This window comes from Centruroides vittatus, unplaced genomic scaffold (genome assembly GCF_030686945.1).
Source record: "Centruroides vittatus isolate TY-2023 unplaced genomic scaffold, ASM3068694v2 contig_113, whole genome shotgun sequence".
NCBI classification, from domain to species: Eukaryota; Metazoa; Arthropoda; class Arachnida; order Scorpiones; family Buthidae; genus Centruroides; species Centruroides vittatus.
Window position 1 is genome coordinate 21,017 of NW_027120725.1, and position 72,089 is coordinate 93,105.

The window sequence follows — 72,089 nt, forward strand, 5'->3', positions numbered from 1 at the left end:
ACCAGTTTCCTTGTACCGTTTATGAAATTCTACTACATTTCCTTTCAAAACATTCATTTTTATTCTATATTTCTATATTTTTTTACTTTATTTTGGCAGTAAATCGATGCTTTTATTGCTTCCTCATTAGCAGTTGAATGCATTTATTTGCAATTAAATTTAATAAAACCTAAACTACAACATCAAGTTCTTACCAATTTTCTGAAGCACTGTTATTACTAAAGGAGCTTCTTAAAATTAACAACGATAAAATGTTACACTTGGAAACGATCATCTGCTTCAACCATACAAAAACATTTTAGTGAGGATGACTTTGATGATGATGATCTTACCATTGATTTTTGAATGTGATAATTTTGAAGTTTAGTACTTTATGTTCATTACTTTTGTTTTAACATTTTGTTCATTCAATTGTTGTTGAGGAATAATAGCATTCTTGCAATATATAAATTTATCTTGTACGAATTTTGTATGTTATATGTAACACTATATATATTTCAATAAATAGAAATTTGATACTTACAAATAATATATTAATTTATAATTTATGTATTTAAATAATATATAATTGAGACATGATGATGATGATAACTCCCGTGGTCACCACCTCCTGGTTGTGGTGGGAGAGCCCAGTAATTTTACTGATCCATAGGGCAATGCAGGCTAGAGCACAAGCTCCTGGTAGGGACACCCATGCCAGTAAGGTCTATGGGGAGAAATGAAGCTAAGAGTGACCACACCCACATTCTGTGGAGATATTTATTACGGTAATAACCACATCAAAGTGTGATACCCTGGTTAACAAGGTCCGCGTTCGTGGGTTAGGCAGAGGCTCACGTTTGAAAAATAGGCCACAGTCTCCCTTGGTTACCGGTGGCGAAAGCAGCACCAGCCCAAGCATGGCTACTGCAATGCCCTCAACAGATGTGAGGAACCAACCCAGCCTTGGTGTTTCTGTGGCAATGCATCCACAGACCACAAAGGCTGGAAAACCACGCCAACGGATGAAATGGACAGTAGAAATGAACGAGTTTATCATCCGTACTTACTACACAATCACAAAACTCGAAACAAACACGACAGCATACAGACAACAACTACACCATAGATTCACACAACAGTATCCTCATCTCACTGTCACCAAACAAAGGGTTGTTGTTCAAAAAAGAACAATTATACACAACAACCTTATTCCACAAACAACACTTGAACTTATCAAACAACAGGTTGCTGATGAAATACATCAACAGACAGAAACATCTAACATTAATGAAGAACATGCAACCTGTCAGGATAATCCAGCAACAAGCATTGATAATAACACACACACAACAATTACCACTAATGATACTACAGACACTTCCTCATCCATCACTGATAACATAGACATGGATTTACTTAATATGCTCTCACTTATATTTCAGGAAACACTCATTAAATATACAGGCACAGATTCCACACAACGACCACGAATACCAAAAATCAACACGTCAAAGGAAGTAGGAAAAACACTAAATTATGTAAACACTCACTTACTACCACACTACATTCATTCAATTTATATACTCTCAGACATTCATACATTAGTTTATGCTGGGGCAGTCACAGTAGTGACACACCATGGACTGAAAGTACAATCACAGACAAATACACAGAAAACACAATTCTATCACAAGCCTGCCTGACAGAGAAGAATAGAAACACAAATAAATGACATTAGACAGCAATTAGGCAGGATGACATAATACACTAAAAACAACATAAAGGAAACAGCTCAAAAAACATTTTCAGGCAAATAAAAACACACACAAAACATGAACATCACAACACATTACAGAATACATTGATATACTAAAACAAAAATTTGCTGCCAAACACGTAGACTCAAACAATACAAAACATGTACACTACTAAAACAACAAAATAAATTATTTACAAACAATGAAAAACTCTTTTACAGACAAATTAATAACAAAGCAAACACTGATACACAGCACAGTGGCACACCAACAGAAGAACAACTCACAACATATTGGTCTTCTCTTTGGTCCAGTGCTGTCACGCACAATGCCGATGCAGGCTGGATCGAGGAGGAGAACAGAAACTTGCACAACATACCAACTATGCCCTGTGCTGAAATAAACATACATGATTTCCAATACACTGTTAACAGAACACACAACTGGAAGACACCTGGTGTAGACAACATTCACAATTTCTGGTACAAAAAGTTCACATCACTGCACCAGGAACTAGCTAAACACCTAACACACATCATCATCAATCCACAAGACATGCCAAATTTTCTTACTCAGGGCATCACCTACATGAAACCTAAAAACAACCATACCACAGACCAATTACATGTCTTCCAACACACTACAAATTATTGACATCTTGTATTGCAAACAAAATATACAAACGTGTTGAAGAACACGATATTCTAACGGAACAAAAAGGTTGTCATAAAATTCACAGGGGATGCAAAGAACAGTTACTCATAGATTGTCATTCTACGGCAAGCACACAAACAACACAGAAACATACACATGGCATATATAGACTACAGAAAAGCATTCGACAGTGTTCCACACAGTTGGCTGCTACATAATCTACACATGTACAAAATACATCCATCACTCATTAAATTCTTCCAAAACACTATGCAGCACTGGAGAACAACACTACATCTCAGGGTTCATAACACTTCCACACAAACAAACCAAATTTTTATTAGGCGAGGAATTTTTCAAGCAGATTCCTTGAGTCCTCTCTGGTTCTTTCTAGCCTTGAACCTATTATCCAACATGTTAAACAACACGCAATATGGCTACAATATCAGGCATGAAAAAACAACACAGTATACACTATCACATCTCATGTACATGGATGACATAAAACTTTATGCATCCACACGAAAACAACTTCATCAACTCCTACAAATCACACATTCATACACCGAGGACATACAAATGGAATTTGGCCTAGATAAATGCAAAACACTTCACATAGAAAAAGGAATCCCGAAGAAAGAAGATTTTGCACTTGGAAATGGAGACGTTATTGAATCCATGGAAGAGGACAAGTTCTAAAAGTATGTAGGATTCCAACAGGCCAAACTAACAGAACATGCACAAATAAAACAAAGATTAATTAAAGAATACCAAAGTAGGTTAAATGCTATTCTCAGAACACAGTTAAATGCAAAACACACAGTTAAAGCAATAAACACATATGTCATCCCAGTACTCACATATTCTTTTGGAGTTATACATTGGACTCGCACAGATCTCGAGCAACTCCAAAGGAAAACAAGAACAACACTTACTAAGCATAAACAACATCATTTTAAATCCGCCACAGAAAGATTAACCCTTCCACGTAAAGATGGCGGACGTGGCCTGATTGACATAGTTAACCTTTACTACAAACAAATAGTCACTGCGAGACTCTCTACAAAAAACAAGAAACATCACAATTACATAAAGCAGTAACTCTAGCAGACTAAAATAACACACAATTAAATTTACACTCACATCATATGGACACAACACAACATATAAAAGGCATAGACACCATTAAGCAATCATGGGCTCGAAAGGCACTCCATGGCAGGCATCCTTATGATATGGCCCAGGATTTTGTTTACAAAACTGCGTGAAACAGCCGGTTAGCTCGGGGATGCCTCTTTGGGGAGACAGAAGGATTCATGATTGTCATACAGGATCAGGTCATAAATACTAAAAACTACAGAAAACACATACTCAAAGATGCAACACTCACAAATGACACGTGCAGAAAATGTCACATCATGCCAGAAACTATACAACACATCACCTCTGGTTGCAAGCTCTTGGAATAGACAGATTATTTACACAGACATAATCAAGTGGCAAATATAATACACCAAGAGCTTGCAAAGAAACACAAATTATTAGACATCCACGAGCCTTACTACAAATACATCCCACAGACAGTATTGGAAAACGACATGCACAAAATGTACTACGACAGAGCCATAATCACAGATAAAACAATTTACCACAATAGACCAGACATCACACTCATTGACAAACACAATAAAATCACATACGTTATAGACATATCCATTCCAAACACTCACAATATACAAAATGCATGCACTGAAAGTCAGCAAGTACACAGAACTTGCCCAGGAAATAAGGCATCTGTGGAGGATGGATAGGGTGCTTATTGTACCTGTTGTTCTCTCCTCTACAGGTGTAATACCACACACACTGCACAAGAGCCTGGGCACATTACAATTGAATAGAAACACATACATCACACTACAGAAGGCCACTATATTGAATACATGTCATATTGTGAGAAAATTCCTGAATACAGACACACACACTGATACACTTCTTTAATTTCTGTTTTGGTTACTATGCCTTGACTTTGGTCCGGCATAGTACACAGCCATCGGTGTTAACCAAGTATATCTTACTTAACCCAAGATCATCATCATCAGTGCAGATTCCAAACAGTTAGGAGTTGAAAGTTGAAATTTGGTACACAGTTAGGGTACATCACAAGGACGCACACTAAGAAGGGATTTTTCGAAATTCCTCTCTACAGGGGAGAGGGACAGGATTAAGTCTTAACATTTCCATTAACAATGGAAGTGTCAACAAGGGACATGTTAAGTAACAATGAAAGAGTCAACAGTGGAAGTATTAAGAGAAAGCGACGTGCAAGACGCAGACGCAGTTTTTTTCGTTTTTGCGGGAAATCAAAATATTTTTAGACCCACTTAAAAATTCTCTAATTAGTCTGGAAACAGGGGAACCGGATTCTTGCATTTTGTGAAAACACATAAGATTGACTATAATGTAATAATCTTAATCTTTGCTATCGTTAGTTTTGCCCAAGCAACACAGGGCCTATCTGCTAGTCTGTATATATAAATAAAAATGGACGTGTTTGTGTCTATATCTCATTCTACAGCCAAAACTACACATCGCACATGAATGGTGTTTGTGTGTTGTAGTAGCCTCAAGTCTCCCATCATGCACTATGGTGGTTGCATCTCGATAGCTATAATGTTTTGGGAGATATGGGGATTGAAAGTGGTCGACTACAAAAATGTATGACGCTTCAATGAGAATGTTCCAGTTTTTTCTAGAAATTTCCAGAACCTAGAGGTGAAATTTGGTACACAGTTAGGGTATGGCATGAAAATGCACACTAAGAAGGGATTTTTCGAAATTCTTTTTGCAGGAGGGAGAGGGTTAAGTTTTAACCTGAAGAATGGCTTTTACTGTACTATTTTAGATGCGATTTTCTGTATTTAACTACGTTTAGTCTTCATTGAGTACTTAGGGGTATTAAATTGATAACATTTCAGACATTGTCATAAATATTTTTTATATATTTCGATTTTTTAATCAAATGTTCGAACTGTTATAAATTCGAATTTGTTATTGCATATTGGTTTGATTATAGAACCATTGTAAACGTTCCAGAAAATTTATCAAATTAAAAACAGTTGGTTTGATTCTCAGCAATTGTCAGTGGTAGGTGTTATATAACAATTACTATGGTTGTTGAAATATTGAATGTAAATAGGGTTTGCTTGCAAAATCCGTGCGAGCGAAGCTGCGGGTAACAGCTAGTATATGCGTAAATTTAGCAGTTTACGGTCAAAGTAATGCCTGCATTAGTCAATACAGTCACTTCTCGACTTACGATGGGGTTCGGTTTTGCAATTTCGGATGTAAGTCGAAATGATCGTAAGTCGAGAAGTGACTGAAATTAACAACAAAACAGTTAGCCATCTTACACAAGCACATGCAAAGTGTAACTAACTACAGAAAACTAAAGATGATGCAATCAATCGCAAGATATATATGTATGTTATATATTTGTTGAGAACTATGAAACATTGATACATTTTAAAAATGTCTTAATGAAATTTTTTCGTCATAAGTGCATAAGTCGAGGTGGTAGTAACTCAAGAAGTGACTGTAGATCATTTTGACTTAATGTATTAATTCTGCATGTACAGTACGTATGTCATATTATTGATATTAGTACTTTTTTTAAAAAAATTGACATTATCTCAGATTACTGGTTAACTTTGTACCCGGCGGCGCAGTAATATACGTAACAGTACAACCGACCACACAATAGTTATTTTTTGAAGTTTTGTGCGGCAGAAAGCTGTGGTTATCACAGGAAAAAAAACAAGCACTGCGTTCAGTATGTCTTTAAAGCAAAGACACGTTTTTTTCGAAGCAGTTTTCTTTGCCTGCGTACAGGTGGTGCTGAACTCGGTTCCACTAGCTCTGTTAGGAACAAATGAACATGTACATTTTTATTTATATAGATAGATAGATTTCTTTATTATTATTAATCGTTTTATTTTTATTATTATAGTTGTTATTTTTACTTTTATTATTGTGTATAGTTAATTTATACATATATTTGTATATTATTAGTATGTATACATTATATTTATCTATTTTTGGACTTGTGCAATAGACATTGAGAAAACTTTAAAAGTTAAAAACATTCTATAATCGGTTTCGTTCATCATAAATCAAAAAACGGTTTGATCCGGATGAAGGTCAATTAATTGACTGAAAACGCTAGATTACGTTAATAAAATAGACTGCATATTAAAGATTGGTGAATGTAGTTATTTTTTTAAGTGCCGTTTGAGAATAGAATACATACAATGTGTCTTTGTAATCGGTCCTTTCAAATTCAGTTGAGGGATAGAGGTGGACAAGTAGCCTCAAATAAAAGGGTCAACTCTGCCTTAGAATTGTCTTATTCATCAACTGCATTTGAAAGGACTGATTACAAAGACACATATTGTGTGTATTGTCTACAAAAGAAGTTTTATTTTTTATTGTAAATTAAATCGTTTTGGCTTCTTTTTAAAAATGTATTTTAAATAATTATCAACTTATGGTAACTGTTGTTTTGAAATTAAAAGAAAAAAAACTGTTAGCTAGATTAAAAACGATGTTTTTAATCTAGCTAACAGTTTAAATCGGCCATTACATGATAAGCACTTAGTTTTACGCTATTTATTTATCTAAAGTGCTCAGTTATATGCTTCATTTGTTTTAAATTCGCAGAAAGAAATTTTACCACTACAAAAATTATCAACTGTTTGTAAAAAATATTTCTAGGAAAATATATGCAAATTGATTTGTATTTTCATATTTATAAGTTGTGTAGTCGGAAAATATTTGACCCATTCGAAGCATTGCAAAGTTGTTTATTACTAAGGATAAAAAAATATGACAACGAATAAGGCAAAATAGATGCCTGGGCAATCGAAGGAATTTCTTAAATTGAAATAGCTTGAAGATTAATTAGAGTTAAGTCAACAATAACCAAATTTTTGCAGAGGAAAGGAAGCTCTTTAGGAAAATCTGGATGACAAACTAAATTTCAATGGGCAATGAAAAACCAATATTCTGTTAGGAAATAGAAAATTTGCAAAGTTGGTTTTCAAACACAACTCGTTACTCTTGCAATCTGGAGAAATCTTTGAAGTGAAATTCAAAAGAATGCAGGGATCTTACTTTAAACCACAGCACAAAGAGGCTTGGCTTGCCTGGACCAAAAATATCACCCGAATAAAGAAGTTAAATTATGGCCAAACTTACTTTCACCGACAAAAAGTTTATATTAGATGGGTCAAATGGTTTTATATTTTATTGGCATGATCTACAGAAGGAAGATCACTACTGCAACAAAAGGAAGTGTGAGAACCTAGAATTCGATGAAAAAAATTTACGATGTCGTCCTACCTATTCGGACGACCGTTGTCCTTTATTACTTTTCTCGACGGCAAAAACAAAGTTTGAGAGTCGGTAATGCTTTGGAGTAACCAGATTAAAAAGTAAAACTTCTTTAGCAGAAATAAATAGCTGTACTATCACCAATATGCTTCAAATTTATGCACTGCCACGTGCCACTAAAATTTGTGCTAGGAATTATATCTTTGAACACAATAATCCCTCGGTTCACATTTCTCAATAGTCCAAGGAGAGGTTTGCAGAACATTCAAGTTTTGGATTGGTCTGCATTAAGTTTTGACATAAATTCAATAGAAAATTTGTGAGGAATCATTGAGAGATTTGTATACATATATATCGTATTTTACAGACTATAAGACGCACTTTTTTCTTCGAAAAATTGCCTCCAAAATTCAGGTGCGTCTTATAGTCTGTAGCGTCTTATAGTTTGTAAAATATGGTAATTGACAATTTTCTAATGATACAAACTTTAAGGCTACAAATCATTGTGTTTAGAACATAATTCCTGAAACAGTTTTTAAATTTAATTAAATTTATAAAAAATCAAATATTTAAACTAACAATAAGTGACTTAAATGGCTAGTTTATTAGTTAGTAATTCTCATTTCTTTTATATCCAGTTCATTTAATTTAGGCTACTCGAGTTGGTAATTTTTTAAGACAAAAATTTTTTTTCACCAATTTAAAAAAAAATGGAAGCAATCATCTTTAGCATTTAATTCATGTAATAAAGATGTAAAAACAAAATTGTTTTTAATATAACTGATTAATAATTAGTTAATATAACTGATAGCTAAAATACATCAAATACCACTCAATGTCTGCTGCATGAAAATTTATTATGCTAACGTTTTCAACCTTTTTTTTAGTGTAAGTCATACTCAGGATTTAGAATACAATATAAATGTTCCAAAGTGGAACATACTATTTTTTGAATTTAAACCATTTTAAATTCCAACATAATTTAAAACAAACTAAAAGAACTGTGTATATTAAATAATAAATAAACAAAATAAAATAAACAAATAAATAAAAATACATTAAACAAAGTTAACCACAAGGAATACATGATTTAAGGGTTTTTAAGTCCCATTCTTTTTTTCTATTATATGTTTTCACGCTGTTGGAAGTGTGTTAACGTCCTTAGAGTTTAGGCATCGTTTGCCTATTTTGCTTTTGTAAATTTCCACTTTTTCCACTTCCAGAGCAATGAATGGAGATCGCACCATATTAATGACATTCGCTTCCTCCCATTTTACGACTGCCCCTTCGGTCTGTGTCGTAATCGCTAAAATTGTGTCGTGATCTTTTTTGATGTCGTACTTACGTTCCCCGAGATGTACTGTCAGGTTTCTTCTAGTCACACCCATATATTTTTTTTGAGATTGCTAACTGTTGGTTCTTCAATGGTATTCCTTTTTTATTCTATCTTTATTTTTTCATAATAAATTATAAATATTGATACTTTTTTGTAGATCATTCTGAAGTTTTCATAAGACACTAACTTGTTCACCACACCTCCTAATTGGTTATTATATGTGAATTTATTTATTCTATCGAAGTTAATGTGTTTTATCCTTATTTTCTTTGTAACCTCTGATTAGTCCTTCAGTTGTGGCAGTTTTGTAACCCAAATTTGTTGCAATTTTTTTAAATTCTATTAATCTCCTTGAGATGGTCTTGAATGTTGGTACAATATAAAAAGACTTTTCTGATGAGTGCCTTATATTGATAGGTTTTTTTTAAAAAACAAAATATGATTGATTATTTGGGTCACACTAAAAAAATGACTTTTGGTATCAGTTTATTTTCTAAACTAGTTTTTTGGAATATCTATTTTGAGAACTTTCTCATTACCGTAATCCTTTGTCGGGGATGTTCCTATTAAATGGTAAAGTAATTATATCTTGAAAAGAAAATTATTCCCGAAAGAGGAAAAAGTTATCCTGAAAAATATTGCTTTGTGAGGAAAGCCATCAAAAAATGTCTTATCCAATAATAATGTTTAAATTTGTGTTCTATAAAAGAAAATTGTTTGATCTCTCAAATTTTTTTATAAAGAAATTCTTCTGGATATAGACCCGAATGTGTGGAAATAGATGATTGGAAAGAGGAACTTTGGGTACGGGGGACGAAGTAAAACTGATGTTGGGATACGAGCGGTGAACTGACAGGAAATGAAATAGAAACCAGTGTTAGATTTACAACTGGAAGAAAGTGCTACTTTAAAAAAATCAGTTAAAGTGAGCAGAATGCTGTGTTTAAAGAGAATGAGTTTACATTACATTAGACATCTATACACGAAAGATTACACAAGACATTAGAAGTTTCATCTGATTTTACTATTTAGGATTATACATTTAAGATAATTTTCAGATTTTGATTTATAACATTACAATTAAATTCAAGAATTGAATAAAAATTATTACAAATACTAAATTACGAGTACAACATATTTTCTAATTTTAGTTTGAACAGGTATAATCAATTATTTTATAAACATAAAAAATTTCATAAAAATTAAAATATTTATAATTTGATTCGACGCGATGGGATTTCGGAATCGATTAAAAATCACCGCTTGTTATTTGTCGTGGTGACGAGACATCTATTTAACCTTTCTTTTAATTTAAAAGGTAATTAAAGATTGTTTTTATTGAAATTTTAGAAATAATGCATATTTATAATTATGAAATCGGTTAATGTGAGCTTAGGTATCCAAAATGGCGGCACTTCCGATAATCTCGAAAACAATGACTAAATGACGTACGAGGTAGAGGGAGCTGCTAATGATTGTGGCGTTTTATGTAAATTAATTATTGAAACGCCCCTTGTGAACGGACGAGGTAGGAGTATTGGAGTTCTTGCATTAATGCTAGTTTTCAGGTATTTAAAACTCATAATTTTACTTAATTTTTATTTATTAATAGGTATTTGTCAAAAATTGGTACGATTAATATTAATTCCAAAGCATTTTGGGCCGAATGCACCTCTCTATCATTCTTTCAATTATTTGAATCAGACTTTTTCAAATTAAGTCTTGATGCCAGGATTGATAAAGGGTTTAAATCAGCAGTAATGTTAGGAATGCAGCACATACAGGATGTGTGTAAAAAGTGGTTCTAATTTATGTAAAATTATTTATCGAATTAACAGAGAATCTTGTGTTATGCGATGACAAACGTGTAGAAGTAATTTTTCAGCTTTTGACGGAACATTTAAAGGGAAATGCGGCAAAATCCCATGGAATCGAGTTATTTCGTTTATGTGGCATTACGTTGGTTTAGATTGCTCTACTACAACAGCTGCCCTAGCCTCAGGTATTTCTAATAGAGCTGGAATAGATTGGTCAAACCACATCTGTTTTGTAATGATAGTGGCTATGCATAATTTAACTACATTTTAAAATTGGCGGACCAAACAAAACTGTAGAAATAGACGAAACAGTCATATGCAGACGCAAATATGAAAAAGGACGGAAATTGAAAAGTACGAAATGGGTTGTCGGTGGAATATGCAGAGAAGATAGGAATTGCTTTATTTGTCAAGTGAACGATCGGTCGAAATTACCTTAAACTGGATTATTTCTAAATTTGTTAACTCGGGGAGTACAGTCCTAACAGACGAGTGGAAAGGTTATACGAATATAGACGACTTGCAAGGAATTGAAATTGAACATCGAACAGTTAACCATTCAGAAAACTTTGTTAATCCAACTACAGGCGATCACACGCAAAACATTGAAAGACTCTGGGGTTACTTAAAAAATAAAAAAAACCTGCCGAAACATTATACCACGATTCGATTTATCCAATTCCTACATGTATTCATTTATGTACAAGAAGTTTTTAGATTGGCCATCCAAAAAACCTGGCAAAAGATTTTATTTATTCGTACAACATTTACGGAAAATTTTTCCTGGATCCAGAAGAAATTCCGGTCGGTTAGAACCAGAGACTGTTCCTGCCGCTCCTGTTTCTACTAATAAGAAAAATTAAAAAAGGAAACAAGCAAGAAATGCAGTGTTACAGAAAAGTGTGACAAAAACACTAAAAAACGAAATCAGACCGGTCTGTCAGAATCAACTGTTGTAGAAAGCAAGCGTAGGAAAAGGGAAAAGAAGTATCTTAAAGTAAGTAAATTAATTTTTTCAATTTAATAATTACTATTTTACGTAAAGTAGATTTTAAAATAGGGATTTTGTATCTAATAACTCGTGACGGCTAATTTGCATAAATATTTTCACCGATAGCCGTAATCAAGACGGCGTCACTTCCGGCCGCCGTTTCGTATGCCTAAGCTCACATTAACCATGAAATCTATATAGCAATAATAACTAATGATGTAACTACCAACAGAAGGAAAATAAATCATTCCCAAGAGAAATTTATTATTATTTTTTAAAATTATTCATTTTAAAACACAGCAATTATAAAAAATGCCTGTACCATCTGGACAGCTGTTTTTTATTACAGCATTGGTGAGAAGTTTAAAATATCTAATTTATAGGTCACCAATTTGACCATATCTATTAAATGAATAAAAAAAGGTATTTCCACAAAGTCTTTCAATGTAATAAGCATATCAAAATTTTAAGAAAGTTAGGCAATTTAAAAGTTTTTTGAATTTTCAAGAAGTTGAAATTTCTACACTAGCAATTTAAGAAGTCGTCGGTGGCGATTTTATTGTATGCAAGTGACGACAAGTTAAAAAACTTGTCATTTCTCTATTTGAGTAACTTTTTGAAAAATGTTAATATTCTATATATTTGCATGATTTGGTTAATTACATTAGCTTTATCATCGTCTATAAAATATTTATATTTATGAAAATTCTTGATTACAAATTAACAAAGGACTTATCATCCTAACAGTCTCCCTGAATCACTACTTAGTCCACATGCATTTGACTTCTTTTCAAGACTAAATGAAGCCCAAGGGAGTAGATGTGCATTTGCAAACAATTCTTATCAACCCTTAAAGATGCATTAATGAACCAACTCAAGGGCCAACTCTGGTGGTGCTGACTGTAACAGTTTAGAACAAGTGATGAACAAGTAAATTCTCAATGAGTGGAAAAAATCACAGACTTTTCTTTTATATTCCATTCATTTGCAAAGATAATGTGGTTAAAAACAGGACCTGTATTTTCCATTACATGTTTCAGCCATCAGTAATGGCCTTGCTCAGACTATGAGAAAAAATAGAATATAAATATCAATAACAATGCAATTCTTTCAAAAATCTATAACACCACAAATACGTTTAAAATCTAGTAAAAATTTAAACAGATGATGAGAAATATATAAACTGACAAACACTTTTGATCCTAATCAGATCTTGTTGGGTCAAGATGTTCTAATTGTGGAATGCTTATAAGTTTATATTTTGTATCTTGTTTTTTAACGTTCACATAGTGTAGAAAATTATACAAATGACAATAATTATGCTAATATTAATTTGTTAGTAACAAATACAAGAAAGCAAAGATTAATAAAATGTTCGAAGAACTCAAAGCAATAAAATCTCAATACGGTTGCATGTTTGTAAAATTAAATGGTAACTGGATTAACCCAGCTTATTAAAAAAAACTAACTTGAATATGCTAGACTGATTTCTTCTAAGTTTATGCACATGTCTGTAATTTTAAATTTGTAAATTTCGAGTACTTTGAGTTCTGAGATGGTCGGTGTACTGGGAACACCTGATTGTAGTAGCTTTGTGGAGCTTCACGTCCATACTATTTTCTGAAGCGTAAACAGATGAAGTGATGGTGCATTTTTCGTGATCGGTATCGTGCTGATGCACCCGTAGCCTTTTTATTGATAACATTTGGTGGAGCCAAACATTATCAATAAAAGGCAATTCTAGGTCTTTATTAAACCTATTTTCTCTTTCCAGAAGTTTATACACCTCCACGTGCCCTACATTCATTGGATTCGTCTTTTTCATAATGGAGTAGCCTATATATACAAATAATGTGTTTATATGCTAATTTAGCACTTTTGACTTATGCTATTTACATATGGTGTGGAGTAAGTGATTATATTGAAATATTGAGCACAATGAGTTTGTCGTAAGTTTCGTAGTATCGAATTTTCTTTTTGTAGTAGTATTAGTGGGTTGGAGAAGTGCTGAGTGAGATTACAGATGAGGTTCTTGGATAACTGGGGATAACAACCACTGCCTTTAATTGTTTTAATACTTTTAAGATGTAATACAGCTTGATCCTCATGCCAAATGTTAAATAGCAGGAAGGAAAACTCATTGAGTATGGCATTATTGTAAAGTACTATTTTTAGTATCTTAGGAAACCGACACTAACTGCGGCCGGTAAAACTTCCGTCAACCTAACGGGTACTTTACGTGGATTCGAGATTAGTTTGCCAGGCCTGGGCTTTTACGCGTGCACCGAAAAAATTAGTAAGAATAACAACAAATATCAAGTCAAAGTTTCAAATATATTTAATTATTAAATAAAATTTACTATGTACAATTGTCTATAATCCAAAAGAAAATTTATTAATGAAAATCAACAAGTCAACCCGACAATAAACTCAACTACTTAACTTAACTTAACTTAATATTAATTTTCCTTTGAAAATTCGACAAATCAAATACTTAGGAACTATGAACAGAATCTCTTTCGAACTAAACGTCTATCCGTCACCTCACTATACTAGGAACCTGTTTCCTCAATCTTTTCGCTATCGTCAAATCATATTCCTCTTTTAACACCTTGGATCGCTTAATTCTCAATCTGGAGTTTGACCAGGAATCACCTCACTCTGGAAATCACCTCATCTTTCTTCGGTTAGCGTACTGGTTTTATGCTGTGAGGTGACGTCACAATTCAGCTGGGTTACTCCCCTTATTTACATACTTAGTTTTCTAACCTTAAGTTTCTGTCTGGCAGCTTTAATTTTCCGACAAAAGCTTATAAACCGTTTACAAAGTATTTAGCACAATTTTCTGGGATGTTATGACGGTTTAGTAAGTATTTCTTTACTAGTGAGTGTGGGGATTCCCCCCTCCATTTTTTTTTTTTTTTTTTTTTTTCTTTCTTGCAGACTGTTTATTTCTGCCGGGCAGCGCAAGTGCACGAGATTTTTTTTCCTACGGCGCTCGTTCCTTCATGAGTTTGTTTATTTTCTTTTTTCGTTACTAATAAGAGAGTGGTGAGGAACCTTCGTCCTAAATAAACATAAGCCCCAAACAAAATATAATAAAACGAAAAAATAATAATAAAATAAAAATAACGCTCGGATTCGGTTCCTTACATTATTAATAGTTTTTTATATTGCTAGCACTTTCAATGAACCTATATTTGTTTTTGTCAGGCAAATGTTCTAACATGAATGGAATACACATTACTTAAATTAAAAGTTTTTAGAATTAAAAGTCATTATGCGCATGCTACAAACTTCTATTACATTCGATGTTATGATGTGATGCAGCGCATGCCTGGATGCAGATCCATGTTAACTGTATGACAGTTGATATAAATCACTGTCATATTTCTCTTGGGCAGGTCAAGTGCCCAACATATGGGTTGCCCTATATAGACTGGTGTTTCATTCACATTAGAACATTTGCCTGACGACAACAAACATAGCTTCATTGAAAGCGCTAGCTACATAAAAACTATCAATAATGCTGTACTCGGTGAGTTTTCCTTCCTTCTACTTTTAACGTGTCCTCCCATCGTAAAGTGTGTAAATACTGTTTTTGTACACAGATTGGAAAAAGCACTTCTTAGAGTTCCAACATCTAATTATGGTTTATGTACACTACATAGATGATGATTTCATTTAAAAGCATAAGAAAGCAGATTTACAACAGTTATTACACAAGCTCAACAACAACCCTATGGTTTTTATCCTAACTTCAAGCAGGAAAGCAGTATATCTATTCATTTCTTGGACATCTTGATTATGTTTTTACATAAAAAAGATTGTGGGGTTTACATCAACATCTATTGTAAACCACATACTAGTCGACATTCATTCGATGTAACTTGTTCGATCCCTTATGCGTAAAAATTTCAGTTTTCGGGATATTACTATCAGTATACTACTAGCATATCCCACTGCATGAGCATCGAGGACACCATAACTTAACTATATTGAAAAGACTTTCAAGCAGCATGGCTATTCAAAAGCCACAGTATGAAACTAATCTCGGCATATCATTCTACAACCAGACCGAAGGAGGTGCAAAATTAACTGTTTTCTAATGCTTGAGAAATAACATAGGGGAGATAGCCAAGAGCATACTTGTCAACCTTCAGAATGGGAAATAGTTGGAACATTGGTAGGAAAACACTGATTTTTGAATAAAAATGCTGACAGCATAAAAAGTGAAAAAACTTAGAAGATACAAAAACGTCTTCACTTCTGTTTTGCATATTGTAGCATATTTTGTAGGCTATGATTCATAGCCTACAATAAAAGGTCATCTCTGCGAAGGAAGACGCGTTAGTTAACTAACAAACATTCTCCCACACCGGGTTGTATAAACAAAAATTAAATACCTTCTAAAACCGATAACCGGTGTGAAATATTTTCAAAATGGCGAACGGGAGTTCTATGTGAAATGGTAATTAGAGCATTGGAAGCCAAAACACTGTCACCCTTTCTCTCAAACATAATTTTATATGGAAGGTACAGTACATAGATGACATCATTATCCTCTGGAAATCAATGCCGGACCTAATGCAATTTAAAACGGCCATGAACGACAACCCCTATGGCCTACAACTGGAAATGGAGCAGCATAGTCCTGAAATAATCCACTTCTTGGATATCGAAATAAGGATTGAAAAAAGAATAGTGCAAACTGGAGTCTATAGAAAACCCACGACTATACCATCGTACATTCCCTTCAACTTCTGTGACCCCTACTCCTATAAAATAGCTGCATTTAGGGCTTTAGTAGAAAGAGCCTACACGCACTCTTCCACAAACAAGGCTCTACAACAGGAATTAGCGTTTATCAATAAAATAGCAAGAGAACACGGTTACAATAACATCGTAGAAAAGTTATATAACCGGCACCTCCATACAAGCAGTAAAACGAACCAAGAAAGTGTAGTGAAAAAAGATGCCAGGGAAGAAAACACAGAAAGGACCCCGGTGACATACAACCCACACCTTAAAACAATATACAATGCAATTGTGAAGAAAAAGGGAATTAAAATCGCTTATCGGAGAAACCCTTCCATATACAGCCTATCGAGAAACGGAAAAGACGCACATAACCCGTATAGACTTTTGGGAGTATATAGTATCCCTTTACAAGACGACAGATGGCAGAAACAATTACTGTACGTAGGGTCCACTAAACGTCCACTATGCACTAGAATAAAGGAGCATAAATCCGACATTACCCGCCATAAATACACAACGGCATTGTCCACGTATGCAGCAAACCCGGACATAACACCGAATTTTAATGAGGCAAGAGTGATTTGCACCACCCAACATCAAGAACATCTGAGAACTTTGGAAGAGATAGAAATTTACAAGGCCGATCGCACGACAACATGCATCAATTTCAAAGAAGAAATGAATCTCTCTACTGCTTGGCAATTTTTATTGGAAGAAAGGTCATAAATTGGTATACGTCACACGTAATTATCATAAGATGCGCGCATCGTTTTCCCAACGGAATAAAAGAAATTTAAATGTTTAGAACGGCACGCGGTTGCCGCACGTACTCGAACTTTTAGAAACGGAACACGTCCCATTTATTTAAAGTATTCGATTATCGAATCCGGTTCCAGCAAAAGGAATTGGCCCGAGGACGAGCCCAGGAGGGGCAGCGAAAACGTTCGCCATTTTGAAAATATTTCACGCCGGTTATCGGTTTTAGAAGGTATTTAATGTTTGTTAGTTTTTGGTGGTTGGAAACAGTGGAAGTGAAGACTGTTTGTATCTTTTGTATTTTCTATATTTTGTAAATATACCATCTGCCATTTTATATCAAGCAAAAAAATTATTAACATTGTTATTGCACAATGCTTTTATTAAATATCTTTAATAATCAAAATTAATGTTATGTCAGCATAAACTTCAGGGAAGAGATTGCCAGAAGGAAAGTTCCTTTGGTGGGGAATGCTGAGGTACGAGTCTGCAGTTAAACAAAAGAAAGAGGCAAAGAATGGGAAGGCTGGAAGATAAAGAAACTTACCATTTGACAAAAGGCAGTGGCTTTTGCAAAAGTAAAGGCTTTTGAAGAGGCTTATAAAGTTTTCAAAAGGAAAGGTGATGAAAGGCAGTTGATGAGAATTGCCAAAGCAAGAGATAAGCATCAAAAGATTTTACCTCTATTAAACTGATTAAAGATGATAAAGGAGTGGTATTACAAGATTATGAAAGGGTCGAGGAATGATGGAAAGAATATTTTACGAATGTACGGAATGAAGAAAACCCCAGAAGTTTATATGAGAATGGAGAGGCAAATGAAGGAGTGGTGCAAGATATTAGAAGAGAAGTGAAAAGTGTGCTTAGGAAAATGAAGATGGGGAAAGCAGTAGGCACTGATCGGATTCTGGTCGAGGCTTGGAGAGGTTTGGGTAAGGAGGGAATTGATATCTTCTGGGACTTTATGAAGAAACTGGCAGCAGGAGAAGATCCCAGACGAATGGAGGAAGAGTATTCCGGTGCCGATCTTTCAAGGTAACGGGGACGTACAGAATAAGGATGCACCGATTAATCGGTAAGTAATCGGCCACTTTGCCGATTAATCGGTATCGGCCATTTCCCCGATTTAATCAGTTTTGATAATCGGCCAATTTTGCATTTCGGTATTTTTGTTAGAATTTTACCTATAATGCTAGTAATAAAAAATAATAAGTTTTTGTTATATATTTATTATTTAATACATGACAAACTGATAGTAAAAAATTTTATTACAATTCATATTATTCCTTTTATCAATACATAGTTTTGAATAGGTTATGTTATATCTTACAATATCTGTTTTATTTAAAGTTTATACTTTAAACATTGAATATTAAATTTTATTTGTTTTCTAACTGTAAAACCCTTAAATTGTAATGCAAAAACATGAGAATTTCACCATTTTCAGAGCATAACCCATTTCTTGCTGGCTCATAAATGGTACCTTTAGTGCTAAAAATTCTTTCACTTTCAATGGAAGATGATGGTGCACTTAAATATTTCATGGCTATTTTGTTAAAATTAGGAAAAAGTTCTTTTGAACTACTCCACCACAAAAATAGGCCACTATGTCTTTGTTCAAGGGGTAAATGTAAATATGTTTCTAATTCTTGATTGAAACATTTGTTTGTTTTTTCTTTTTTTAAAAGAACGTGCTATTCTTCATTCTTTCGTTTACCGGAAGCAAATTCATCAATAAATCAGAAAAAGTTAGAGATTCACCTCCATCTTGAACATCTCCAGAAGTAGAAGCTTCAGAATTTAATTCTTTTTGAGATTTTGAATTTATCAACATCTTGTAAGCTATCAATTGTTCATATTTTTATTACCTCTACCATATCTTCTTTTTGAAATTTCATTTTGAATCTTGGATCTAATTAAGGTGACAAGCATAAAGACTTGTTTTCTGAAAATTTTTTTAAATTGGATTTGCTAGTTCTTCTATTGTGGTATTAATGCCACTAAAGAAACTACTGCTCTTTGTTTTTGATATGAATAATTTCAGTGTCTCTGTTGTGGGAATTATTGAAGATGAGGTGGTTTCTTGTTTACTGGCTTCCACAGTAATTTCTTTGAATGGTTTTAAAAGTAGAACAATTTTTTCAACAAGAGACCACTGATATGTGCTCAATGTGGGAATTTTATTATCTATATCGCACGTGACAAGGACTTGTTGCTGTTCCAAGTTTTTTTGCAACATGTAGTATGTGGAATTCCAGCATGTTGGAACATCTTGAATTAATTTGTGTTTCTGCAAACCTAACTTGTCTTGCAAATCTTTCAATTTGCTTACAGCTACAGCAGAATGATTAAAATGTGTGACAATATTTCTATTAACTGTGATTATAGTTTTCACATCTTGAGAAAATATGCATTTGTTTAGTGTCAGCTGCAGTATATGTATAAAGCATGATAATGCTTCTAAGTAGCAATTCCTAATTCTAGCTACCATATTTTCTGCAGAATCTCTCAGTACTAAGAATATCTTATCACTTGTCAACTTATATTGTTCAAGAACAATTTTTTTCTGTTCAATGATTTGTGTAGCTGTGTGGAAACCTTCAAAGGAAACAATTCGTAAAACAGCTCTTTCCTGCTGAAAATCATCCTTCAACCAGTGGGCAGTTACACTTCAAGCTTTTAAACAATGTTGAAGTTTCCATACATCAACAATTAACTGTTGAGATTTATTTTAGAAACTTCCCCAAACAAAGGAAGAGATTCTTGATTTTGCGAGGGAGACAAAAATACCAGGCAGAGAAAAATGGGTTTTCTCCACATTATAATTAACTGTATAATTAACTCCAGGATCTCTCACTATTAACGTAATAAATTATTAACACTAATTGGCCGATTAATCGGTATCGGCCATTTTGTTTATCGGTGCATCCTTAGTACAGAATTGCAGAAATTACGGAGAAAGTTATTGTCCCACACTATGAAGATTTGGGAGAAAATTGTAGAAAGAAGGATTAGGCAGGAATTTGAGACTGGAGAGGAACAGTTTGGCTTTTTGCTGGGAAGGAGTATGACTGATGCTATCTTTGCTGATGGAAAGGCACAGGGAAATGCAGGAAGACTTGCACATGGTGTTCATAGATCTAGAAATGGCCTATGATAGGGTAACAAGGCAAGAGGTATGGAGATGTTTGAGGGAAAAATGTTCCAGAAAAATATGTTAGGCTCGTCAAGGAAATATACGAGGGAGCAGAGACCCGAGTTAAAAGCAGTGTGGGCACTACAGAAGGGTTCTTCATTAATGTTGGTTTACATCAGGGATCAGCCCTTAGTTGTTTGACCCAATAATAGATGTGTTGGTGTGTGATGTAAAGTGTGAGGCTCCGTGGAGTATGCTGTTTGCGGATGATATTGTGCTGTGTGAACCTTCCCAAACCAAGGCCGAGAAGAAACTGGAAGATTGGACGATAGTTTGGAAGAAACGTGTATGAAGATTAGCAGAACTAAAACAGCTTATTCGACTCTGAATGGCAGAGACGAATGTAATACACTAATGCCTCGGTTTTCGTTGACTTTGGTTAATGTCTGTTTTGGTTTTTGTCGATTGCCTCAGATTTTGTCGGCGTGCTCGAGTGACCTCACTGCTAATTTTGCAAAAACAAAGGGCAACCCACGCGTTTTCCGGCACAGTGTGGCATTATTTCTCGTTGTGTGAACATTACCCCGCAACGGCCCACCACTGGCCAACGGTTCCATTCCCTGAACGCTGGGAGTTTGGTCGTGGGTTCATGCTTCACTAGAGTCGGCTGGCCATGTGAAGTTTTCCGGGTTTTCTCCCTGTCTGTAACACCTGAATAGGGACCAGTTACCCTTAAATGGATTTTCCAGAAGGCATTATTCCCCTCGATACGACCATCATAAATGCATACAACTACTGTTACATGACACTTTACCAAGGGGCGATATAGGCTAGAAGTCCATGTCTAACTAGCTTCTACAAGACCTTACCCCGCGAGTCTAGCTGAACAATTCCATTGCTTTCATCTTAATGCTAATTATGTTATCTTAATCTTAGTGCTTTTATCTTTATGCTAATTAGTCTTTTATGTTAATTTCTTATTGCTTTTAGTATTTAACGCTATATTAATTCTCTATAAAATGTGTTTTTGGTATGTGTTTTGGAGTGTCTAGAACGAATTAATTGGATTTACATTGATTCGTATGGAAATAATTGCCTCGGTTTTCGTCGGTTTCGGATTTCGCCGATTGTTTTTGGACGGTTTATCGACGAAAACCGAGGTATCGCCGTATTAAAATCCAAAATGCGTCACTCCCTTTGGTTCCGAGTTTTAAATATCTTGGGACATTTGTCGAGATGGAAGGAGGATTAAGTTCCATTTACACGCAACAGTGACGTGCCAGCACAGTGCAGTGAATTTTTGTTTGTGGGAAATTGTTGACCTAGTTTTAAACCACCCTGTCCAGACTCACGGTACTGTAACACCACTGTGACAGATGAAAGTGCATTTGACGGAAACGATAGTTTCACTGATGGTAAATTTTGTTTTCCAATGAATACGAACATTTAATTGAAATTGTGCATCAACACCACGTTCTATTTGATTTATCTCGTTCAAAATACATGGACATTGGATACAAAATGAATATATTCTATGTTTTCTTTAATAAAATACGAAATGCATGTTGGGACATTCGAAAATATTCAAAAAGTATAGATTCATTATCTCAATTTTTTATAGTGTGTGTGAAACTCTCATTCTGTTGATATTTTTTTTCTCCATGCTTGATGTACCCACTTGTAGCGCTTTCTTGATTGTATTTCTTTTTCTTCTTCATCCAAACATATAGCTGTCATAGCCAGTTCATCGTCCGAAAAGTGACGTCACTGTCGTGTGTAAATACTCATTACTGTGCCGGCAGGTCATCGTTACGTGTAAATGGATCCTTAAACTCGGAGGTGCAGCACAGAATTCAATGTGGATGGATGAACTGGAAGAAGCCGAGCAGTGTGTTATACGATAAGAAAGTTAGCTGCAATCCGAAAACAAAATTGTATAAATCAGTTGTTAGACCTGCAATGTTATATGGAGCGGAGACATAGGCAACAGCAAGAGCCCAAGAAAGAAAGACGGAGGTGGCGGAGATGAGAATGTCGAGACGGATGTGTGGAGTGTCAAGGAAAAATAGAATATTTTTGAAAAATGCAATAAAAATCATAAACAAAATAAAGTTAATTTGGCCTCATCTTTGACTAACAAAATATTTCAAAACATATGTAACAGAATTAATAATCAACATAACAACATAAACCAAAATAATGACCTTAAGAAGGAAGGAACAGTATATAAAATAGAAAGCCATTGTAATAACCCTGGAATTTATATTGGTGAAACTGAAAGAACGTTAGAAAAAAGAATTAAAGGGCACGATGCGGCAATATGCCTAAAATATGATAATTTTTTACTATTTCAACGTTCTAAAAGTAATAATGGTATAGTAAATAGAAATAAGATTAAAATGCTACATAATGAAAAAGACACATATAAAAGAAAATTTAAAGAATATACAGAAATTTTAAAGAAAAATGAATAAATATCTCGGATGGCATGGCCATAGACTCGCAATGGTATCAGGTATAGAGGGTGCTAGTCTACATACAATATAATTAATAGAGTGGGAGTGTTTTTTTTTTGTTTATGTACTGGTGAACATTACAATAATACTTGTAGTATATTTATTGTCCTATTTAATAAATGTTAGAAATATTGTAAGTACATCTTCCTTTGGCTACATGTATTTTTTTAATTGTAAATTGTGTGTTAATCTCTATTACACTTATATATTACTTCAATTATGCAAGCGAGCCATTGTAACCGGTTAATCTTTTTCTTTACAAGTTGTGTACACTCAAACCTATTTTTGTGCGATTTTTTTTTTTTTTTTTTTTTTTTTTTAAAAGTTCAATGAGTTTTGTGCAATTATTTTTGTGCAGTATACCAATTTGATTGAAATTCATATACCGCACACAAAAAATCACACACAACAAATCGCACAAAAACAGGTTTGAGTGTATAAAAAATTAAAACTACAGCAATTTAAGACTGGATGTAATAATTATAAAGTAAGATTTATTGTCTATATTATGTTTAAAGATATTCTGATATAATTTATAATATGGATTTTTACCCTTTATTAAAAAAATTTTTTAAAGGTTTTGTAATTGTATTTGTACGGGAACATTGAATGTGTACTGGAGTTCTAAGAATTGCTTAAATATTTAACTATTATGATCACAACAAATCTTTTATATGATGATTCTTTTTTTTTTTTTTAAAGAATCATCATATAAAACATTTGTTGTGATCATAATAGTGTCAAGTCTAATAATCGTTGCATTGTCTTTAATAGCCCTAACGCCTAACGAGGGGCTGTGAATTTACAACAGCCTGAAATGCATATGATATATAATTTATATAATCTATTTAAGAATATACTACAATAAAGTCTTAAGTAATAACTTGGAGTTGCTGTGAGAAAATCCACTGACACGGATTAAAGTGTTTTTACTCGCGAATTCGGTATTAGTTACTAAGCCATAATTAATCGGGCTATTAATATGCTATAATTAATAATTAGATAATAAATCGTCCGACACGTGATGCCGAGAAAACGATTATTAAACAAACGTTAAATTAACGTTTTCGACCCAATACGACAGGCCGTCTTTGGATGCAAGTAATCTCGAACGTATTTTAACTTAATATTTAAACGTTTGAACATTTTTACATTTAAATTTAAAACAAAATACTAGATAAATCAACAAATAAATAATAAAATAAAACAGATATACTAAATGAACTAATACAATAACAATGTAAATAATGTAATAAAATAAAAATAATTTATGTAAAATAAAATAAATACACAAAAAATGCCACTAAGTGTAAGGGCAGGTGTGGTCTACGAATTTTTGTGTTTTAGTTTTTCTTTTATGTAGAACTTCCGTGCGGAAGCTAATCCATCCGCGTCCCTGGCATTAATACAACCGTCTTTTAATTTACTTTTATATATTTCGATTTTTTTTCTACGTGCATTGCCAACGATGGAGAACGCATAGTCCTAACGATAGTCTCTTCGTTTCGTTTAACCACGGAATCCTCCGCTTGCGCCACACGGGATAATACCGTGTTGCAGTGCCCTTTGTTAATATCGTATTTGTGCTCCTTAAGTCTGGTAGCTAAATTCATTCTTGTGACCCCAATATAGTCCTTCTTAATTCCTAATTCCTGATTTTCAAATGGAATTTTGTATATGCCTGCTTTTTCTTCTGTTTTAATCATGTCTTTATCATTTCGTACAATACTGTATATATTAGGAGTTCTTTTGAAAACCATTTTTGATTGTTTTTTGTCCGATACTTGTTTCGTGATGTTCTCGATGTTTCGATTATAGGTGAACTTTGAGATTTTAGACCGATTTGCTTGTGTTCTTACTACATTGCCTCCTTCATATCTTTTAATTAGCCCTTCTACTGTACTCATTTCATATTCCAAGTTTGAAGGTGTTTCTTTAATTCTATTAAGTTCTTTGATCCTGTCAAGCACATTAGAGCAATATGAATATGCTCTTCAGACGAGTGTTCGAAAGGTGGACGGTTTGTATCCATAGAGGTCGTCCAAGTTAGCCGGAATGTATAGTGGACTGTGTGTTGGTTTTATGTAGATGCCTGTTGTTATACCATCTCCTTTCAATTGGATGTCTATATCCAAAATATTATCTGTTCGTGACTTTTTTGCTCTAGTTTAAGTTTTAGTCCATGGCTGCTGTTATTGTTGATTACACGTACTACAAACTCTTGTATTCTCTTGTTGTTTTTCCAAATAATGCACACGTCGTCCACATACCTTTTTGTAAAATACAATATCCGTTTTGAACCCATTGATAATGCTCTTCTCCAAGTTGCGTAGGACTAGTTCACACAATAATCCTGACATTGGGCTTCCCATAGGTACCCCTTTCTTTTGTCTCTATGCTTGTTTATCAAAACTAAAGGAGGACTCATAACAAATCAATTTGGCTAATTCTATCATATCTTTTGTAAATGTAACAATTTCCAGGTTTTTGTGGAGCATAAATTCTATTAATGCTTCATAGCAGGATTCTATTTTTATAGATGGGTATAGGTTTTCATAATCCATAATTGTCCCAACTTCTTCATCCAATAAACTTAATTCCTGTAGTTCTTTTTTTCTACATTAATAATTAGAATTTCTAATTATAACACAATAGTAACACGTTAATAGCCCGATTAATTACGGCAATTGTTTGGTTTAATATCAATACATTGGGTTTTGGGAAGTCGATATTTAAATCTTAGTTACGTTTGATTCTGTTAAATCATTCAATTTCTTAAGTTATTCTAATTTAAAACTGAAGATCATAAAATGAATGTCAAAAAGTTTTCTAATTCATTAAATTTCTTTGCCAGATATGAGGTGTATATTTTTTTTATTTTTGCTTTTGTAGACTTGTTTAGTTTCTTGCCTGATATTAGTTTTATGTATTGTGCCTGTTTATGTATTTTAGGTATTTGGTCTCTGTGTAGGGTCTGAATCTGCACATTTAGTGAGTGTTTCTTGAAATAAATTTGTATGTTAGTTAAATTTGTGCTGTAGTTTGATTAGTTGTAATAATGTTATGTTTTAAATGGTTTGTGTGCGTGCATGCTTTCATTAACAACCACTGTTGCAATATTGTCAAGGTGTGATTTTCAGGATAATCTAGTGTTTGTGTTGTTGTATTTGTCTTCATTTTAATTTTTGGTATTTATATTGAGATGATAATGCTGGGATTCATTATTGCTTTTCGTTTGCTTAATTAAATATGTAGATGTTACTAAAATTATGTTAAAAATATGCAAAATTTAATAAAATTGTAAATAATCTCTCGTACTTTCCCAACTTCGTCCGAGACGAAATATTAAAAACAATAAATTGGCATAAAAAGACTTAACAAAAATAACAAACAGTAATAGTTTTAATTTTTCTCATGTGCATTTCGATCTTCCAATCCTTGTCAGTACATTTTTAGGACAAAGTTTAGCCTACAAACAAACATCTCAAAAAAACCAAAATTACAAAAGGTAACACAATACTTTTAAAAGGACTTAACAACTGTTGTTTTACAATGCATTATTTCCACAATATTTGTTTTCTTGTTTCTGTGCCATGTTCAATCGTACACCATTCCGACGATGCATTTATACCCGTATTTAAATTTAGTAAATTTACATTTCAATTTTTTAACTTTTTCACAATAGCAAAATGGGCTCTTATTTTTCGTTATTTACTTTTTGTTTTGCATAGTCTTAAAATAATTTGTATTTTATTTTGTCTTTGCACACAAACTGGATTTTGTTTTCTATCAAGTATTAACCTTGGGTCCATTTGTAGCCTGATAAAACATCATTTACATGTTAAATGTGACTTGTCTGTTTGCATTTTTTACTGTGAGTGAAATTGTTATTTAATAAATGTTCTCCAAGTTTGTATTTTTGGTTTGCCCATTTCTTTAATTTTTTGAAATGTGATTAAAAGTTCAATGAATTAAAGGAATTTCACTTAATTTACTCTATTGCAAGCAATTAACCACTTACGATACCGTAACTGTTGTTTTAAATTAAAAAAACCGTCTCGGCTAGATTAAAAACAATGTTTTTAATCGTGTCGAGATGGTGCGTGTAACTGTGCCTCATCTCAACGTGATCTCTTAAGATGAAGCATATAACTTTTATTTGTTTTAATTTGGGAGAAAGAAATTTTACCATCACAAAAATTATCAACTGTTTGTTAAAAATATTTTCTAGGATAATATATGCAGATAAGTTTGCATGTTCATATTTATATCAGTGCTGTAGATGTGTGAAAATATTTGATAAACAACTTTCCAATGCTTTGTGTGTATTATTAAGGGAAAAAATGTGATGTAATATTTAACGTAGATGTCTGGGTAGTCGAAGACATTTTGTAAATTTAAATAGCCGAAAGATGAGATAGAGCTAAGTCAACAATAAGCAAGTTTTTGCAGAGGAAATGAAACATTTTAGAAAGAAATGAAATTCCGAATGAAAATAGAAATTTCGATAGGCATTGAAAAACTGATGTTCTGTAAGGAAATTGCAGAACATTTGCAAGGTTGTGTTTGAAATTCAACTGCTCTTTGCTCTGTTGCAATCTGGAAAAGCTAAATTCAAAAGAATGAAGAGAAGATCTTGCCTTAAACCACGGCACAAACAGGCTAGGCTTGCCTGGACCAAAAATATGACCTGAAATAAAAGTTTAAATTATTGCCAAACTTACTCTCACTGACAAAAAAGGAGTTTATATTACATGTGTCAGATGGTTTTAAGTTTTGCTGGCATCTACAGAAGAAAGATCACTACTGCAGCAAAAGGAAGCAAGGCTGGAGTATCAGTAATGCTTTGGAGTAACCGGATTGAAAAGTAAAACTTCTTTGGCAGAAATAAATAGCAAATGAACTCTATCACAATTTGCTTCAAATTCATGTACTGCCATGTGTACAGTGACCGTATTTTTTGGGGGAAAATAAAGGACATATCGAAGAAAATAAAAAAATACCTTATAAAATTCATAAGTTTATAACATTTATTACGAAAATAGTAGCATACAACATTGCATACATTAAAATTTTAAACAATCTTAATTATTACACACACACACACACACACACACACACACACATTGTAAAAATATAAATAACATTAATTTTGATACTTTTCAGTAGAATAAATTATTTTCAATAGCACCAGTTCATGTTTTAAAAAGTCATAAAATTCTATACAGTTCATTTGAAAGTTGTATTTGACAGAAATACATGCTTCTAATGTGCTTACTTTTAACTGGGTTTTTTTATTTGTCCACATGGGATTCACTAGTGAAAATATTCGTTCGACAGGGGCATTAGATCCAGGGAGACGTAAAGAAACTTCTACGATTTTACAAATGTTTTTGAAAGCAATTTCTTTTGCTGTAAAATGTTCAGAAAACTCAACCCACCTTTGATGGCAGGGCTCGTTATTCTGTCACCATTTGTCGATCTTTTCGTTTGTGACATTTTTTTACGCACGAAACTTCGTCAAATAATTCGCCGTCGAGTATATTTACGGACGAATGATTTGAAATAAAAATATAACTTTTCCCTACCTTTGCCCACAAACGGATTTTGCGTAATGTGACCCATTCAAACACCTCTATTTCAATAAAACACGTGTCCCAATTATTTAGATAATCTATGCACGTTTGATAAAATGTGTACACAGCATCTTTGAATTTTTTGGCTTGTATATTTTCTGATTTTCCTAACGCTAAAATCACTTTTCTAATAACAATAGGAAGAAAAACCCCTCATTTTTTTCTTTCAACTAACTTTAACTTAAATTTCTTTAGACATATGGATGTTTCGCACATTGAGATTTCCTGCGATTCAACTTTCAATATATATTGGTGAAATATTGAGGCTTGGTTATGAATAAATAATAATCATTCCTCTGCTAATGTTTCATTGAAAAAGTTTTTCAGAATTGTGGCACATTTTTCTAGATTCAAAAAGTTTGAATTTTCAAAGTATGAATTTTACAAACTATTTAATCCTTAATGGATTAAATAGTTTGTAAAATTCTATCTAAAGCTGGTAAAAGAATTAGCCAGCGTGTTTTGCTGTAACCAAGAAGCTTTCTATATTGAACCTCTGCGTCATCACAAAATTCTTTCAAATCTTCTACTCGTATAAATATAGAAATGTGAATAAATTTTTACTAATATCACTTCAATATCTATTGGAAGACAATCTACAGCTGTGCTTATGCAATTGTTCAATATGTAGGCAACACAATTAACTCTGATAAAATTATGTTTACTTGATTGTTGCATTTTAAATAAAACATTATTCTTTCCTTTTCTCTGGGAACCACCAAAATTGCTGTTGGTATTGTCAGCACACAAAGCGAGTAATTTATTAGTAATTTCAAATTTTGACAGTGAATCTTTGATGCAATTTGTTATTACAGTATATCTGAAGTTTCTCCAGAAAGATTACTTATATTCAAAACTTTTACTCTGACACCGCAATTGGGTAAAAAATATCTGACCAGAATTGTGCACAATTTAGTATTACCATGATTCGAACAATCCGAATAAATAGTTATATATAATTTGTTTTGCTTAAGTCGGTTTTAATTGATTCAAAAGAATATGATGCGAAAACATTACAAATGGTTGCTTCCGTTTTCGTTCTTGCACAAGAATATTTTTCCTCAAAACACTCCTTAATTTAGAAGAGCAGTCATTTGATCGAAATGAATAGTTATGTTGTATTGAGTGATAACACCAAGATGCCTCTTTTAGTGCTAAATCCTTTAGGTTGTCGTCGAAATTTTTATTAACGAAAAATGATTTTAACAATTTGTTTGTTGAAGCCTGTATGTCCGCTTCTTTGTGTTTTGCTGTCTGAATATATTGTGTAATTGCTGATCTGCCACTATTTGCAATATTAAAGCTGGCTAAACATTTGCTGCATTTGATGTCACTATTTGTTATTCCTTTCTTAATAAATGGAAATTCTTCTGGTAATGTTTGATTAAAAATGCATTTTCTTTTGGGTGCCATGATGGTCTACAAAATATAAATTAAATAATACCTAAATACGAAAAATTAGAAATAATAGACTAAAAACTCACGTGCAGTCCCTGTGTAACTAATTAACGTTGCGTAAAAGTGTAGTAACTGATGCGAGGTCCGTGTGTGTACTGTCCAGAGAAAAGGAGTGTACTATAAAGAGAAGGGAAACTCGACGGTAAAAATGTAGCGTGCTCGAGCCCCCGAAGATTGCCGACAAGTGGCGACGAATGCTCACCGACGATCCAAGTGTATTATCTGCCAACTAGAGAGTTAAAAAACTATCACAAAAATCGCCAGAAGAGTGTCCACCCTCTGGTATTTTCAAAGGCCGTTCGATTGGCGACACACTGCACTACCGCGCTCTGTGTAGCAATGCATGACACGATGATAAAACTGGCGTACGAAACTAACTTGTTCAATATATTATTAAAAAAATTTTTTTTGAAACTTTGCGTCGACTTTACAAAATAAAGCACAAAATGCCTATTTTAGAAAATAAATAAAGTTAGAGGACAGAGCAGTGAAATAAAGGACGTATGGTCACTGTAGCCATGTGCCACCAAAATTTGTGCTAGTAATTATATCATTCTTAAATCCACATAAATTTAATGAAAAATTTGTGAGAAATCTTTGTGAGATGAGTTTATATTTACATTACAGCTTGGCAAGTGTGTAATGTAAATATTGTATATAACTGTTTCAACTCTTACACTTTGTTGTTCAGAATTGGTATTCTCTGTTAAATACCCAGACATGTTACTCTGTATCTGCAAATCTGAAGGGGTAAAAGTCAATTTTCTGTCCAGAAGCTTGGCAGTTGGTGTAAGTTTGCCGACCTGGTGGAGATTGGGGGCTTAAAATCTCATTTCTCGGACACCACTGTAATTCTCCGTTTTTCTCTTAATTCCCTTTTCGTCGGGATGATCTAAGGTCTACGCGTATGTGGGTGGCGGTTTTTGGAGGCGGAAAAGGACGAGTGTTTCACAAAGAATTTATTTTTTTTCTGATGATCATGTTTACGTATTATTGATGAGGTCCTAAAATCACAGTCCTGTCCGTTTGGCATTTTTAGATGTTCTCTTTTTTCCGGCGATGGCGGAACCCCCAGGCGGAAGCAAACTAAAGTTTGTTGTAGAGAAGAAGCACAAAGTAGTGGTGAGCGAAAGCACTGTGAAGAGAGGGCAATGATCACAAAGGGAATACTCTGGAGGAAGCTTTCTTGTCCTCGACGGCGGAGGTTTTATAAGTTTTCGGGATCGATTCATTGCTAATTGATTGGGCTTTTTCTTCTTCAGTCCCATATTCATCTCTTACCTGTCTCTAGGTGAAATTTGAGTCCAATATAGGTTATGAGAAAGATCTGCCTGGGACGGTTTATCTGACACCATCCTCTAGATCAGATGTGGCAAACTTTTTTGACCCAGCATGCCATATAGTAAGTACACTTAGCTTTAAAGATGTTAATGTGTGCCAAAGTCTTACACTTCGAATTTAAAGAAATTAAACGAAATTAAATATTTAATTTAATTTAAAATTAAATATTTAAAGAAATTAAACGAATACGCTTTAATTCGAATAAGTGTAAAAAATCTGATTGAAAAAAGGATGATCAGGTGATAAACAGAAAGGATGATTTGAAAAAGACAAAAATCATATGATATGTCACGTGCCAGATGATTTCTCTTACGTGCCACTTTGGTCACGCGTGTCATAGGTTTGCCACCCCTGCTCTAGATCTACGATCGCTTTTTATTGATGACTTAGACACCTACTCGCGTTCTTCTTTGTTCTCCTTTTGTTTTTTCTAATTACATCTTGTTAAATAATTTCCTTCTTAACTTGTCAGCCGTGCACTCGATAATGCGAAACAACATCGCTGTTGCGTAGACGTTTTGTGGTTTTTAAAATGGTTTTTCGATTTGTGATATCTCGCTTAAAAATTGTTGTAGGTATGATCTGTTTTCGGTTTTCTATCACGTACATATTACACTTTACGATTGTTAACTTCAAAATATCATGTATGTTTAAAAAAATTAATAAAATTTAAGATTTTAGAATATTTAAAAAAATGCATGTTCATATTTATATCAGTTGTTATATTAATTTTAAATATCAATTTTTTAAAATATTCCATTAATTTGTTATATACATTACTTAGATATGTCTATTTTCTGTCAAATAAAAAACTGCAGCTTTCTAAATCGACGTAGAGAAATAACACGACCTATAGATTATAACGTTGATCGGCATGGAAGGGGGTGGTGGCCTTTCTAAATCTAGGTCAATACACTTTTATTATTGATAATGTGTATTTGATTTTATTTATATGTTATTTACACTATTGTACTAATAGTAGACTATAATAAGCGATTATTACTTAATTATATTAACGACTATACATGTATTTCTTATGTATTACTGAAGCATCACAATAATCGGAAGTACTGTTTTTTGAAAGATTTTTGGCCGAATGGTTTAAAAAACGTGCTTATTTGTTAAATAGGATAAATATACATAGTGTAAATGAATAGAGTCATACGCAACAAAACCAATAAGAATTCGTTTGTACAATAGAATCTCAGGCTTCGATGAAAAAAGATCGACTAGATGATAAAAAATTAATTAATGTACAGAGAGGTTTTTAAAAAAAATATAAAAAAAAATTAAAAAAAATAAAAAAAAATTTGTTTGCAAAAATCTGTGATTTGAAGTTGGCTGAAGAGGGGCGTCAACAGCCCGAAACGTGTACAAAACTTAATACACGTATCAACTGAAGAAAACTTAGTGATGAAATTTGCCATGTGTCTGAGAAAATACACCATATAGTTTGTGTTCAAGTTGCAAGCTTTTTGTTTGTTTGCCGAAATTATTATAGGTTCATTTGCCAGTTTGGGTTGTTTTGCTTTCTTTCTAAAATGTGTAGTGTTGCCCTACTATCGATGTATATTTTGATTTGACCCTCGTAGCGGTTTTTTGGATATGCTTTAAGGCCTTAACAATGGCAAACATCTCTGTTTGCATTATCATGCAATGATTGGCCAACTGGATAGATGCTTGATATTTGGTTTTGTTGTTATTGTCTCTAATAACAATGCCACTGCCTGTTCCAGAAGGTGTATGCAATCCATCGGTGAATATTCTCCATTGGTTTCTGCTTCTGATTTTTCTTGGTGTTTCATATTCACTCTGTAAGATTCAGGTTGGGCTGGATTTTCTATAACTTTTGATTTGTCTATTGTCTGACTTTTTGTTCATTTTTCATTGACCATATCTATCAGCTGTATGTCATTTGGAATAACCTTTTTTGGATTTTTATTGTTATTTCTTCTTCAGTCATTCCTACTATGTATTCTTTCTTGAGGTTCCACTCCCATTTGAGGTCTTTTGTTTTCCAGTGAATTGGTTTTATTTCAGTCAAAAGTAATAAAGCGTCTGTTGCAGTTTTGCTATATGCCCTACAAATTCTTATAACGGCCTTTCTTTGAATCGTGAGTAGCCTCCTTTTATTGTGAATTTGATCTATCGCTTCTCCCCACACCTGGACTCCATATAATATCGTGGTTCCTTTGTATATGAGTCTTGTATTTTTAGTACTCATTCCCCAAGAATTTCTGCTGATAGGTTTCAATAAGTTTGCTCTCTCAATCATATTCTTATTAGCTTCTTGTATATGAATTTTCCAGTTCATAGATCTATCAAAATATATACCTAAGTATTTGGTGCATTGGACATTTTGGATATTTTTGTCTCCTATTTTTATCCCAGTGGGTTTTTGCAGTTGATTCCCTTTGTTTTTTCTTGTGTACATACTATAGCTTTGCACTTTTGGTGGTTTATTGCTGTTTATTGTGTGAACGCCATTTTTGTATAATACAGTCCGTAAAGAAAATATAAACTCAAGTGAAAATTTTTTGTGTTTTAATTTCTTTTCATCTACAGTCAATTGTTACTATATGAGATGATTTTAATTAGTCGTAAGATTATATAATGAAATAAACAAGTCTTTGTATTGTATCATTTTAATAAACAATCAAAAATTTGAATTGTTACAATTTTTTGTTTAAACAATTTATAAACTCAAGGGTCAAAACTGATTATTACAGCTGAATGGAACAATCCACTATGCATGTATTTATGTAAATTAGTATGTGTAACATTTTGGGTGAGTCTAAGAATTCAAACTAAAAAAGTGACAAAAATGCCAAGGGGAGTGAAATACAAAAAATCTATTTCTTTAAGGGAAAAGGATGGTTAACTTGTAAAATTGCTTCAAAACTTGGAAGATCTCAAACTGCATTATAAAATGTACTAAAAAAGGGTGACAATTGTAGCAAAATTAAGCGTACAGGACGAAAACCAAGTCTGCAGCCTCGTGACCATCGCCGCATTGCTAGTCTTGCAACAAATAATTTATTGTCTACTCGTGAGATAGCTGCAGTTTCACCAACTCCAGTGTTCCACCAAACTGTGTGGAAAAGGTTGAGAAAGAATAAAAAAAATAAACTTTATGAAATTGTTAACTTTGGTTTGGACTTCAGAGTTATATCGGTCAACAAGGCTGCAATAGGCAAAAGATCATGTTACCTGGACAACTGAATGGAGAAAAATAGTTTTCTCAGATGACAAGAAGTTTAACCTGGATGGCCAAGCATATTATTTGCATGATACAAGAAAGAATCCCAGGGTCAAATTCAGTAGACAACAAGGTGTAGGTTCAGTAATGATCTGGGCAGCAATCGGATATGAAGGGAAAACAGATTTGGCATTTATTAATGGGCGAATGAATTCTGAGATGTACATCTATGTTATATGAACATCTAATCCCATTTGGTTTTCTCATTGGTGGTCAAGACTGGATCTATCAACAAGACAATGCATCTGTTCACAAGTCAGCCAGTACTACAAAGTAGTTTTCACGTGAAAAAATTGAAGCGATGGTTTGGCCAGCACATAGTCCAGACCTTAATCCCATTGAAAACCTTTGGAGTTAACTTGTGGCATTAGTTTATTGTTGTGGAAAACAATACAACACATCCAACAAGCTTAAAGTTGCATTGTATAATGCCTGGGACAAAATTAAACTAAGTAACATTCAAAACCTGCTTGATTCAATGCCTAAACAAGTTGTGGAGGTAATTGAAAACAAGGGAGGGTGCATAAAGTATTAAAAACCTACTAAATCACCCTTGAATTTATAAATTGTTTACAACAAAAAATCGTAACAATTCAAATTTTTTATTGTTTATCAAAATGATATATAATAAAATAAACAAGTCTTTGTATTATATTTTCTAAGACTAATTAAAATCATCTCATATAGCACAATTGACTGTGGATGAAAAGAAATTAAAACACAGAAAAATTTCACTTGAGTTTATAATTTCTTTATGGACTGTATTGAGAATCTTGTTGGCTTTCTCTTTAACAGGCATGTCAAACACGTGGGCTGCCAACACATGGGTTGTGGCCCACCGAGACTTTTTAAAAGTTTTTAAATATCAAGCTTTGACCCTTGAAGTGGAAAGTTTGAACTTTTTTGAACTGTACGATTTTCACCCTTTTTGTGTTTGTTCGTTCTGTATTTTGTCCAACCAATTCAAATTGGTCGACGCTACGAAAGACTGTTGGATAACGTCTACTATTGAGTGACGGGAGGATTGTTCCGAGTAACTGTATCCGAAGTATGCGTCGCAATGTGTCTTTTCGACGGATCTAGAAATAGTGACTTTTGGAACTTTGACTGTTTGTGTGAATCTACTTTGTAAACGTCGTAATTTTTGTGATTTGTAAATCTCGTAAACCTTGTAAGTTCATGTAACGTCAAATAGTTGTCAGAACGTTTTGTTTAATTTGAAAAGAGGTATTTCAAATTTGACTAACTTCAAGAACAATGAGTAAGAAAAGGTCAATTGAAGAGGAACATTGTAACTTTCAAGAAAAATGGGAATTGCAATATTTTTGTGTCCAAAACAAGAATAAAATATTATGCTTGATACGTAAAAACTCTATTTCAGTTCCCAAGGAATATAATCTTAAAAGGCACTATGACAGAAATCATAAAAGAAACTATGATCAATGTGTTGCAAAACTTCGTGAAGACAAATTGTCGGAATTGAAATCAATTCTTCAAAAACAACAAAGTGTATTCACTAAATCTGTTGAAGACAATACAGCTGCTGTAAAAGTTATATATTATCACATTTAATCACGAGCAGATCGAAACCATTTACCGAAGGGGAATTTATTAGTGAATGCTTAATTAAAGCGGCAGAAGTATTATGTCCAGCACAAAAAAAAAAAAAAAGAAAAATTTAAAGTGTAAGTTTAAGTCGAAATACTGTAGCTAGCAGAGTTGATGAAATGGCCTATAATTTGAGAAATCAGCACAATTCAACATTTCAACCCTACTCTATTGCAATTGATGAAAGTACGGATATTCGAAATATCGCTCAGCTGGCTGTTTTTATTCGCAGATGCGATGTTAATTTAAAAATAAGTGAAGAACTTTTGGAAATCATTCCTATGCATAATACAACCACCGGAGCTGATATTTTTGATGCACTTATGGAAGTTTTGAAGAAGTATAAGTTACCGTTGGAAAAGTTGGTTTGTCTCGCAACTGATGGTGCACCTATCGTGACCGGTATTACAAAAGGAGTTGTTGCAAGATTAAAATAAACATGCAAACAGCATGGTAATAATAATTTTGAACATTTTCATTGTATTATTCACCAGCAAGTACTGCGCTCCAAAGTTTTAAATATCGGACATGTTTTAAAAATAGTCATCAAATTTGTAAATTATATTCGAGCATGTGGACTTAATAATCGTCAATTTGCTTCATTTCTGGAAGATATAGAATGCGAATACACCGATCTACCATATTATACGGAAGTTCATTGGCTTTCGAGTCGTAAAGTGCTAAAACGATTTTTCACATTGCTGGACGAAATCATAATTTTCTTGGAAACAAAAAATTACGAATGCGCCGAATTAAAAGATGGACAATGGATAAAGGACCTGGCTTTCTCGGTTGATATTACGAGTCATCTTAATCGACTTAATCTTAAGCTTCGAGGCAAAAATCGTGTTGTTACAACGCTATTTGATAATATTAACGCTTTCAAACAAAAATTATCACTTTGGCGAAAACAAATAGAAAAAGAAAACTTGTCTCACTTTGAAAGCTGTCAATATCTATTGCTTAAATCACCTAAATTAAAATTTACAGAATACGCTCACCAAATTAAATTGTTAGAAATGGAATTCGATGCAAGATTTTTCTGATTTTAAATGCTGTGAATTACAACTTCGTCTTTTTACTTCGCCTCTATCTATCAATATTGAAACTGTTTATGAAAACTTACAAATGGAATTAATTGAAATCCACTGTGATAATTTGTTGAAGCAAAAATATATAAATGTTGGAATTCCAGATTTTTATACATATTTATCTGTAGATCGGTTTCCTAAAATGTTATCGTTTGTTACCCATATAGTGGCTATGTTCGGAAGCACTTATTTATGCCAGCAACTATTTTTTTTAATGAAAAATAACAAAAATTCATAAAGCTCCAGATTAACCGATCAACATTTATCATCGATTTTAAAAATTGTATCGGCTGAATATATTCATCCAAATTTTGATGACTTGCTTTGTGAAAAACGTTGTCAAATATCTTCTAAAAAGTAATATTAAACTGTAATTTTGTTTATTTTTTATTATAACTTTTATTTTTGTTTTTTTAAACTATGAAATATTTTATATTTTTCAAGTTTAAAAAATAATATGAAATATAAAATGTCTATGTACGTATAATATACAATACATTGAGTCTAATAAATACATAATATAATCATTCTAAAAACCGTATTTTATTAATTTTTTGAACATTGAAAACATGCGGCCCTCGACTTGTACAAAATAGATCGTGTGGCCCGCAATATCATATGAGTTTGACATGCCTGCTTTTTAAGTTGATCGCAATTCTTATTTGCTACCATAACTTGTACATCATCAGCTAATGCTTGTATTCTTCTGTTGCTTGTGTCAGGGATTTTGTTTAGATTATTAAAAGAAGGGTCCAGGTCCTGGTCCAGTTCTGGAACCCTGCAGGCATCCTGTAGTTATGTTTTGTAATGGCCAAGTTATTTGTATAATATCCTGCTTGATGGTTGGTTAAGTAGTCTTGTAGGATGTTTTCAATATTCTGTGGACAGTTCGTATTCTTGAGTCGTTTTACAATACAAGGCCACCAAAGATAGTCAAATGCTTATTTTAAAGTCAATTTTAATGAGTATGGCATGTTGGCCCTTCTCCTGTGCCCTGAGGACAAAGTCTTTTACTCTTTGTGCCGTGTGTATAGTTGATTTACCTTGTTTAAATCCATATTGATTGTCATTTGTTAAACTACTTTTTTAAAAAGGTGCCAATTTATTCTTTTAATTAGGAGTCCATCTAAAATCTTTCCCATTACTGGGAAAAGGCTTACAGAGCAATAGTCATATGGTTTACTTGGGGTTTCTATTGGGTTGTCTGGAAAGTTCATGTCGATTTTTGGTAGGTGGCATAAGGATAGGTCTGAACATGTCAGAACGATTGAAAACGAATGACATGCATACATATCGTGAAAGACTGTACTTCAGGCATATTTGGAAAAAAATTTGGTTACGATACATTAATTTTTGTCAGTTTTATATGCCTTTGAATATGGAAGAAAACAAAGTGCATTTTAGGCATTTAATGCTTTCCTTTTACTGGAAAGGCAAAAATTCCACACTAGCAGCAATGTGCTATTTATGGTGAAGGTGCTCTAGCTGAAAGAACTGTGCATAAGTGGTTTGCTAGGTTTAAAGCTGGTGATTTCAGCCTTAAAGATCAAGAACGTCTGGGTAGGCTCTCCACCACAGATGAAGATCAGATTAAAACACTGATCAAGAATAACCCATGCTATACGACATGTAAATTAGCAGAAATGTTAAATATGTGAAAATCCACCATCCATGAGCATTTTGTGAAGCTTGGCTACATAAACCGTTCTGATGTATGGGTTCCTGACAATTTAACAGAGAAAAATTTGATGGATCGCATTTCCATTTGCAACTCGCTCTATAAATGCAATGAGGAGACACCATTTTTGAAGCAAGTAGTGATGAGGGACGAAAAATGGATCATTTATAATAATGTTGAATGAAACAGATCTTGGGTAAAGTGGAATGTACCATCTTTAGCCATCCCAAAAGCTGATCTTCATCCAAAGAAGATCATGCTCTGTGTCTGGTGGGATTGGAAAGGGATCCTGTATTATGAGCTTTTACCAAACAACACGACGATAAATTCAGAGAAGTATTGTTCCTAATTAGACTAATTAAAGAGAGTAATTGAACAAAAATGTCCAGAAATAGCAAATTGGAAGGACATCGTGTTTCATCAGGACAGTGCATGGCCTCGTGTGTCTTTGATAACTCGACAAAAGTTGTTGGAGCTCTGTTGGGATGTTCTACCCCATCCACCATATTCACCAGACCTCGCGCCCTCTGATTTCCACGTATTTCAATCATTACAAAATTCCCTTAATGGAAAAAACTTTAACTCTTTGGTCGAGATAAAAAATCACATAGAAAAGTTTCTTGCTGAAAAACCTGAGAGATTCCGGAAGGACGGAATTTTCAAGTTGCCAGAAAGATGGAGAAAGGTTGTAGAACAGAATGGCACTGATAATTTAATAAATGTATACTAAAATTTAAATTTCCTGCATTTCAATTTTCCTTCAAAATCAGCACAAACTTTTTGGACAACTTAATATTTTAGGTATAAATTTAATATTAGCTTGTTTCTAAGCCGTGGGGATGTATTCCAACCTTAAACATTTCATTGTACAGGCGAACCATGGCAATAGGGATTTTTTCGCATACTGCTTTGTCTCAGCTGTTATGTTATCGAGACCCAGTGATTTATTGTTTGCCAGGAATTTAATGGCTTGTTGTATTTCTTTAAATGTAAAAAGGGAAGGTTGCAGTGATTGCTTTCTTATCTCTTTGTGAAGTCTGTGTCTGTCGTTTTGTCATCTTCCGGGAAGTGGTAATCTAATATTTGTCTGATGTTCTCTTCAATATTTGTCATTGTGATTATTATCAATGATATCTAGAATGTTTGTCATTTTCCTTCTCTTAAAGATTATCTGGTATGGTATTGCCTATGGGTCTTTTTTATTCAGTTTTTCACAAAATTTTCTCCAAGCCATGGTTTGTTGTTTGTTTTTCTTGTATTTCATTAATGTCTTGTTATATTCTTTTTTGAGTCTATCCTGATCATTCTCGCTTGTATTTTTGAGTAGCTTTTTTTGTAGTTTCTTGATTTCTCTCTTGTTAGATAATTCCTTTTGTCCACCAGATAGTTTTCATGCAATTGGCTTTCCTTATGTTTGTTGCTTCTGATTTTGCTTTATTGATTGTTTTATTATTAAATTCCCCATAATTCTCTAGTTCTTGTCTGTTGTTTATTGGGGAAATTGATGCAATCTCCTCTCTTTAGCAAAATTTTCTTTGAATAGGTCCCAGTTTATAACTGTTTGGTATATCCTGTTATTATTATTATCAGTGTTTTTGATTCTGGTATTTGTGAAACTGTGCCAGTGGTTTTTTAGTAATTTGGACACAAATCATTCATTGTATTCATTCAGACATTTGGCAAATTTCATCTTTAATATTTATTTAGTTGATATGTTGATCCTTACATTATAGGGTTTTCCTATTTGTACATGTTTCAAGCAGTTCATGCCCCTCTTCTGGCAACTAAAAATAGAAGTTACAAGTTACAACAACACAAACCATATATATAAAGGTTGTTTTTTAAAAACATACCTCTAAATTACAGATCACAGAAAGTTAAAACTGTAAAATCCCCTTTCCACATTTGTCTACTTGTTATCTAAAAACGTTGGCCATCTAAAAAATTTTTTATACATTAATCATCACATTTGAATCAATTTTTATAATAATACTGTAATATACATACCTAGTTATTTCATACAAACAGATTCCTTTTCAAATTACAGATTTTTGTAAGGTTTAAACTACTAAACAAGATGTTAAATGTGTAATGAGATTATCTAAAAAATTTTTTACATTAATTTTCCTGTATAAATCTATTTCAACAACAATACAATAAATTACGTACCTAGTTATCCATTTTTTATCAAAATCGAAGAGAGCTCTTCATACAAACATATTCCTTTGAATCATGGATCATTGTAAAGTTTAAACTATTTGAAATTTCATTATACATTCAACGTTTATTGTCTAATTACACATTTTACATCAGAATCGAAGAAGTTTTCCACACGAATGAATCTCTCACTCTTTTTTAACACCTTTAATTGAGTTTACATATTGTCATTTACATAATTATATGGTAGCTAGGTTATCTTGTGGCAACATGTTGAAAATATTTTATTTTCTTCCTACATTATTTAAAAAAAAAAAATAATTTTATAATATACTAAGCCAATTATTATTTATATTAATACTAAGCTTTTTATTTATACATTTTTTACTTTTAATAATCTCAACACTTTCTTTGAATTTTCTATGATATTTTTCTTTTCTTTATGAAGTATTTGTATGTTATCATTATCAATTTTATAATTATTCAAAATGCAATGATTGTAAAAGGCAGAGTTTTTGATTTTAAGTTCAGTTAAGATGTATCTGTGATCACTGGCTGATATCCTTAGCAATGTCTCAAATTATGTATTTTATGACTTATATTGCTTGTGTTAATAAATATGTCTGTCCGTCCCTCTTCAAAGCCTGTGTAAAACGTAGGTGCTGTTGATATGTTAGATGAAACCATGACCATTTTGTCCATTAGATTATTTAATAATCTACGTCTTTCATCCTCTTTTGTATAAAACCAAGTCAACGACTTTGCATTTGCATCTCCTACTATGATGATATTTTTCTCCTTGAGTTTTTTTAGTATGTTTTCCAGTTATTTTATACATTCTGTCATTTTCATAAGGTGAGAGGTATATACTAAGTAGAAAAATAGGTTGCTCCTGGTTTATAATTACCGTGTTATACTCTCCTTACCTAAGTATGGGATTAATGCAATGTCAATTTCTTCTTTACTAATGATTATTCTACTTTTTGTTTGCCATTTTTGTTGTTTGCCATAACTTTCCAATTATTAAATCTCACTATATTATTGTTAATGGTGTGTGGCTCTTGAATAGTTATTATATCTACATCTAAATCATTAGCAGTTTTAACGAGTGAGCTAGCTGTTTTGCTTCTTTGTATGTTTATTTGGAGCAATTTTACGATCTTTTTGTTTTCTTCTTGAGAATTCTGAGTTACTTGAGTTGACTGAGTGCTATTCTTTGTGAGGTTATATAGGCCATAATGTTTTTTCTAAGGCCGCGACTCCACTAGCCGTAAAACAGCCGTAAAACCCCTCAATCACGTGACCTATTTGCGTTTGCGCTCAGATTGCGGTGGAGGTCCGGCTAGCGAAGCTTTTTACGGCAACAGTACTGTTACGGTGTATACGTGATATATCAATATAAAGACAATAATTATATTCTATGAATTTTTTCTATACTATAATTACAAATATAATAATAAAAGTCAATATAAGAAAGTAAAGATATTACTTTTACTATATTATTAAGATAATATACAGCATTTATAAGCTTAGCTTTTTTATTATATACTTCTCTAAATTGAAGGATTTTCTATTGGCTGTTCATATCGCGTGTTTTAGGCATCCATTATTATAATCGGGATACCTCTTGTCATAGATACATGAATACTTTCGGATGTTTTCGATAAATCTTTCCAGATCTTCTAGAGTAACCACGAGAGAACGTACACAAAAGCTCTTTTTCGCCATTTTCGCACCGTGTCACGTTGACCTAGATTTAACTGACTTCTGATTGGTGGATGGTACCGGTTTACGGTCGTATTCGCTTCGAAAGTTGAACACTGCTCAACTCGCTTTTACGTTCGTTTTATGACCTGCTCAGGCATAAAATATCGTGGTCACGTGATTAAAAAGCTTTTACGGCGAGGGGTTTTACGGCCCTTTTACGGCTAGTGGAGTTGCGGCCTAATAGCTGCTGCCTTTGTTTTCTTTGTTATCAGGCAGTTTGGGTGTAGTGCTCCGTGGTTGGTGGGTTGCTTTTTATTGTTTGGAAGGTCTTTGCTGTTTGTATGGCAATTAATACAACATGGTGGTTCCTGTAATCTGTCTCAGTTTGAGTATTTGTGGTATTTACCACAATGGCTGCAGTGTTGTTGTCCTGGGCAATTTTTCACCATGTGTCTAACTCTGCAACGTCGGTAACATTTAAAGATAGGGACAAAGTCAACTTGATTGTTGCCCAACTGAATGATATGTGTCTTTGTTGTATAAATGTGTTCCTGATTTTAGGGGGAAAGACAGGACTACATGTCTGAAGTTTTCTGTGATTTTTTTTTTTTTTCCTTTTGTAATGACTGTACTAATTTGGCATTCTTTTTTGAAGGCTTCTTTATCAATATTTTCTCATAGTTTATTCTGGACATATATACAGTAGAGAGTCATTAATCCGAATCGACTGGGGTTGTTTGGATTAGTGATTTTGTTTGGATAATCGATTATGTACGAAAAAATATATTAACCTGTTTGATGTTGAAATTTTTCTCCGTTGTGTGTCGCTTCGTGTCGAATTTTCGTCGATTTTAAGCCTAACGAAAATGTTTATAATAATAATCGAGGCTATTGTATCGTTAAAAATTATTTCTTTATTTTGTACAAACAAGATAAATATATTGAAGAATATAAAAACATAAAAATTATATTTTAGTATCTAGTAATTTTAGTAAAATCTAGTATCAAAAACGTTCGATTCAGCACGACACAGTCCGACTGAAAATCATTCGGATAACCGGCGATTCGGATTACCAGGGTTCAGATTAATGACTCTCTACTGTTATATATGGCACTGTGTTTTCTTCTGTCACTGATTGTGGTATAGTACATTGAGAAGTATGATTCTTGATTTTCTTCCTTCTGAGTGTTTACATGTGATTTTGTTATGAACTTGGAATTCCTTTAATTGCTTTCTCTAATTTTTCGCTTTCTTCTCGATTTCCCACACAGATACAGATTTCCTTATCCTTTACTTCTCTCACTCCCTTGATTTTTATTTTCAGACGATGTTGCTCAATATGTGCTTTAACGTCTTCATTTACCTTTTTCATGTTTACCAATGTGCCATGTTGTTCCTTTGGGTATATTAATATGGCGTGTGATCCCCAGTTCCTTCTATATTGATTTTCTGATTGAATGCGTGTTGAATATTTTTTGGTGTGGTGCATTGTTTGATGTTTTACCTAATTACCTCACTTTAAGTTGGTATTTGAGCCACAGTCCATGTTGTTTCTTTGTTTGTTCTTATTTTTTCAATTATCCCATACATCTCATTTAAATATCCATACATTTTTGTTATGTATTCCCTTATCTTGACTCTGTGGTTTATCTTGATTGTTGAATTTGTGTGCTCTGGGCAAAAGTCCATGACCTTCACCAGAAATACTCCAGCTTCTCTGATTAATTTATTTCCTGTTGTCTCTTGTTCTATGATTTAGTCCAGGTTCTGTTATCTTGTATCACTAGCTTCCTCCAGAAGTGCCAGGATGACTCTTGGTTTTAAGATTGGATTAGCCATTCCCAAATGTTTTATAATAAACACCAATAAACACCAGGAATCCAACTTTAGTACAAAACCAAATCGTGCCAGAATAAGAATACCTAAGACAATAAGTATATGAAGTGCTGAACTTACCCCCGCACCAATGACGAGTGATTGTTTGTAGCTAAAAATATGCCTAAGTGCCTTGGCACCACAGTATCAGAAAGCTAATAGCTTGTCTAATACAGAATACAGACAAGAATAATAAAATAAAGCAGAAAACAGATAATTAATCAATTTAACTAGCCCAAAAAGCTTAAATAATAATACAATTATTACAGTATTATATTCCATGATACTATACTATACAAAATAATTAAATGTAAATTGAACTTAAAAAACTACAATTTTAATTAATTCCAATAAATTAGGATTAGTCAGTGATAACTTATTAAAAATCGTTAAAAAGTTTGTTAAAACAATGCCTATGACTTGTCTGTTGCAACAGTGAAATACCATGAATAAGTGAAAACAGTTATAAAAATAGATTAGGGCAGCGTTTATGGTCGGCACTTTTGGTCGTATTATAATAATTATTTAATTTTTTGCAGGTAAAATTATTGGTTTGTTTTGTCATGTCTAAAAGGAAGACTTATTCACCAGTAAGTCAGTTGGATAGTAGAAGTAAGATTTTTCATCCGGACCCATTGGAGGAGACTTGAGGATCCTGGAGTTACTTCAGGGAGAACTTGATATTAAGGATGGGATATCGTTACTTATTCAGCTAAATTTGAAGCAGAATACTAAATTGGAAGGAATGATGTAAATTCTATCAACTAAAATTGATAGAATTTACTTTTGAGTAGAAAATTTGGATGAAGCTATTGTTAATTTAGAAACTAGATTAGAGGATTTAGAGAAAAAATTTGCATACGATACGGGCAAGGTTGTGGGTTAAATTGTTTGGAAAGTGAGCCAGGTAGCTCTTAAAGTTCCCATGGCCCATCATAATCTGTGTGAGTACATAGGAGGGGGGTAAAGTAAGGAAACTTTACCCTATTTTCCAGTGAGGGGGAGGAAATGGTAGGCTATTCTTCCAGTACTACTGCTGTCCTAACTACTCTGTCAGTGCTTGTGAATGTAGCTGTGCAGCTGGTTTGCCTGCCATTCAACTGTATGGCACTTTTGAGTATGCGTAAGTGCTGAGGTTACTTATAGCTTTTTTGCAAGGAAGTCCTCTCGGTCATTCCCTCTATTGCTGGAGTGCTCTTTTTTTCCAGGCGAGGTGATAACTGTAGAACCACTGAGGTGGTTGAGGGTGCTGATGGTTTCCCTTACGATGGGGAGGTGGACTTTAAGGTTCTGTACCTGGTGTAAGGCTACCTTGCTATCAGTGAAGATGTTTACCACCTTATCCTTAAAGATTCCAGGTTCCTTCTTAATATACTGTAGAGCCTTTAAGATTGCCAAGGACTCCGTCTGGTTATTAGTGCAGTGTTCATCCAATTTAAAGTAGTGTTGGTGAAGGATAACCTCTGCCTTTCCATACACTACAAACGAGCCCCCAGTTCCGCTCCCAGACCGGTATCCATCAGTGTAGATTTGAAGCCCAGAAGGGAGTGGAGCAGTGCCATTCATCATGATTTTGCAGCTGGGACCCAATACTGGATTAATTGGGCTGCTACTGTCTGTATTGTCAATCCCTTTTTCTAGGAGGTACAGTACTCAGCTAGTTTATCTATGGTGTCCCCCTCCACCAGATGATTAATATTGGTATGAAATTAAATTGATCAATGTTATTATCCTTATAAAGGAGGCACTTCATATTATGCCTCAAATATTTTTCTTTGTTATACAGGTCTACAGGGAATAGATCAGAGATGGCTAGTAGTTGGTCTGTAGGAGCAGTTTTGTATGCCCCGGTGATATATAATGCAGAGAGCCTTTACAGGAAAAGGAGCTTCCTGTGAGTAAGAACCCTGTTCACACAGTGCCCTTAGACTTCACAGCCGTAGGTGGCTATCTGCTGTGTGACGGTAATAATGACCCATACGAAAAGAAAAATAAGCGTCTAACGTAAATTTCTCCTACAAATAACAGGTGCATATAGAACCACGTCCAATGATGCATTATGTGTAATGGCAGGTCTGCTACCAATGGACTTAGAAATAAGTCAAAGGAGGGATATTCAAAAAACTTTAAAAGAAAAAATAACATATGATGCAATACTAACAGAGAAAGACAAAATAGAATATTAACTCTAAAGATATCAACAATTGAAAAGATATAAGTGGAAAAAGATACAAATAAAAGAATATAGCCCATTAACTAAAAATAGAATTTATACAGATGGCTCAAGAACCCCAGAAGGAGTAGGAGCTGCATACATATATATTTCAAATAATAGAGAACAATACAACAGGAAAATTAAACTAGATAAAAGATGCAATAATTATCAGGCAGAACTCATAGTCATAGAACGGGCTGTAAGCTGGATTAGCAACAACATGAAAAATATAACAATCACAATCTGCACAGATAGTAATTCCGTATTAAAAGCATTGAATGACGACAATAACAAACATGAATTCATCGACAATATTAAAAAATATATCTTAGCAAATAAGAATAATATATCTTTTAGCTGGGAAAGAGCACACATGAGCGACCCTGGAAACAAATGAGTAGACAACCTAGCAAAAGAGGCAATCAGCTCAAACACAAAAGTAGTATATAAGAAATTATCTGAAAGATATATAAAAAGGGAAATAAAGAACAAATATATAATGAGATGGAAAAAGAGATGGAAGAAATCAACAAAAGGAAGAGAACTATTTGAATATCTACCCGATGTTCACAAGCAAATAAAAAATAAGAATTTTATAATAAATTATAAATATACAAGATTCATGACTGCACATGGTGACTTTGCAGAGTACAACAATAGATTCCATCATAATAACGATGGCACTTGTGAAATATGTGGAGACAGAGAAACTCTTAACACATCTTTTATTTGAGTGTATTAAATATGAAAATATTAGAAGTGAGCTACGAACAATAAGCAAATATTGGCCAAGTATAACCTTCTTTATGAAGGCTATACTTGGCCAATAAAAAAAGTAGTCTTATCAATAACGTCACTCTTTATACATACTTTCATAACATATTCTTATAAAGTTTATAAACTAGAATATAATCATCCTCCTGTCACTATATACCAAACTGTATATATCTATTGTATAAATAATCTTTCTAGGCTAAAATTCACTGTAGATTTCTATATTAGTTCACTAGTTTGGTTATGCTCTATTGTCAAGTTATTCCCATTAATTAGTATAACTTATTTAATGATATTGCTATTGTATACTTTTTGATGTTGTGTCGGTTTTGTAGGTTATTGTACGGTTTAAAATACTAGGTATATTCTAGTAATCGGTCTGGGAATGGTATAATAACAACTGTTTCCATTATTAATTATTTGTTCTTTTTATTATTGAAAATCTTATACTTAATATGGAGGGCAATGTGAAGGTCTGTGCATTACACACTGGATTGAAATATCCACATACAGAGCGTTGAAATGTATTTATAGTAATATACCATCTCAGAGTATAGGATGCTGCTTCACTTCATACTTTAGACATTGTGGCCAAATGAGCTCACAGTGATATGCATTCAGAGAGAAATGGACTCTGCCTACTAGGGTTATGATCTCTAAGGGTATTGGACTTTGCTCATCATTATTTATTAATACGTTTACAAACTTTGTGGTTAAATGTGTTTACTATGCTAAGCGTTCTCAGAGTAATGAACTCTGCACACCAATCCTTATCAAAACATTCACATAATTTGTAGAGAACCACTATAGTGATATAAATTTGTGAGATGAGAGCCATCAATGTGATCAAAAAATGATTATGAAAGTATCATAAGTGATTGTGAAAAAGTAATACACACATTACAGCGGTAGAAAGATATTACGAAGAAATAATGAAATACTGAAATACGATAGTGCTATCAACAATGGTACAACTAATAGAAGCAACAGGTAATAGTACTCTAAGTACTATAAGTGTTTCTAATTCTATCGGAGGTGCAAGAGGATTAGCTATACAAAGAACTTTGCGTACCAATTCTATCAAAATGTTCACAAACCTTGTGGAGAACTAATAGTGGCATTAATTTGTGAAATGAGTGCCATCAATGTAATCAAAGTATGGATTTGAAAGTATGATAAGTGAGTGAATGTGAATAAGTAATACATACATTACAGTGGTAAAATGATATCATGAGGAAGTAATGAAATAGTGGAAATGCTACGACAGAGCTATTAACAGCGGTACAACTAATATAAAGAACAGGCAATAGTGCTACAAGTACTACAAGTGTTTCTAATTTTACCCACAAAACGAAAAGGAAGTGATAATGATATAAGTGCTATGAATGAGATGTTATCATGAAAAACAAAATAATTTTGGAAGTACTACAAGTGCTACAAATAATATGGAAATACGACAGAGGAGCAACAGGAATAGCTATACAGGTAAGTCATAAATATGATATAAGAATAATATCTGTTACTAGTTACAGCCACATAAAGGAGATGCTGTTAAAGATCTAAAAGTGATTTAAGAAACTACACATGAAAGTACTACAAGAAAGTGATACCTTTGTGTCATAAGTGAAAGTTCTACAAATTAAAGTGTTATAATTGTGGATGTGCCTACTCAGTGAGAGTGATACTAGTACAGCTACAGAAATGTTACGATACTATAGTGGTAATATGAAAATACAGTGATAATAGGAAGTGCCAATATACGACAATCAGACATAGCAGTTATCTACGAAACCTTAACGCGTTCAGCCCTTAGCCCGAGATATCTCGGGCAAGTTGTATAGCGTTACAAAAAATGGGGTCCTTTAGGACCCCTAAAAAAATTTTTTTTTTTTTTTGATTTTTCGGATGTTTTCTAAGTCTCCAAATTTTTTGAAAAATTTTTACCCGCGCGAAAAAATTTTATTGCGAGTTTAATTAACCTTTAATGACACGCAATTAACGCTTAATGGTTTTTTTATGGGATTTTTTTATAAAACTTTATTCATCTTTCTAAAGTTCTAGTGCGTCGATTTTACTTCGGTAAAGTTATTTAAAGCTATTTTCTGATGTCAAAAACAGCATCCAATAGTTTTTTAATTTTTTTAATTAATAGATTTTATTATATATACGTTTAATTAAGTCGGGGGGGTCGGAAATTTCAATTAAAATCGTAATTTTAAAAAAATATTTAGAAATATACCGCCATCTAGTATTCACCCTACTTTTTACCCTTCTCCTCCCGAGAGTTTCATGAGAATGTCCCGCGAAAGACGACACCAGCTGTTCTCAAGGTCATCCAGCTGTGTAAACAATGACACATCGGTGTCAAGTTTCGCGCTAAGGCGAGACAAAGGAAATTATACTTTGAAGCTTTTTCTTCAAAATTAACACATTTCTATAATTTTTTTTTCGTTTTTATGTTTAACTACATTAAAATTAAAAAGTATTTAATTCGCCGGAGTCCCAAGGAGTTAATTAAAGTATCTCAAGTACTTTTAAATAAACATAAAACATATGTAGAACTCTAATACTATTGTTAACATCTAAAAAAAAATCTCCACATATATTTTACATTTTGTATTTGTATTTATTTATATTTATTATAATTGTACAAAAAGTACAAAACAGCCAACATGGAATTATAAAAAATCTACATATTATTGAAACAATTAATATAATATGTAATATAAATATATGAAATGTAATATGCTGAATGTAACAATATACGAACAAATGTGGGTAAAAAAAAAATGTTGCAGCTACAATCGCGACAGTGTATCAAACTCTCTGTAAAGCATTGAGCGAAACAGAGAATGTCTGAAAATAAAGTGGAGCATCGGAAGCCTGACATTTATTGCCAGGTAGGTCTGCTCTATTATTAAGTGTGACGGTAATATATGTTGTCCTTGCTTTATAGCTTAGCCCTCATTTGTTCCTGCAAATGGTAGACAGGGCACTGGTGACTTCTGTGGCTTTTTTGTATGCATAATGGATATGCTCTTTTCAAAGTAGTTTATGATCGATGATAAGTCCCGAATATTTGAATGAGGTGTTGCTAATCTGTTGTCTATTTATCTGGATCGGGGGGCCTTTGCTATGGGGGTGTGCCTTGGGGAAGACAATACTTATACCTACGAATAAACTACAGCGTCTATGTTTTCACTTCATTGTTGCACTTTTGATAAAATTAGATTCATATTGTGTTGGAGCTTTCCTTGATTTGGGTGCGACATAACAATAACCGTGTCATCAACATACCCTTGAATCCTTGTATCGTATGGTAGCCCCTTTTGCATCTGTAGAAGACTGTTGTAAGGAGTATTCCACAAAAGGGGCCCGAACTTGGAGCCCTGTGGACATCCCCTATTGATAGTTTTCCCATAGATTATTGTCCTGTTGTTGTAGATAGCTGCACTCCGGTCTTCCACATAGCTGCGGAGGATATTATAAAGATTGCCTGGGCAGTTGGAGTTGCTAATTTGATACAGTATCTCCGGCCACTAGGCAAGGTCAAAGGCACCCTTAAAGTCTATGGCCACCAAGAGTGTGTTTCCCATTCTTCTTCGCTGCTTTGATGTAATCAATTAGGTTGTCAGATACTAGAATTTTGTAAAAAGAGATATTCCATCATTTCTCCACTTGTAATTTCTTTTGAAGGTTCAAAAGAATGATTTTGGAGACCCTCCTTTTCTTCTCTCTTCTATTTCTCCTGCTAGCTGGGTTTTTTGCTCGATTGCTCCTCTCAGAGCCTTCATGTCTTTCTTTGATTTTACCTTTATAAATATGTCCCCACTTGGTAGAGCGCTGATCATCCCAACGTTTAAACCTATTTCCTTGGGGAAAATAGTGTCTTGCAGAACAGCCATTTATTCTTTAGCCATCAACCAAGGTTGATGTTGACCCACATTAGCTGAGATAATTAGACGGTGGTTCTATTCTTGTCTCTCACTACTGCCTCCCTGCTTACTTGAAGTGGCATTTATTAGTCTGGTTTCTCTACTCTTATTTCTAGTGGACCTTTTGAACACATCAGAGTACAGTGGAGCCCTTGATTGAGTCACAATGTTCTGTTGTTTTTGTGTCATTTTGAGAATAATTCCAAAAAGCTGGTTTGCTGCTGCATGCATCTTGATGGCTGCTTCACGAACCAAGGTCCTTTCCCCACTTTTAATAGTAATGCTACTGTTCATTGGGACATTAAGCATAATAGTTTCCAGATGGGAATGTAATTGGAGAGCAATTCCTCTTCCACAAAGTCAATATTTACAGAGCCAGCCCTGGATGGGTTGGGACTACTTGGCAGGAATTCGTTGATGGTGTCCTTGCTGCTTGCCTTCTCACAGTGGAAAGATGGGACAAACAGCACACTGGAATGGGAACTGATTGGTTGAATCGGTGGAAGGCTGACTAACACACTAGTTACAAGTGCGTAGTCCAACGCTGGTTAGCTGAATGGGTAGGCACTAATAACCCGCACGTTACATGGGCGGAAACCAGTACAATAACCTGTAGAACAGGGATGCAATGCCCAGAGAAGAATAACAGATAGAGTACCCGGCGTGATACTTAGGAGGCATGATAACACAGATATGCCAAATGGCTCATAACATGCCAATTGGAGAAACCTATTATCTAAAACCTGGAGAAAGAAAACCTTTAAAAGGATTTGATCTCTACCGCAAATATGGTAATAGCCACAACCATTCCAGTGGAGGTGTGGCTATATTGGTTTCAAATCTCATTCTATCATTACCAGCACAAATAACCACTGATTTGCACTGAAACTGTGACAGTCAGAATTTCTATTGCAGTAACTGTCACAATCAATGAGGATGAATTGGATGTTTTGGTTGAACAGCTGCAAACTCCGTTTCTTTTACTTGGTGACTTCAATGGTCACAATTCAATGTATGGCAGTCCCAACATCAACCGTCGAGGCAGAGCCATTGAGAGATTTATAGGCAATCACCAACTGTATTTATTTAATACTGGAGAAGTGTCATACTTCCATGCCCCAAGAACATTCACTGCCATTCATTTATAATTAGCAACTCCCAACAAGTTTTCAGCATTTACATGGGGGGGTTGGATTTAATCCACTGTCCAGTGACCACTTCACAATATTTCTAAAATACCAAGGCAGAGAAAGCTGTGAAACAGCTTGTTCACAATGCTGGAAACTGGAAACAGCTGATTGGCCTGCTTTCTCCTCTATGGCCAACATTTCTGAGGAAATGGTCAATATTACTGATATCAATGGTGCAGTTGAAGCCACCACTTCCAATATTATTCAGGCAGTGGAAAAAACAATGGTGAAAACATCAACCAGATATCCAAAACATCTTAAACCATGGTGGAACTAGAGCTCGGAGTCGCTCACTTTCTCACTTGTACTCACTTTTCTGAAGTATCCTCACTTTTCTCACTTTTTTGGTCATTTTCACGTGCTTAATTAAGATGTGGGGCAAACCAAAAATAATTTTAAAGCCAAACGAATTGCCGAATTATCGGACTATCAGAATAGAATTTTTTAGAAGAAAATACGCGGCCCTGAGCAGACTCAAAATTGCAACTGCCCGCTCAGTGTCGTTAGGTTATAGAAAACAAAAATTTATTTAACGTATTTAAAAAAATCTTTTATGCACTTAAAAAACCCCTCTCATTACAAATTCAGAAGCCAGTGTTGAGTAAAGTTATGTACTCATGCCATATTTTCATTATTCGCCAAAATCTACCTTATCCGAATTGCATTTCCTTCTACAGAGTTTAAAAATAAGTATTCTAAGCATCCCTGCAGTTTTGGCTGTTTTCTAAGAAAATCACTAAAGTCCTTTTGCAGGGGAAAGCACATTACGCAGAGGGATTAATCTCTCAAGCTGACAACACTGCTGCCGCTTTTAAATTCAAAATATATAATTATTAAAATTAACACGAGATAGTAGCGTAACCTCCTACCACTAAAAAAGATTTCGTTTCTGACCATTTAGTTATCCTGGTTATAGCCCAATAATTTGGCAGATTATTTGGTTTTAATTAACAATCGGGTTATGGAGTTGTCGTTTACAAAAATATTTTTTTACTTGATTTATCTTTAAATAATTTCATAAACTTGAGTTTAATAAAATTACTTTAATGATTTCATAGCATATTGTTAACGTTAAATCACATCTACATCTTCCCATAAATGTATGTTTAAATTGACTACAAGTATAATTATTCCATATAGTAAGTGTTATTTTCATAAAATGTGTGATTACTTTGCTTGTGAAATATCCATTTTTTAATCTTCTCTTATGCCGATTATAATTGTGCATTAATTGAGAGACTAAAAAAGTAAACGAAAATGTAAATTCATATTTACATATAAAATTTACCAAATAAATTAAAATATTCGAAGTGTTGTAAAAAGTACAACACGTAATTGCTTGTGAGAAAGATTTTCACACGCTTCCCAAAGGTTAACAACTTTGCAACGATGTTGGTTTTTATTCATCTGCAGGAAAAAGTTTTTTGTTATTTATGAAATCATTAATAAAATATTATTTTACTTATATTATTTGGAGTATATTTATTTCAGATTTATTATTTTATTTGGAAATCAATATTTACACATCTCGAAGCATTAAAAAATAAACAGTTTCTGATAATGATAAATATCCGAGAATAGCCAAATTAGTGAAATCAGCATCGAAAATCCCGTTCCCATGAATGAGAGGATCAATTTTATGCCGGGCACTTTCTCCTGATAGAGCATCAGTGTTGGAAAGAATGCTTAATTCACTTTTGATTGTTAAGGAGGGACTAAACATGTATGACCAAAGCCCACACCTTGTACCTATTGCAAAGGACGACTGAAATTAGCTTCCTCGGTGCATGGAAATTATCAAGAACGATTGGAAAATGAAAAGAAGTTAAAAGAATAAGAGAAACGGAAAAAAGAGCACAGAAATGTTTTGAAGAACAACAAAAGAAAGCTGTTCGTAACATGAAGATTATGGAACGGCAACTGAGTTTAAACCAGAAAAATGTAGAAGAAAATGAAATACATGCGACAGTCTAAGTTTTGTTAGAAGCAGCAAACAAAAAAACTGGAGAAGGCTATTAACAGCAAGAACATGAATGAAGTACAAGCAGCACGTGTGATGCTTATTAGTGTTAAGTGTTCAAAAGCAAGAGGAAGCGAAATAGAAGGAAGTTGATAACATGCAGAATAATCTTAATAAAAGAACATCATCTTTCATGACTGATTATTTACAGAAGCCAAAGACTTTTCAAGTATTCATGGTTTACTGAAAATACAAAAGCCACTGATTATCGGGAAACAGAAAAAAAAAACGCGATATAACCGAGTAATAAAAATTCTGGGCTTTTACTAAACAGATTATACATGCTATGGAATCTCTGTTCTTTCATCAGCAAGTGTTTCTGATATAAAATAAGCTTAGTTTTTCAATCCTGAATTTTATTCGTAGGTTATATCGAATTAATTGACGTTTACGTAAACATCGAAACCATGAACGCCCATTTAGCATTGTTTCTTTAACAATGACATTGAAAGACAAATACTGTCGATATAAAAACATCAATTGCGATTTTATTATACAGTACTATATAAATCGCTTATTAGAAATTCGTGTAGTTTATATTTTTCAATAAAAATTATAAATGCTGTAATTGAAAATTTAAAAAAAATGAATATTGAATATATAATAGAACATCAAAACTTATAAAATTACAGAGTAAAAATTCTCTAAAAAGCAAAATGAAGTTACTACTGTATAAAAATTTTAGAAGTTTTCGTTCAGAATCAGAGAGATCTTTTCCTTACACGTTATGCGGTGAATTCGAAATTTCACACCTTTATGTGAATTGACGCAATACCGTTAATTCACATAAATGTATGAAATTTCGAATTCACAGAAACTTGTAAATGAGGAGACTGTACTTAAAACTAATAAATAAACAACTTTTATATCAAAAGGAAACAAATGACAATCGATCTATCCACCTGTTCTGCATATTTAGCTCTTTCTCGTATTTCGTTGCAAATAGAAATTCAGTGGTAATTGGTAATTTAAAATTAATTGACTCAAATGCTTTTAAAATTTAGGGGACCAAAAAAACGCGATATAACGAGTGGCTACTATATTACAGTATATACAGAAATTTTTAAAATGTGTTTAACCATAACAGAATAAAAAGAAATAACAATTTTTACTGCTGTTTTGCTGAGTTTTCCTTCTGTGTTTTCACTTTGTTTTGTCACTATTGCACTCACTTTTTATTCACTTTTTCTGTATTTCAACTCACTTTTCTCACTTTTTCAAAGGGGAAATAGCACTCCGAGGCCTGTGGTGGAACTAGAATTGCAAGGCAGCATTTAAAGAACAAAAGAAAGCATGGGGGATTTTCAGAAGATACCCCACTGCTGAGAATTTGGTTGCTGTTAAGAAAGCAAAGGCTAATGCCAGAAAAATAAGAAGGCAAAGCCAAAGGGATTCTTGGAGGAAGTATGCTTCTAGCATAACATCTTCCACCAGCTCAAAAGCAGTCTGGGATAAAATCCATAAAATCAATGGAAAATATGCTTCTCACTCTCTGTCCATGCTGGAAAGTAATGGCACAATAATCAGTGACATAAAAGGTATTGCTGATTTGTTGGGTGAAACATTTTCGTCTTCATCCAGCAATATTATGTATACAAGGGATTTTCAGGCTTATAAAGTCCAAACTGAAAAACAATATCTAAACTTCCACTCCCCATCTAATGAGGAATATAATGTGCCATTCAGCAGAATAGAACTATGTACAGCAATCTCTCGCTCGGGGAATACTGCTGTAGGTCCGGATAAAATCCATTACAGCATGATTAAAAATCTGTCAGACAATTCCCTTAGTAACCTTCTGAATCTGTTTAACAGAATATGGACAGAACATATTTTTCCTGACTCTTGGAGGCTATCAATTATTATTCCCATACCCAAACCAGGTAAAGACCGTAAGAATCCCTCTAATTACAGACCAATTTCTTTGACTAGTTGTCTGTGCAAACTTTTCGAGAGAATGGTAAACAGACGCCTGATGTTCCTCTTAGAGGAAAAGAACTACTTTTCACTACATCAGAGTGGATTTCGTAGGAACAGAAGTACAACAGATAATTTACTAAATCTTGAAACATCCATTCGCGAAGCGTTTGTTAGACGACAGCACTTAGTGTCTGTGTTTTTTTGATATAGAGAAGGCCTATGATCGCTGCTGGCGATACGGAATACTCCGTGATCTGCATGAATTCGGACTGCGGGGTAATTTGCCAATTTTTATAAAAAACTTCCTACAGAATCAAAGATTCCAAGTCAGGATGGGCAACACTTTGTCTAGGCCTTTCACACAAGAAGAGGGTGTTCCTCAAGGTTCTATTTTGAGTGTAACTCTGTTCCTAATCAAAATTAATAGCATAGCTTAGTGTCTTCCTTCCAGTGTGAAACACTCTCTGTATGTGGATGACTTTCAGATTTCCTGTCAGTCTAGTAACATGAGTTTTATTGAAAGACAACTGCAAACCTCTCTAAATCGGATAGACAATTGGTCCAAGATCAATGGCTTTACTTTTAATGCAGAGAAGACCTCGTGCATCCACTTTTGCCGAAGGCGTGGTTTGCACCTGGACCCTGAAATTTACCTAAATGGGGTTAAAATCCCAATGGTCAATGAAGCAAAATTTTTGGGTGTCGTGTTTGACCATAAATTGACGTTCTTACCACACTTGCACAATTTGAAGAGTAGATGTTTAAAATCTCTGAACCTTTTAAAGATATTATGCTGCTCATTTTGGGGAGCAGACAAATGTTCAATGCTCAGAATATATAGAGCCCTTGTTCGCTCTAAGCTTGATTATGGATGTATTGTGTATGGCTCTGCGCGAGAATCTACTCTTCGGATGCTGGATCCAATTCACCATCAAGCATTGCGTTTGTGCACTGGTGCATTTCGAACTTCTCCTGTCCAAAGTTTGTACGTAGATGCTTATGAGCCTCCACTATCTTTCAGGAGAGAGCAGTTGTCTTTGTTTTATTACATTAAACAGAAATCTCTGGCTAAACCTACAGTTTATTGTAGAGTATCAGATACTCAGCTGAAAAGATTATTTACAGCTCGCCCAAGTTGTGTCCCTACATTTGACATTAGAATGGAGAATGTAGGCAGCACGATTGACCTGGACACAAGCAACATCTCACAGGCCGAGGTCGATAATATATCACCTTGGTCAACTCCTGTGATAAATGTTGACATTAGCTTAAAGCAGTTTCCTAAGTTATTTACCTCGGACTACATCTATAGGCAGCAATTTGCAGAAATTCAACACCATGACAGGAATTTAATTCCTATTTATACTGATGGATTGAAATCGGTTGACTATGTTGGCTTAGCCTTTGTTTGCCAGGATGAAATCGTGGCAGAACAAATACCACCGAATTCTTCCATTTTTACTGCGGAGTTGCAGGCTATTTATTTAGCCCTAAAGTATATAAATAGGAAAGGTCATCGTTGCTGCGTGATTTACACTGACTCAGTTAGTGCACTTCAGGCTTTGATCTCGCATGAACCTAGTTCTCACTCCATAGTGATTAAAATTCGCAAACTGTTTTGCCATCTTTTTGCGAGGAATTTCTCTATAAAATTTTGTTGGGTCCCAGGCCATGTAGGTATAAGAGGAAATGAAGAAGCTGACGCAGCTGCAAAGTCAGCAAGTCCTTCTCAGCATACAATGTTTATTGAAGGAGGTGACTTGAAGCTAGTTGTTAAAAAACGACTAGAGGAGAGATGGCAAAATGTGTGGAACGCACAAGTCCACAATAAACTACACGAGATCAAACCTATGATAGAAAATTGGACACAGAAGAAACCTATATGGCAGGAGATCTGAGGTTATTCTTACTCGTTTGAGAATTGGACATACTCGACTGACTCATCAATACCTTTTGAAGGGTGATGACCAGCCTGTATGTCGGTATTGTAAGTACCCTCTTAGTGTAAAACACATATTGTGCAATTGCTCTGTCTTTGAGAGGTTGCGTAAACAGTATTTACGAAATACAAGTCTGTCAGAGATTTTGGGCCAGAGGTCAAATCTGGACAATCTACTGGACTTTCTGAAAGTCATTAATATTTATAAAGAGATTTGATTAATTATTTATTATATAGTTTTATTTATTTCGTTTTTTACCTAAATTGTTGTATATATTTGTTTTTGTTGTTTGTTTTTTTATCTATTTATGTTCAGTATATAATTTTATCATTTGTTTTTGTTTTGTCTTGTTTAAATGTATATACCATTTGACCTGGCGCAGCTTAGCCTGCATGGTTCTTGCGCCAAAACACAAGAACCAACCAACCGCAACCATCCAAATTAGAGCGCAGCTTCACTTAAGGTGCCGGTACGTTCTTGAAGGAGAGTCTTGTCATATTCATGAAATGCAGCAGCTGAAATAGAAGCGCATGAGAGTTCCAGCCGCTGTCGCAAGCCATCCAAAAGGGCACCAAGTTGCAATCGCAGTCATCCAAACAGGTCGCAGTTGCACTGAGATGGTGATCGCTGCACATTCATCACAGGACTGCCATCACGAAGTCGCAGTAGCAAGCAGGTATATTGGGCCATTATGCATCAATACAAGTAGTTCCTTGTATATGGCCCAGTCACAAAAGAGAAGGTATAGCTGTAGCACACCATTGGTAAATTCCATTATACTTTCCCTAGAAGTGTGTGGTCACTGCCGCAGAGAAAGGAGGCAGCACTATCATTCATTCCGAAGATACAGATATTTAAAACTTAAAACATGAAGAAAAATAAGATGCAATTCCAAACGAATACCAAAAGGTATATTAAGGTTCACCAACGTAGAGAAAACTAATCCCAAACCTTATTGTTCGTAAGGAACCGAATGACCATCAATAAATACGGTTGACAGTATAATAGAGCATTATGTAAAATTGAAAGATGAAAGTAGATAAAGTATATATCCAACAAGGAGAAAAGCAAGTCTCTCCATGTTATATATAAGGAACCAAATGATTAAACAAGTATATAGATCAGATAAATCACGATGCATCTAACTTTGGATTTAACTTTGGACTAATTGATTTGTAACAGAATTAGTTTTCTTGGCAAGTCTTTTGAATGCAGAGAATATTTCAAAATTGTGCCATACATTAGATAGTTGACAGGGCCATGCTACGTTAAATTCGTGTAGGAGTATTCTTTCCAATTCTGTCATGGTACAATCATATAAATAATGCTTGGAGCCATCTTCAATCAAACAGGTAGGACATTGATTTGATGTTCTGTTTGTGAATCTCACAAGATACGAAGCAAACTTTCTATGGTTTGTAAGCATTCGTGTAGTACAGTAATCTGGGACAAACCATTGTTAATTATTTTTAAGGTCAGGTATAAACTGATGAGTAATGCTGTGGGCATTATCATCCCATCTTATTTGCCATTGAGTGATAGCTTCTTCCCAAAGAAGTCGACGCAGGGTAATTCTACTTATTTTATTATATGCGATAGAAAGAGTAGTGTCATATGCTGCTTCTTTAGCTAGTATATCTGCTCTTTCATTACCCATATGCCCTTGATGTGATCTGATCCAGGAAATTTCAAATGTACATGTAGAATTTATAATGTTGTGTCTAATTTCAACCGCTAAAGGATGAAGTTTCATGCTATAGATAAGATTATGTGCTGAGAAAGAATCTGTGTGGTTATGTATATTAGTTTCAAGTAGATTTTCGTTTACCCATTCAGTGGCTTTTAAAATCGCTAAAAGTTCTGATTGAAACACTGTACAGTTTTTATGTAAACGGTACTTATTATTATATATTTCTATATTATCTTCGTAAACTACGAAGCTGCATCCAACTTTGCCATCTATTTTAGATCTATCAGTATATATTTTGATGTTTGAGTCGTGTTGTCGGACACTGGTTTTCAGGGAGAGTTTGTCGGGGTAAAGTTTTACTGAAAGGATATTGCCATTCATATTCGTCCATGGTTATTAATGTCGAACCCACCTGTATTGTATTTTTCCATCTAAGCTGTAGTTTCTTTCTTTGTTTATGTATTTCCAAATCTATTGGTAGTTTGTGAGCAATGTCCTGAAGACTGTTGTTACTGGCAGTTCGGAAGACTTTTGTCAAGTGGAGTAGTGCTTGCCGTTGTGAAGAGATAAGTTTTCGTTTTACATGCACTTTGTCGACTGCCAGACCCCAAGTGCCACATGCGTATGTAATGATGGGAACATAGATACCATCGTATATGGCAGATAAAGCTGCATGCAATAACCCCCAGTCTTTTCTAGCAATTTGGGAAAAGGCCTGAATGATGAGGCCAGTTCTAGCTGTTAAGTAGTCAGTGTGTTCATTCCAAGTCATTCAAAAATCTAGTACAGCACCGAGGTATTTCAATGTCTTTCCTACTTTAATAGATTCCCCATTCATTTTAAGTAAAGGGGTTCTGAGGTATAGGTTGCTCTCTCGTAGTTTGTTGAATACTATAGCCTTTGTCCTTGTAGTATTAAAAGTGAATTTATGCTTCTTTTTCCATTTATATATATTATCTAGCATTTCATTTCCTGTTTTTTCAATATCCGCACGTGACTTTCTTTCAAGTAAAAGTAAGACATCGTTTGCATATGCTGTACAGCAAGTCTCTCCAAAGTCTGTCTTCAAAAATGTATCAAATGCTATGATCCACAACAAGGGTCCACAAACCGAACCCTGTGGGCATTCTCTGGTGACATTTTTGTGAACCTCATGTTGTTTGTACTGAAATATCGCTTCTCTATGCCGAAAATAATCTAGGAGGAGGTTTAACTCCTTCAGACTTGTCTGTTACTTCTCTAATGTAAAAAGATTTTCACCTTTCTTTTTGAATATTTAAAAAAAAACATCATTTGAGTCGAAAAAGATTTTTTTTTTAAATTTTTTTGAATGTGCCCTAGTTGGTTCCTAAATGGCATCTTTCCCTTTGGATAGCCAACTTTACAGGGGTACAGGAGCCTGCAATGTTGGCTTGTCTGCATGACTCCCGTGTCGTACTGGAAAGCTGCCATTCGTAGTTAGCGTCGCTTAGCGTTTAAAAATAATTTAAGAAATGAAACATAATACAACATAAAATGAAAATAAATTTAATGACATAAAAATAAAATTAAAATAGAAAAATGACAAAATACGTGAAAAATAATAAAATATTTACAAATATACATCTATAATCAAAAATATATCAAAAATTGAAAAATAAAAATAGAAAATATTTTTTGTACAATATGAAATAAAATTAAAAGTTTACTTTTGAGTGATATAATTTAAAACAAGGAGCGGGACACAAGGCCACCTTACACTGTTCGCATTGGTACCTTGTTTCTCTTCGAACTTTTTTCCCCTTGTCGTCACGTTTTTGGCAACAGACAGCACAGCATCTAGTTGGAGCAACTTTTTTCTCGGTCGGCGGAATAAAGTCCGGGAAATGTTTTTCCGTAAGTCTAAGCGGACTCGGAGTTCTCGCCCGACCATGTTTGCCGGTCATCGTTTCGCTGTGATACATAGTTATCAGTCGTTCTATCAAAGCCATTCAAAAACACAAATTAGTTTTTTCTCCACCATTTTTCTGATATAGTACGTACGCATTATATAAAGAAATATCGACTAATTGAAAAAATATTTTTTTGTAATATTTCTTCCCTCTTTTTCTCGCCACAGTATAATCATGGAGATGCTGATCTAATAAGTCAACACCTCCCATAGTGTTGTTGTAGTCTACAGCAACTTGTGGCTTCATTATTTCACCAGTTCGCGTTTCCTTCCTTACCATTGCTGGACTGTGGAATGTAGAGAGGAAAGTGACTGTTCTCCTGTCCTGCCATTTTTGAATCATCACTTTACCTCTCTGCATTGCCATTGTCTCTCCTTTTTTAAATTTTTTTTGATGTAACACTTTTGGAACATCTTTCCGTGTTGTTCGTAGTGTTCCACAACAATCAGTTTTCACCGTTATTAGATAATCTGCTAATTGTGGGGAAGTGTAATAATTATCCATTGTTAGACAGTATCCCTTGTCTAACAACGGTTCCAGTAATGTTAACACAACTTGGCTTGTGTATAACATATTTCCGTATTTTTGGTTTAGGCAAGTGCCTTTTCCAGTATAAATAAGAAAGTTATATAGGTACCCAGAGCTGGATTCACACAACATATAAAATTTGACACCGTAACGAGCCCGTTTCTGAGGAATGTACTGCCTCCAGGAAAGACGGCCTTTGAACAATAGCAGGCTCTCGTCGATGCTTATGTTTTTTTCGGGGGTATATAAGCGGGAGAATTTTAAATTTAGATTTTTTGCTATAGGCCAAATTTTCCACAGTTTGGGATTTTCATGTGTTTCTGCATTGAAGCTGTTGTTATCTGTAAAGTGCAAATTTTGTTTAATATCCATTTATCTTTTTTTGGTCATTAATTTACTAAAAATTGGGGTATGTAGAAGATCATTCCTGGACCAGTACATTCTCTCAGCAGGTTTGTATAACAGGCCTTGTAACATACAAATTGTTAAAAAAATGTACATTTCTTTGTCCGTTACCGGCTCCCACTGATCCCTAGATGAGCGTGCCTGTTGCATCGCGAAATTATTCGTTTCACTCACAATAATGTTTATAAGTTGTAAATCAAAAAATAGCAGAAAGTATTCTAAAGGATCGAATGCATCTGTAGGGGTGAATTTACACCCCGGACTTCCCCAAAAAGGAAATTTCGGAGGAGGTGGAGGAGGATTGTCTACATTGAGTTCCATCCAGTTTTTTTCAGAGGGGACATCTCCATAGTTGCTATTGTCTGACGACTCATCCTGGGTTCTAACAGTGATGTCTGAGTCACTGTTAGTCAGTTCCTCATATTCAAAATCTGAATCTGACATTCTGACAATAAAAAAAAAATTTCTAAAAACCCGTTATAACAATTATTATTATTCTCCGGAGAATAATATAATTTTTTATAGACTTACTTGATAAAATAGCAAAATATATTTGGTCGGACAAGATATTAGCCTTTTTCGACCTGTCTAGCAAAAGGAAAAAAATCTTTCTAAAAATCCGTTATAACAATTATTATTATTCTCCGGAAATATTATGTTTCTTATAAACTTACTTGATAATTACTGGATAAATTTTATCTAGTTGGTATTTCTACGAGCGCACTAGAACTAAAAGAGAACCTTTCTGCTAGAAAGCAAGGCAACGAGTGAAAATTTTTCGAAGCATTCGAAAAGAGAACAAAGAGAGAGAATTTCTAGGAACAAATATCTGAGACAATTTATTGCAGTCATAAATTCATTTGAGAACCCTGATGGGGACTAACTGCATCTTTAGAACTAAGACCAAAGATATCGCCACAGGCAGCGCTACACCCGCTATCGGGAACTTTTGTACTTACAGTACATTACACATTTCCATTTAGCAAATGCTTATTACAACTTCCTCATCTGAGAATTGATAATTACTTGCAGGTGTTTGGAAGTTCTTTCTAAATGCTTTTATACGTAAATAATTTTACAGAAATATGAATAACATATCACCGTTTATGATTGCTGACTACAATATATATATGTTTACAAAAATTTATAAAATTCAAGACTTGAAAAAATCAAAAAACTTTTTTGTATAAACATTCGATCAATCTGTTATGTTACGTAGACAGGTATATTTTCTCAAAAAAATTATGCAGCTTTCTAAACTGACGTAGCGATACAATATAGCTTATAGTTTACAACGCAACTAGTTTGGGGGGGCGGTTGAAGTTGTAAAAGTAGGTCAACACACATTTGTGCATGGATGGTGTATATATGATTTTGTTTATGTTATTTATACTATTATAATAACAGAGCACTATAATAAGCGATTATTACCTTATTATATGAACGACTATACATGTATTATTTTTTTATGTATTACGGAAGTACCACAATAAAACGGAATCACTTTGTTTTTTAGAAAAACTTGTGGCTGGATGATTCTGAAAAAACGTTTATGAGAGAGTAATGATTTATGATTGTTTGCCTATGTTTATAGCTGACAAAGTCTCTCTGAGAAGGCTGGCTTTTTGCTTGAAAATTCCCACCCCACAAACCTGAATCAAAGCTTATTTGTCGAAGGATAGTCAATTAGCTATAATCTACCAAATACAGCTCAACAAGCATGTGAACGACGGTTTGTTTTATCCAATAAACAAAAGAAGGTTGTTCTATAGATATAACATAGGAAGGAGGAGTTTTGTACAAACTGTAATCAAGTCTGTAGCAATCTAAGTTTTTCATTTGCTTTCTTGTATGTGTCTTTTGACTGTCTCAATCAATAAATGTTTTGTCACCACCTCCGGACCATAAATATTTCGCGAAATACCGTCCTCTCCCATTGTAAAGCAATTAGAGATGAGGAGGCAGATTATTGGCTGATAAAATTGATAGTCAACTTCTTTTACACTGTAGTTGGTTACTTTCTGTCTATGTGGAAATTAGATCAACGAATCAGCCACCAGTGAAAACAGTGGAGCTCAAATTTCCACTAAGTGCCATCCCTCTCAGGCTACAGTCTTTGAAATATCTAAACAATCGCTATAAAATTGCTTGTTTCTATCGTTTTTAGCTCTAATTAGCTAATTTATTGTTCTTAGAGAGTATTTAGGTGAGTAAACATTATTTTAGAACTGTGAAGTTATAAATTATTTGGGAAAGTGAACATTTTTCCTTGCTATTACATAATATGAGAAAATATGTAAACAATCGCATGCAAAATTGCATAGTATAGTCGATTATTTAAAAATCGTCGAAATATTATAAAAATAATGCTTCTTATACATTATCGCTAAGAAAACTTGTGTTGACTTCGACCCTCCGATGACTCATCCACTCCCCTCCTAGGAGAGTAATTAGAGAAGTAGTGTGAAAAATGACAATAACTTCTCACTTGCTGAAGCTAGAAAGCTGTGGTTTTCAAAGAACAGGTGAGTGAGTAATGAATTTACAATATTATAGCGATTTTTTATAAATAAATACATTTTTTTTTTTTTTGGAACTTTAAAATTTTATTATAATAATTTTAAATTCGTGATAAACAAAATACAAAACTACAGTAAACTGTAATATGATTTTGCTAGAAAAGAAAAAGAGACTGAATGTAGCGCGAATTTGAAACGAGATAGCACATTTGAAACAATACTTGCACCCGTAAAAGTGCTTTTCCTGCAAAACATTGTATTTTTGATAGAAGAACACAGAGTTTTTATAAAAACTCTGTATATGAATATTTTTCATTAGCTTATTACCAGAGAAAGGTTTTTTTCTGTCCTACATTGCTTGAGCCGCACTACCCCCTGGAGTTTGTCATGAAGAGAGAAATAGTATATTGTAAACAATGATATTTTACACCATGAGGCTATACAAGGGCGCAGTTCGTTTATTACAAAAGAGAACATATTACTTTACATTATAAATGTAAAGTAATATCTAAATAATAAAATAAATAAATAAAATCTATTGATTTATTTTTATTTTATGATTTTTTCGAAAATGAAACATGTAAATATTATTGTAAATTTGTATATATGGATAAAATTACATCAAATGTGTTTAGATGAAAATAAAGTATAAAAATACTAACTGCAAGAAAATATTCAACAATCTGTACAGAACAATCGATATAGGAAGATAAGAAAAAATTAGGCTAGACAAGCGTGTTATTTTGATTTCCTCCATAATTGCTGGCAGGTGTTCCAAAGAACTTTTATTATAAAAGCTTTATTATGTGTATTTTTACACAAATACAAACAATTTCTTATATCACAATAATATTTATTCTATAATTATTCGTTTCTAGCTTTATATGCTGACATACAAGCTTTACAAAAATATCTCACAAAAAATCAGAATAATTTATAATACACCATTTTACGAAATGATTTTCTAAAAAATTTTAGTTTAAAACTTTATTTATTTTATTATGTATTATTTAGAAACTTGTTATTTTTCTTATAAAACAAAACTGGCAAGAAGACACTTGACACAGGCTTCTAGCTAGCTTGACATATAGATACCGCGCATTCTTTTATTCAGCGCGCTTGCAGCGCTTTTAGCGCATGTGTTCAATTATTAAGCCTACTGCCAGCGCGCTTAAGCTGCGCTTTCAGCGCACTGGCAGCACCTCTCGACCACGCTAAAAATACTGCTTACAAGATGGACGCCTCCGTGAAAAAGTATCTTTTTCGATTACCAAACGATAAACAGTTTTTTTGCTACATTAAATGAGCAGATTTTTAACTCCTTTGCTTCAAGTATCTTTTTAATAAATGTGAAATGTATAATAACAAAACGAAATATAAGAATCTATTATTATTGTCTTTGTTTATGAAGTCAAACCTACCGTTAAAAGTTGGTTTATGAAATACTGTTTCTAATTTTTATTTACAGATTCTAGCAATTTACTGCAATATTTGAGAGAGAATAAAATTTTGCCTTCTGAAGTAGACTTATCATCATTAAATCATTTCAAAATACATAAAGTGTTAATAGAATCAGTCAACGCCAATGACACAAATAAATCATCATTTTTACGTTTTCTTATAAAAAACATCGAACTTAATGGCTTTTCTTCTAATAATACTGAACAAACGCGCGTAAATATAGCAGTAAGAGAATCATCGTTTACATCGGCCATTTTGAGATAGCTTTCTCTCCAGCAAAAGTGTTTTCGACCGTCAGCAGCAAAAACGTCACTTCCGGTAGCAAACTGCTCAGCGCACTGCTGAATAAAGAATTGCGCGGATGGATACACAGCTGGATGACCTTGAGAACAGCTGATTGTAAACTTTCGCAGGATGTTCCCAAGATGCCTGAAGGGGAGTAGGTTTTTCTACATGAGTCTGAACGAGTTACTGTAACTACTCGAATGTATTTCGTGATTTTTTAATAGTTTTTAGACTAGTTTCTTCTTATTACTTATATTATATGCTAAGTATAACCTCACATTATGTTTTTTTGTGTTTTACAGGAAAAACACCCAAAAATATTAAAAAAATTAATAATACACCAATTTATGAAATACATTTCTAAAAAAGTTTAGCAAAAAACTTTATTTCCTTTATTACATATTATTCAGAGACGAATTATCTTTCACAGAAAAAAAAAATTGAAACGGATCACGTGACGCGCGCCGCTATTTTGTGTACATAGCTAAATGTCCTTGAGAACAGCTGTTTGTGAAAGCTAGCGGGATTTTCCCAAGTAAGTTTCAGGGGAAGATAGGTTTCTACACAGATGTTCATTAATTACCGTAAGCACACAAATATATCACTAGAATTTTGGTCATTTGTAATGTTTCAATAGGAGGGAACCGAATAAATGGTCAAAAATAAAAACTTTTATTGGATGTATCATTTCAAAATTTGCTGAGGTCATAGAAGACATCCAATAGAATACGAAATAAGCTTTTTCCCACATATATCATGCATACGATTGCTCTAAAGAATTATTTAATACTTGCCCGAGTTATCTCGGGTTTAGTTCCGCGCAGTTGTACGCGCAGCCCGAGATATCTCGGGCTAAGGGCTTAAGGCGTTAATAAGTTACGCGGACACTTAAATTGCCTTAACTGATGAGTTACCAGGGGCCACCAGGCACTGTCAAATGTTTTTGTGATATCAAGGCTGATTCCTAGTACAGGAGGGTCTAATGATGTGTTCACTTGTTTATAATCGATCAGCGCAAATCGCAACCGTCAATCTCGTAACGGTCAACTCTTTGATAACAGGTGCGTGTCTGGGAATTGTAACGGATAAGTTATGGCGGCGCTGATCGATTATAAACAAGTGAACACATCATTAGACCCTCCTGTACGTATTTGTGTGCTTGCAATAGGCTATGGATGTTTCTAATTGTATTTTTTATGGCATCCTTAGCTGATCGTTGAGGACGAAATCCGTACTGTTTATCACTTAACAGCATGTTGTTCTCCAGAAACCACGATAATCTGGACGAAATAAGTTTTTTAAGTACTTTTCCCAATATCGATAATAGTGAAATTGGCCTAACATCGGTGGTTCCTGCCTTAGGTACGGGTACTACCTTAGCTTGCTTCCAGGCTGTAGGGAAGATAGCATGTTGTAAACAAGTATTGAAGATGTTAGAGAGATGATGTGGTATGAGGGTCCAAAGTTTTATAGCGATTTCTGTTGTAATTTTGTCAAGCCCAGATGCTTTATTTCTTTCTAGTGTCAGGAATGCCCTATGAATTTCCTCTTCTGTGAATGGAGATATATCTTCAGTGTCGTCTAGTTTATCTTTATTTAGGTGGAGTTCATTTTGCCAGTCTGTGTCTAATGCTGGATCATCCTCAGGGCGGAAGCTCTCAAGTTGGGCTGTCATGACTTGAAGCAGGGAAGGAGGATTGGTTCCAGTATAATTGTCTGCCAATATTTGTCTTTCGCAGTTTATTACTGCACATTTTAGTTAAGTAACCCCAAGGGTTGTTTGAAACTTTTGTACAGTAAGTGCCCCAGCTACGCATTTTTTCCTCTTTAATAGTGTTTTTATGTGTTCTCTGACTATGGAGATACTCGTCTCTATATTGAGCTCTATAGTTATTGTTGTTGCATCTTTGATATTTTTCCGTAGTTTTCTTGTCATTTGTCTCAGATTACTAAGTTCAGGTGTCCACCATGAGACACTTTTCCTGGACAATATTATTCTGTGCCAATTTTAGGAATATAAGTCACACAAGCATTTTTTGTGTGTTCAATATTCGTATCAATTTGCTTTCTAGTTTCATTACGATCCTCAGAGTAACGGTATGTAAGGTTCGTTTCAAGATATTCCTTGAGATGCTCCCAATTGGCCCTATTTAGAGCAAATCTGTGTCAGGGAGCAGAGACTTGATTATTGTCGGTCTCAGAAATCATTATATCGAATGTAATGTAATCATGATCACTTAAAGTATCATCAGATAGCACCCTCCAATTCATTATCCTTGGAAAACAACTGTCGCTGCAGACGGTCACATCTATCCGTGATTCTCCTCTAGAGGAGTGAAACGTAGGGGGTGAGAAAGGATTGTTTAGTATCAGTAAATTATTATGTGCAAAAAACTCTTCTAGGAGACAACCCCTGCTGTCTAAGTTGTCTCCACTTTAGGCTGGCGAATGTGCGTTAAAATCTCTTGCGATAATAATAGAAATTCCTTGAAATGCACCAATAATTTGTTGTAATTCTGTCAAGTATTTTTTGTTGTTTACTCCGTCAGGAAAATATATGTTTATGATTAAAATTCTTTTGTTTTTAAGTAGGACTTCCGAGACTATAATGTTTTCGTTACTGTATTTATTGTGGTGGTGGATCGAAATACAAGTGTTCGGCACAAGGGTAATAACCCACGGATACTGCTCCGTGCCTTTAAGTAGGGGGCAGTAGGTAGGAAGACACGCAGGATTGTTCTTACGACAGTACGGTTTTTATACCAGTATTACATCATAATTTTTTAACTGTTTCCCAAGTAACGATGTAGTTGCAATGCTGCGTTCCAAGTTACACTGTAGAAGATGCAGTTTACCAATATTATTCTGTGCCATAATCTGTTCTTAAGGATATTAAGGTTTTTATTTTTTGATATACTGGGCATACACTGTCTCGAGCATTGTGTGTGCTATTACGCGTTTTATCATGATGGCAGTTGCAGCAAACGGGGTTTTCTTTTCTGTGAGGACAGTTCTTGAATGGATGATCCTGCATGCAGTGACTACAGGTATATGTAGTTTTCGGGCAATCTTTCGCAGAATGGTTACATTGGCAGCATTTAAAACATTGCTGGACCGGGCTGAAGTCCGTAATCATGCAACACGACCAAGCTATGTTAACTTTTAACCATAGGCAAAGTGTCTTCCGAATAGCAGGGGATACCTCTACCACCCAATTTTTAAAAATTCTTTCTTGTTTCCCCAGTTGAAACTTAACATGGAAATGTTTTATAAAGTCTTCTTTACTGTATGTTGCCTGTATAAGATTGTTTTGTGCGCATATTTGTATAGGTAGGTCCTCCCTTGTTATGTCTGTGTGAACATAGTAGATAGGGACAATTTTTTTTTTTTTTTTTTTTTTTTTTTTTTTTTTTTTTTTTTTTAATTTGTTGGAACTCGTCTTTTGAGGTGTATCATACTGACTCACTTGAGCTGACAGTTCCGTTTTATTTACTTTGTGCCGCTTACGCTCTACGGAGATATTTGGTTACAGAAATAAGAGAATATAATATAACAATTATGAGATTAAAATAGCGCGACACTAAAACTTTTTTAATATCAGAAGATTATATACAGTATCTGTAAGTGTGTTGAACATAGCAACTACAATACGATCGGTATACATTTTTAAACTTATGGTATATAGTTATTAAGTCAATGAGTACAGGCAATAACATAGAATTATTAACAAGCATGTTCTTCGGGGTAGGCCAGCCTAGAACAAACAGTTCACAGGTCTTTCTCAGCTGCAGTCTTGCGCTTTCAAGCCGGATACATTTGTAGATCACGTACGAGAATGACATCTGCATTTTGGTTGCTCCATGCAACAAGCTGGGACGCCGCAGCCACACTAGGCCTGAGGTTAGCCTGTACGAACCTGAGAAACAGTAGAGACTGACAGTTGTTTTGTCTGTATAGGGTATTTTCTATACTTCTATCTATAATTTGTTCTGGATCCAATGGTTTTTATTACTGTTTGTCTCTCTGTACAGGATGGGTGGTTAGCTATATGGGCGAATGTGCTAGATTTGTTGCGGATGCAGTTGATACAGTTGGGGGCTGTACCTTTGTTTTTGCACTCACTATATCTGTGGTCACCTTTACAGTGGTTGCAAAAGTTCTCTTCAGTCTGACATTCCCGGGCAAAATGCCTGTATTTACAGCATTGAAAACACTATTATGCTATAGTGCTCCTCCACTGAGCAGCGCACCAGTCAATGTTGACCTTCTTCATTTTTAACATTATTTTACGTAATGCCAGGGATACTTCACAGATCCAGTGCTTGGTATCTTGTTTCCGGCTAAATTTACTTTTGATTTTTATATCTTTCT

The 72,089-nt window shown here is 34.0% G+C and overlaps 2 protein-coding genes across 2 annotated transcripts; both read left to right on the top strand.

Annotated features, from left to right (window-relative positions):
• Positions 1-16,530: 16,530 nt before the first annotated feature.
• LOC136977903 (uncharacterized) lies at positions 16,531-17,412 on the top strand. The gene has a single exon (XM_067273497.1). The coding sequence runs from the start codon at positions 16,531-16,533 to the stop codon at positions 17,410-17,412; it is 882 nt and encodes a 293-aa protein (XP_067129598.1).
• A 907-nt stretch (positions 17,413-18,319) lies between these two features.
• On the top strand, positions 18,320-37,442 carry LOC136977912 (general transcription factor II-I repeat domain-containing protein 2-like). The gene is made up of 3 exons (XM_067273510.1): positions 18,320-18,477; positions 36,629-36,761; positions 36,891-37,442. Exons 1-3 carry the CDS (start codon positions 18,320-18,322, stop codon positions 37,440-37,442), a joined length of 843 nt encoding a protein of 280 aa, XP_067129611.1.
• The last annotated feature ends 34,647 nt before the right edge of the window (positions 37,443-72,089 follow it).

Bases quoted from the DNA above. Each gene is read 5' to 3' on its own strand.
- LOC136977903 (XM_067273497.1), top strand. From the start codon at position 16,531: ATGAACGACAACCCCTATGGCCTACAACTGGAAATGGAGCAGCATAGT.
- LOC136977912 (XM_067273510.1), top strand. From the start codon at position 18,320: ATGGGGAAAGCAGTAGGCACTGATCGGATTCTGGTCGAGGCTTGGAGA. The intron at 18,478-36,628 runs GTAACGGGGACG...TTTTATTCGCAG, and splicing joins TCCGGTGCCGATCTTTCAAG to ATGCGATGTTAATTTAAAAA. The intron at 36,762-36,890 runs GTTTGTCTCGCA...ATTATTCACCAG, and splicing joins AGTTACCGTTGGAAAAGTTG to CAAGTACTGCGCTCCAAAGT.